The 72,089-nt window shown below is 40.9% G+C and overlaps 1 protein-coding gene across 3 annotated transcripts; it reads right to left on the bottom strand.

Moving 5' to 3' along the window:
* Window positions 1–49,485: 49,485 nt before the first annotated feature.
* Window positions 49,486–61,708, bottom strand: LOC117764716 (Krueppel-like factor 15). Of its 3 annotated transcripts, none has more exons than XM_034590705.1 (3): window positions 61,451–61,708; window positions 58,068–59,677; window positions 51,079–51,271 (listed from the first exon to the last, which is right to left on the bottom strand). In XM_034590705.1, exons 2-3 carry the CDS (start codon window positions 59,576–59,578, stop codon window positions 51,103–51,105), a joined length of 1,680 nt encoding a protein of 559 aa, XP_034446596.1. In that variant the 5' UTR covers window positions 59,579–59,677; window positions 61,451–61,708; the 3' UTR covers window positions 51,079–51,102. The 3 variants fall into 3 exon arrangements, with proteins under 3 accessions (XP_034446597.1, XP_034446596.1, XP_034446595.1); XM_034590704.1 differs by having other exon boundaries at window positions 58,068–59,671; XM_034590706.1 differs by lacking the exon at window positions 61,451–61,708 and having other exon boundaries at window positions 49,486–51,271; window positions 58,068–59,578.
* Between the last annotated feature and the right edge of the window lie 10,381 nt (window positions 61,709–72,089).

The raw sequence follows: 72,089 nt of genomic DNA, 5'->3' as shown, positions 1-72,089 counted from the left end.
TCTCAACCACGGCTTCCCTGATCTGTTGCGCCCTGCCCACAGTCAGTATCTCATAATTATGAGATAGTAAGTCCTAATTATGAGATACTATCTCATAATAATGAGATACTAAGTCATAATAATGAGATACTAAGTCATAATTATGAGATACAGGATTTTTATTTTCTTCATCACAGTGGCGGAAATGGGCTTCCATAGTGTGCAGCTCACTGCACGAAAAAGACAAATTTTCGCCACTGCAATAGCCTGCAAACTCGCCTAATTCCTGGCAGTTAGTGCCCATTTACAGGATGCGAATTCCACGTTCGCCCGTGACACAAACAGGCCCGAAACATACCACTGGTAGTGCAGTGGGGGGGCTAGTGAGGGGAGAGTGCTGCCGGGGTGTGATCTTATTAGCATATGAATCGCAGAGTAATCTCTTGTTAGAATTTATCTCACTTCACCATTGGATGAAACCACAGACCTTTGAAACGAAAAGTCACTTGTGATTGGCTGGTAGATCTGTTGCTATTGGTCACCCTGGGTCATTATAATACACACGTGGGTAAACCCCTCCCACACAATATTCATAATAATAATGATTCATGGTTATTATTACTAATAATTTATTTATTAATATTAATTATCAGTAAGCCTTTACCAAAAGCACTGCAGTTACTGAAAACTATACATTTATTCATGTGATGCTTGATGTTATATGTTGAACATATTGTAGAGGGAAACAAACATTAACAAGGTATATGTTGAGTCAAAGCTTTATTTACATACAGCACAAATAATGTAAAAACACAACTGGCCTACTCGCTCCTCCTCTTTGCCCATTTATTGGTTAGCCAGGAACTAGGAGGAGTCAGCACCGGCAAGATGGCGCCTACTAGCCTCATTTTTACTCTTCAGAAACCAACAGGTGACGTCACGGACCCTACGTCCATCTATATATACAGTCTATGGTCTTCATCTGTGATTAAAGTATGACTTTGAAGTTGATCAAAGGAATCCTCCTTTGATAGGAATCCTCCTTTGATCAACTTCAAAGTCATACTAGTGTTGTAGAATGAAACAGATCATAGCAAATTAGCTCACCTATTTAAGAGAAACATTTATCAGTGGAACCAGACACGACGACCGTGAGCCAACGTCAGACACACGAGAAACTTCTCTCCAGTGACTTTCGACCATCACAAGACAAGAGAATACTCTACAAAAACTTTTGTACACAGCTACAGAAGAAAGTACTCTACAGAAACCTTCTTGCTACACTGCAGCCCCTGTTAATCGACATGGAGAGGATCAAAAGCTCAGGAGATGAGCAACACAAGTGCAGCATGAAGAAAAGGCTCCGCCGAGCCCTCCAGGACTCGCAGAGGGAGAACCAGGAGCTGGCGGCTGAAAACGCCCGTCTGAAGGAGCTGGAGGCTGAAAGCGCCCGTCTGGAGGAGCTAGAGGCTGAAAACGCCTGGCTGAAGGTACTAAACGGCCGACTGGAGGCTGAAAATGCCCGGGTGAAAGACCTGGAGGCTGAAAACCAATGGCTGGAGAAACTGAGGGCTGAAAACGCTGCTCTCAAAAAGCAGATCACCATGGAAAATATTTCCAGGTGTATTTCCAGGTGTATTTCCAGGTGTATTTCAAAGGAAGAAGATGGTCGAGAAGTTGGAGTCTTCTGCCTCACATCTGTTGAAATCCAAAGACGACCTGACCAGCTTGATTCAGCTCGTGGAGTCTGAAATAGCCAAAAAGAAGGAGCTGGAGAAGGAGCTCAGAAACATGAACATGAGCTTTAAAGTAAAAGAGGAAGAGGTCGTCTCCCTCTTTAAAGTAAAAGAGGAAGAGGTCGTCTCCCTCTTTAAAGTAAAAGAGGAAGAGGTCGTCTCCCTGAATGCAGACCTGAAGCTCGAGCAGGACAAGCTGCAGCACTACATCCTCAAAAGTGAGGGCAGGTCCGAGGAAATAGAGGAGCTGCAAAAACAAATTAGAGACTTAGATGAAAGGAGGTCCACCGAGCACGAGGAGTCCCTAGAAAAGGAAATCAAGCTGGAGGACGCCATAAAACTCCTGATCCAGCAGAACATTGTGCTTCAGGTACGTTACACCAACTCATTCTGATTGAATAATATTGGATTGTTGATTTGTTTCCGATTCAGACTTTGAAAAAGAAAAGAGTGAAACTTATGTTGTCTCTGTGTTTTCAGGAACAGGTCTTGAAGACTGACAGCTACAAGGAGAGGGTCAAGAAGGAGAAAGAGGAGAAGAAAGAAAGGAAGAAGAGCGAGAAGGAGGAGAAGATGGAGAAGAAAGAAAGGAAGAAGGAGGAGAAGATGAAAAAGAAAGAAAGGAAGAAGAGAGAGAAGGAGGAGAATGAGGGGACGACGAGGAGGAGGTTCCCCTGTTTTCTCTTCAACTTCAAACCCTCCTAATCTCCTCTCCCATCCTTTCTCTCCCTCTGCCCTGTCAATCATCCCCTCATCCCAGCTCCCCCCACTACCTTACACCTTAACCCCCTACCCTCCTTACCCTCTTCCCTCCCCTCCCCTCCTCACCCTCTTCCCTCCCCTCCTCACCCTCCATCTACCTGTATGTGTTAGAAAATGAAAAAGAACGCTCTATCAATAACAGTGACCTTTCCTCTGTCTAGTGATTCCAGAAAGCTCTGTCAGTATGTGACTTGTATATCTCAAGAACTGTTCTTCTTATCAGCTACACACATGTTTATTCAAAGGCTGATTGAAGAGCAGTTTTTGTGACTGTTGTGATTTCTTTTTTAATAAACTTTGAATAAACAGACAACCAGCGCTGTGGCTGATGTTTGGTCCACAATCAAAATGATAAAAACCAAACATTTATATGTAAAAAAAAAACTAAATATCTATTTATATTTTATTCCTTTGTATTTTAGCTGGAAAACACACATTCTCCGCAGCACTATCCTTTTATTAGATTTAATTATATTATTTTGAAAGACACTGACAGACTATGTATCTTCTTAACTAAGGTATGTTTACTTAGTTTTTCTGCTTATTATTCTGCATCAAAATATACAGAGGCTGTACATCATGTAATAACTCCGCTGCAGAGATCACATGGTTTTGTTGACACCCCATCGACACCGGTGTCGGCTATCCTCACAACAAACTCTCTTTACGTCTTCATCCTATGGAATGTACGTATTCACGAGCTGGGTGTGACGTTTTCAGAGTAAAACTTCACAAATGACCTTTTCACTTTTGAAGCAGTTATAACAGTTTTTAAATTGTACTTTACATTTATGTGGGATGAGTATGTGACTGAGGACCAGTTTATTCTTTCTGGTGTTAAGTTAATGTACTTACATGATTCTTGCTGTTCTGGGTTTGTACCCTCATAGTTGAATGCACTTATTGTAAGTCGCTTTGGATACAAGTGTTGAGTGTTTTAATGGAATACTGAGAAAGTTTAATAACAACAATAGGACAATTGAAGTCCAAATTATGAGGCAATTTCAGCAGAGTCAACAGCTTAGTATGCCATGGACATGTGAATATGGTGCTGAGTTTTTCCCAGTAGTTTGGGAGGACAAATGTTTGGGACTTAGTCACGCGATGACACAGCTGATATGCTTTATGTGAAGCACAGTGTTTTGGTATCAGCATAAAGACATCTCTTAGATGTATCATCAGATGTACCCTGAAAATTGTATCACTGATTACACTCATTATAGCATACTTACTTATATAAGGCAAATCTATTAAAGCTACAATGTATGATTCTATAATTATACTAAGCCTGATGTATTTATAGGAGAGATGAAGTGCCGCGCCGCACAGCGCCAAGAAAAGCCAGGCGCCTCCTTTCCGCCCCCCTGTTACACAATTGTGCTGTTCACATCGGCTGCGATGCGCCGCGTCAAGTCGCCCATTCCTGAAAACCATATGAATGTCTTCATGGGGGGCTGTTGTTACACACATGTAGGTTGAGGGAGATTGAACAAAGTACACTGAAGTTCGTCAAAAACTCACAATGGATGAGGAGGAGTACATCAAAGTGTAAGACGTGCAAAAAACAAGACATTTCCGGTTGCCACCAGGGGGCACTGTGCTTTTAAGTCATGATTTTTGTGTAGATGACATCAGGCTGGGACTCTTGTCATACATGTCCAGTCTGGGGTCAATTGGACCATGTATGTCCGAGATACAACAGACTCGCGTTTTGATGGTGATTCATCCAAATTTGACACCCTGCCATGGTCACACCGTGTGACAAAAACTCACAATTTGAGTTAGTTTTAATCTCCATCTTGTTAAGATGAAACTCACCAAATTTGAAGTTGATCTGATGAAAGCTCTGGGAGGAGTTTAGTAAAATACACAATGTGTAAAACGGCCACAAAATCCCAAAAAGGACTACTTCCTGTTGGGTTAATGAAATTGGCCATTTTGCCACACCCATTTCGAATTTCTCCAGACTACGTAAATCTTCATCAGGCCTGACACGCCCGCTAAATTTGGTGAGTTTTCGAGTATGTTTAAGCCATCAAAATGCGTTTCATTTTCCTGATTAATCAAACGAAAAGCAATAGGCGGTGCTCAGGCCCTAATAAAGATACATAAAATATGAACCCATTTGTCAGTAAAGACAATCTTCTAAAAATATTAGAACTGATTTAACACCATTGAGTATTAAATACATTTAGTATTACGAAAAATTACGAAAAATCCATACACCCCTTGCTCTTATTGTGGGCAAATGGAACATCCCACCTGAGACAATACCAAGTCACTCAATGTATAGGGGCTTAAAGTTGGCTCTGATATCAAACCACACCATTACACACAGCTGTTTGCAGGATGCATAGCCAGGAGGTAATGTATCGTAACTCTCTTGCTGATCTGATGCATCTTGCTTATAAGAGACGTGGAGTTGGTGAGGAACAGACTCTGGAGCACTGGTCTGTACGGGTTAGCCTTTAACCAAGCCGGCTCACTCTCCCCACTTAGGTTTCCTCTCCCTCCACCTAAACATAGGCTTTTCGACCCTGACTGTCGTAAATAGTTGCTCTGACCTCGCGGGTAATCAATGTCTCCCGGTGACAGACATTGGGAATAGTTTATAGAAAAAGCCTCCCTGATTGTTTCATTTGCTGTTAGGTTATAAATTGGCAGCGATTTTAAAATAAGACAGTTTCATAACCAGTAAAAACTCCTTGCTTTAACTTTTCATCTTGTTTTTATGTGAATAATGTTCCATCTTGATTTGGTTTAACATTAGTATTAGTGCTTTAACATTGCTGTTTGTATTATTATCACTACAAACATTGCTGTTTGTATTATTATCACTACTTATACAATTATAATATGTAATATTATTAGTGATGCTAATAATAACGGCACTACTATAACAACCGTGGGGAGGTTAAAGGCTTGAACGATGGTTGATAACAAGCTGCTGCGCTGTTATATAATAAAGTGAGCAGACTCTTTGATACCTCCCACAGAACCAGCAGCCTGCTGAGAGCAAAGGGAAACAGGCCAGAGTGCAGGAAAGGTTGTAAAACAACCAGCTCTCTGAGACTCTTCTGTCACTGAGGCCTGGCAAAACAACCTCAAGCAACAGCTGCACATCACTCACCATTTGTATTTTCATGTTGTTGGAATGTCACTTCACCATGATTATTAATCACTGCTCTTTCCTGCACTCAAACACCACTGGATGCATTTGAACCAGCTCTTTTCTCCTTGTAAACAAATCTGGAATCACTTCCACATCAGCTCACCAGAATGTTTGTTTCCCACAACTGATCCAGCACATGAAACATTTCCTTCCTCTGTTGTTATCCAAAACCAAGAAAATGAAGAATGAATAAATACATGTGAAACTGTTGGCTGGTTTGTTTGTTAGTTTGTTCCCTTCCACATCACCGCTTGCGCACAATAAACACAGCGAAACCGAACTGGTGCGATGACATCACTTGTCCTGAGCAGAATCTCGCCACTGGTCTGATTGTGCTCAGTGTTGGTGTGATGTGTCAGTGTCTCAACATAGAAGTAGGTCTTCACTCCTTCAATCCTGCAACAATTGGTACACACACACACACACACACAAAAAATGCTTTCAGACATGCACTGATAAACTCCTGAAATTATGCGTAGGGGCAGTATGTGAGAATTTTAAATGTTCAAGTCAGTTCCTGTGGACGTTCTCAGAATGAGTCCATATGAGAATACAGCAGATTATCTGAGTGGCCGCATTGATGATCATCTTTGATGATCATTACTGCATGAACGCAAAGAAGAATACAACAAAGAACAAAAAAGAATATGGATATCTCACAATGAAAAAGATGTGTCATACATGCAACTTGGAAGGACAACGAGATTTGAAAGCTTTTAGTGAAGCTGGCTGATGCTTGTGTCGATGTGCTGTAAACCAAAACATGTGATCTGCACAACAGAATTCATATATTACATTGTGTTCCTCGCCTGAACGTTCTGCAGATTTTCCTGTTATTGTGAGCACGTGTGGCTGGATAATCTCCCGCTTCGTTCTAATGTGTGTTAGGCAAACTCCAGACATCTACACACACACAGGTGGGCCAAAGGGTATATGGCTTCAGAACTTTAAAGCTCTTGAAGTAAAAAAACTGAAGGGCCCAAGATCTTCAAAAAAGGTGAAAACATGGGTGCTTGTCAGTGTGTGTGTACTTATACCTTTGTGAGGACCATTTTAAGCATCGACCTTACAGAGTGAGGACATTTTGACCTGTCCTCACTTTTTCAATGGACTGTTTGAGGGTTAAGACTTGGCTTTAGCGCTATGTTGAGATAGAAACGCAGTGCCCAGAACGAGCACCCAGAGAAGCATAGGCACACGGTGTTAAAATTAGGTTTAGGTTAGGGTCAGGCATTTAGTTTTGATGGTTAAGGTTAGAGTAAGGGGCTAGGGAATGCATAATGCCAGTGAGTGTCCGCACTAAGATAGAAGCACAAGAATGTGTGTGTGTGTGTGTGTGAGGGGGGGGGGGGGGGGGGGGGGGCTTTGAATGTGAAAGTGCTTCCTCAGATGAGTGTTGCTCACCACATCTGCTGTTTCTGTTTGGAGATCAGCTTGTTTGAGTCCAAGCGTTAAGTACACAAAATGATCCAAAAGAATGTCACTGAACCGCTTTTCATTTTCTGTCTGGGGTGAGTCACACACTGGAGGACGTTCAAAGTGAACGCATCCGAGAGAGAAAGAGAGAGAGAGAAAGAAAGAGAGAAACCTCTTCCTCTCTCCACCAGGTAGCGTTCAGAATCCCAGCAGGACCTAGTCCTGTTACTTGATAATTAGTGGCAACGTTACATAAAAGCTCTCTAATGTGCAGACGATAAAACGAGACCAGTACGGTAGAGAGAAAAAAAAAAGGTCTTACCTTAAAGCATCAGAGTGACTAGGCAGTGATTGGGGTGGATGGAGGGTGTACAAAGCACAGGACTGACACAGAAACCAGAGTCCCCTCTGTGGTTAGGTTTGGGAAACAAAAGCACTTTGGTTTTAGGTTATGAAAATTTAAATTAACATGTTGCGCCTGAACTTACTGAGAACCTTTTCTGTGTTAAACCAGACCACAGGCCCTGCCTTGCCTCTGTGCCTCTCTGCCAACACTGTCAAACACATGCTAATGTTAGCTTAGAAATGGAGACTGCTAACATCAACGAACAACCGGTTCCCAGAACAACACAGACTCCATCACAAACGAACTAAAAACAAAAGCTTTATCTTGTTACGCCCAAACTAGAATGGGACCAACGCCGGTGGGGAAAACAAGTGTCAAAGCCAATATAAAAGTAAATTCCTGGGATATTCAATAAACATTTAACAAGGTCCAGTTTCCAGTTTTCCTTCAGAAAAGATCGGGAACATTGTAATAATTAGTACATGTAATGCACATATCACACAGATGAATTTGCATGTTCTTCCCGTGTGGGTTTTCTCACATAGTCCAAAGACATGCAGATTAATTTGACCTGACTAGGGTCCAGACTTTCTCTGGAGTTTGTCTTTCACGTATAAAAAACGCAGCAGGAGATTCTCCAGTCAGATGCGTTCACAAGAACACAGACTCTCTGTACTGTTCAGGTGAGGGATGGTGCTTTGTTTTGTTTTTTGCATCGGTCTTAGAAACGTCATCAACACACTCGCACTGCTCGTGGTGAATCCTCCAGAGAATCTCCTGCTGTGTTCTCACATGGCTTCAATCGGACATTATCCTGTGTTTTTAGGGGACTGGCAGGAGAAACTCCAGAGTTGAGTGCATGTCTGAAAGCAGCTTTGGAGACTCTAAATTGGCTGTTGGTGGGAATGCAAGAGTCAGCCCATTGATAGGATGTTGATAGATTATCATCATATATAACAGGATTCATGTCATGTCATTCCTTCAATGTGAGCTAAGATGGTCTTGACTCATGCATGTCATGTCTCTGTTTTGGCCAATGCCCATGTTTGTGCATACTAAACCACAGAGTGTGAGCATGAGCAACAGGATGCTGACTGCAGTTCACACAAACGTCCACTACGTACCATTAATTAACAAGGGGTTTTCAGAATGTTACACATAGTAACATTAAGTTTCCTTCAAAATGTACATGCTGTTGCAAATACATTTTATATACAGGGTTGTACTGGGGTTATATGGGAAACATTTTTTTCCCAATAAATATGAATTGAACCTTTAAATGCTTTCTGTGGTGCAATAAACGTCTTTGGATTTAGTGAAATCTTTTATCATGAACTTATGAACTTTAATACTAATACTTAAAAAAATGTTGTGTGTATAAACAGTAATATAAAGTAAATGCTGTAGATGTCAAGCATATTTGCAAACGCTCCAACTCGTGTTTTTTCGGTAAATAGCAATAATGCCTGATTGCAAACACTAATACAAATTCCTGTGGCTAGTTGTAAGCACCATGTGGAAATAGAGGAACTGAATGTTCAAACGGCTTCATGTGACAGTTGTGCATTGAACTTAATGTATTCAATTTATACTAAATATAAATTAGAAAGGTTCACATTGTAGCCAGTGAACAAACTTAAAGCAGAATTAATGATGATTATTTTCACTAATATGTCCCTTCAGTATGATAAAGCAGCACATTAAATAAACTCTTTCTTCAGCTGTTTTTAATAAGAGGTTCTTAAAGTTTCAAACACAACACTTGAGTGAGCCTTACCATGCACACGCACACAAACACACACACACATATACATGTGCACACATTATCCAAATATAGACACTCCATCTTTTCTACCCCACTCACACAAAGGATTTTCTATTGAATCCATCGGACAAAATACGCCTGTGAGATGTGCTGGATGTGATTTTCTCATCTCATTGTGGTTTTGGACCGTGATGTGATGGGATCATTTTACTGAATGAATGGTTTCTCTTGGAAATGTCCGGGGCTGGTCTGACATTCATATAAAAGCATGGAAAATTGACTGAGGAGTACAAACCCACATACACATGTATCTACACACACACACACACACACACAAGGGACAGAGAATAGTCTGACCACAGGAGAAAACTTTAACGCTAACCAGGAAATGTTGGACGACGATGACAGTTTCTGGAAAACACATTTTCTGACTGGGCATGTGCATCTTCTTGCATAATTCTCCCACAGACATATTGAACATTATAATAAGCATCAGTTTGAGTGTGTGAGTGGCAACTCTTAACTCTTTGGCAGGGCTTCTTCTTGACTTTAAAGCAGGCGAGCAGAGCCTCATGGTTTTCTTCCAAGTACAACCTAATCAGTCTTATAATTGGTCTGAGCCCTCAACAGTGGATAATAAAACTACAATCAAGACACTCATGAGTGGGGATAAATATACAAACACACTGTGGTTGCATAAGCACAGGCGCAAACACACAATGTCTCTGTCTCTCTCGCTGCTGGATTCGTAGCATGTGGTAGTGTTTAAAGCTCTGCCTTCAAGACAAAACTCAGGCACACTTTACGCTCATACAACTTTCTTTCCTGTGTGTGCGTCCCTACCTCTGTGTTCTCTCTTGGATGCCCTACCCTGAAGTCTTCGCAAGGTCTCAATTTCTGTACATTCCTGTGTAACAGAGAAAGCAGATATCCCAGGAGAGACACACTGTTTTATAACAAACACTATCCCAGGCCTCAATATTGAAAGCACCCACTCCCAGTAAAAAGCCATATAAAGCCAGATGCAGGACCTGTCTGCATGACAAGCAACACTTATGTGCTCAAGCAGACACATGGGAGAAAAGGTGCTAAATCTCAAAACTCTTCAAACGTTCTTCCCCTGCCTCTGCTGTATCAGATGTGATGGGGTAAGGCACAACGGGACTTAGCTAAAGAGGAGACAACGTGAGAGCAGACAAAGTGTATATTTTTATTCTGCAAATTAGCAATGGTTCCCATCTACTATTCGAAACGATAGTACAGATGTTGCTTCGTCAAAATGTCGCAGGATGGCGCTGTAGATGTTGTGTGGGGTCAACTCTACCGGCTGACAATGCAAACGAGTGAGAATGCGTCATTCGCCCAGAGGTCACTCATAATTGAAAAGTAAGTAAATCGTTTATCTTTAACTACTAATTACACTTCAAGCAAAACTCAGTTCTTTGAAAATTATTAATCAATGCGACAGTCTGCATGTATTTGATTACTCAAATTCTATTTATTTCTCTGTGACGGTGGTTTGAAGACCAACATTAGTCAGTTGTAACTGCTAAAGCTAACTGCACACACTAAGCTAACACATAAAGTAACATTAAAATAACCCCAGATCGTTTTCAAGTAAGATAAGGTGTCACGTCCAACAAGAGTTAGTTTTGATTAGCAGTTATATTCAGTAATGCTATATTATGGTATCATATACAGTCTGATAGCAATCTCCGCCATCTTGCTTGAGAATATCGATGCAGAGGTCTGCGCAGGCGCACTTGTCGTTTGTAGCGCTGTGCATTTCGTAAGATTCTCTACGTAAATTTGTACATACCTTTTCGTAAGATCTCTTACGAACCGTTTCATGAGACCACGTTGAGCTGAAGTCACCAGAGTTTCAAATGAACTCACATTTACAGTCAATTTACAGATTTGTTCAAAATACAGTGACACATGTATCCCATGTCACATAATGAGACACAGGCCACTTACAGAGTGTCATTGGTACTGTATGAATTGTCTACTTTTAGTGCCCATTATTTACTATGTTGATTCTTGTCTTATCATTAAAAGATGGTGCTGCCAGTGTTGGAAAGTAACAAAGTATGTTTACTTTACTTAAGTATTTACATTTTATGCCACCTAATACTTGTGCACCATTAATTTTGGAAGGAATTGTTGACTACATGATCCAGAAACAGTGTGTATTTTACAGATAAAGGCACTATCTACTTTTCAGATGAAGATCTTAAAAGAGCATATAATTAACTCAGTGTTTAAAGGGGACATAGCATGCCCATTTTACCACAAGTTGATATGGTTCCTTGGGGTCTTAATGAAATGTCTGTAACATACTTTGGTCAAAATACCACAAGGATCATTTCAAATAAGCACCCTTTTTACCCTGTATAAAACAGCCCTCCACAGAGTGACCTGTTTTGAGTGCCTGTTCCTTTAAATGCTAATGAGCCACCTCCCCCCTCTCCCCCCATGATTTTAAACGATATAAATTACATATTTTATATGATATAAATTATCAAATATGCATCCCATACTTTGTATTCCCCTTCTGTTGTCCTGGAGTTTTAATTTTCCCAATCACATAATTAAATGTCCCCCTCTGCCCATCCACTACAAGCACACAAGCAGACAGACAGAGAGAGAAAGAGAGGGGTGAGGGGGGGGGCTATGAAGACCATCATTTACCCCCGAACCCCGACATTCAACGGGTACAACAACAAGCGGAGAAAGCAGAATCGCGGGCTGACCTTATATATACAGTCTATGGGGCTGACCAGCGGAGAAATGCTCGTCCCGTGTGAACAGCCAGGCGGCTGCGCGCTTGAGAACGGCGCTGCGCTGCCTCGCAGCCGCGCTTCCGCGTCCGGTGTAAACCCGGCGTGACGAGTGGGGGGCCTCGGTGTGTTTGTGCCAGTGTTACAGTAGTGCTGAACACTGCGGAAGTCTTCCACACTGCTGGCTGTGTGGTGCCGACACAAATTCCAGCTCACGCACGGGAGAGCGAGCGGTCGCGCCCGAGCAACTGCTGCAGCCTCCCAGTCCCAACGATCCAGACAAATGCCACATGTGAGTGAATCGCGGGCTGACCAGCGGAGAAATGCTCGTCCCGTGTGAACAGCCAGGCGGCTGCGCGCTTGGGAACGGAGCTGCGCTGCCTCGCAGCCTCGCTACGTCCGGTGTAAACCCGGCGTAACGAGTGTGGGGTGGGCAAAAACACAACATGCCTCCATACTGCTCGTGTGGTGTCATCCAAGTGTATGCAAGCCCGACATTCATATTCGACTCGAAACAGCCTTATTTACACCATGTTTTTAGCCTAAATGTCCTCTGATATCTTCCTATGAGGTGCGTTCACGGACCCCTGGACAAACCATCTTGTTTCTATGTCCACTAGCTTAGCCACTTCCAGTGACTTTTAGGCTTCAAGCACGGTGTAAATGAGCTGGTTTCGAGTTGAATATGCTCTCTATGTGTACATGTAAAGTATTGTATAGTGTTTGGGAAACAAGTACATCACATTTTACTTTGCACATGCCCACTGTTGCTTTGTTTTATGAGCATGCACCAGACACAACAACAAAAATGTTGGCTATAGAAAGGTTTCTATATGTTCGGTTAGCACTGCTACGTCTAATTTAAAGTTTGCAGCTAAATGTAGCATCACTGCACCACATTACCAGTATGTAGCTCCTACCAACCCACAACATCCCTCCACAAAAGTTCTGCTATGTTGAAATTTTATTGCTCACGTATTTGATTGTCTTGCTTGAACTGTTGGCTGCGCTGCCCCCCACAGGATTTCCCGAGGAACTACTCCCTTTCATCTGTTCTGTCCATATTCTTAACCTTTAGAATATGTGCTAAAATACGGATAAAATGAATGCAGAGTACATACAGAGGGTGCTGGCTGTTTCCATATATACATCTAACGCTGAGGATATAGGAGTCCTCAGCCTTTATTTACAGTTTTTTCAACCACAGTCATCTTGAGCTGGTCTCATCTGCCGTGACTATCTCCCCAGTGGGAGTAGTTGGGATTACAACCCAAACTTCTGTAAGAAATAGCGCCCTGATGTTGCTGGGAAGCTGCGACATCCAACTTCAACGGGGAACAGTGGTATTCCATCCTTTGACAAGGGCGTCATTGATACAGTCCAGGTACTGGCTTTCTTCACTGGGTGAGAGATGGATAATCTGTCCTTCCATGGAACTGTGAGTTCAGCTATTAACATGGGATTTGTCACTACTGTACACTGTTTCTTTCCACACACACCCTCCTCTTCCAAACAAATGCCATGTTCATGTCATATGGGAGTGACCATAGTTAACTGTTAGAGGCTGTAATTATAACTGGAATATACCTGGCTGAAAAAACGAAGAAATGCCTCACTTATGTTGACGTTATGAAACCCAGATTTAATATCAATAGCGCTGTTTGTCAATGCAATGTGATGTGAGTGTGGCATAACACTCATTATAACATGGTTACCATTAGCAATGCTTACAGTGTCGCTTACCACTATGCATTTCACATTAACTTATTGGTGTCAGATTTCATTTTATTGCGACACTCACCTCCCCTCCATGTGTGAGAAAGTAAAAAAGAAGAGCAGTCTCTGTTGGTGTTTTACTCACTGACACCTGAGCAGAGTGTCCAGGTTTTTCAGTTTGAGTGACAGTCTCTCTAACCAGCTGACAACCCTGTTGCTGACGCCCAGAATGCACAAGGCGCTGCACAGGCTGCTGCTTGCGAAAGCCAAACCGAATGACTGCTGAATTACTCTGTGTCCTGGGGTAAGAGACCAGGCTATTTTTCATCCTCGCTCCGGGCCAATGAAAAGCTTTTGGATCCGTCAGTCCACACCCTTTTTGAAAAATGGACATCCAGTGAAGTTAAATTAGAATCTGTCTCCTGGATGGAGCAGTTAATTGATTCAAATTGATGTTGGAGACAAAGCTCTGCTTGAAGGCACTGTGGCTGCTCCTTACTCCCTTTAATCAGACTGATTTTACCCACAAGCCAAAACTTAAAGCAAACAAGTGGTCATTTCACCCTGTTAGAAAGCCTTAAGTCTCTATTAATACTCAGCTCCAGTAGTTTTATCTTGACTTTCTCCTTCCATGTCTTTATGGGTATTAATGAGTCTTTGGAAAGTGGGTTTACCAATGAAGACACTGTGACATCAAGGGCATAGTTTGTTTCTATTGTAGAACTGAAGCCATGTCTGTTATTTATCTTGTATGAACATCCTGGGTGGGACTGGGATTGGACCTTTTTGCCAGGCTGGGAGTAGGAGACATGATGAGATTGCCTATCGGTGAACACACAGAAAGCCTGTCCAATTCAAATAAACGCTTGGCAGGTCAAGGTGAGGCAATTACACACACACATGTTTGTACATCTATCTTAGTGAGGACACTCATTGGTATAATACATTCCCTAGCCCTTTACCCTAACCTTCACCATCAAAATGATGTGCCTAATCCTAACTCTTACCCAAACCCTAACCTAAACCTAATTCTAACCCTAACCCTAAATCCAAGTCTTAACCCTGGAACAAGCCATTAACATTGGGTCAGAAAGTGAGGACCGGCCAAAATGTCCTCACTTTCCCCCACTCTGTAGGATGTAGGCTCAGAATGGTCCTCCCAAAGATATCTGTGAAAGTACACACACATACACACACACATTTATTTGATCTAGTAAATGGGCTGAGTGTGTGAGTGGAGTGTGTGTTTACATGAGAGATACTGTAGTGAGATAAAGCGAGTGAAGGATGACTCAGTGTTTATTGGTGCGTTGAGAGAATAGGTGCAGTATATCTATCTACCCCTGTTATGAAACTGCAGGAGCCACAAACCGATATCTGAAGTAGGATTTGCACCAGGCTTACGGTCGACACAGAGTGCTGCTGTGTGCCCGCCAGGTCCCTGACTGTGTGTGTAATGTCAAAGTTGCAGTTTCTGATTTGGACAAAATGCAGGAAATAAAGCCCAATTACAGGTCTAACTCAGGCACCATCTCAAAAGTCCAAAGTGAATCGTTCAAATCATGTGTTCACAGATCAAGCTATATGCATGTGCATGTGACTGGGATTGCATGCTCGTACATGATTTATGGAGGAAAAAAATGTATCACAGCACAGCGCATTCACACCGGCCTGACAGGGTCCTTTTTATTACAGGAAAATGAATGACCTACTACAGAACATAAGGTTCAGAACAGAATAGAAAAGCAACAGTAAAATCTACACTGGTGGCTTATAAATGCTTCTATACACGTGAAACAGCTTCAGGTGGAGCTATTTAGTTTCCAGGTCCTGCGTGCTACAGAGCAGCTGCCAACAGCATTAATAATGAATCGACTCCAGTTTGTTAGTCAACCAGGCACTGAGCTGAGCTCGCTGGCACAGCGGGCTGGAAATGTGACTGAGGAGGTCACAGGTTCAGATCTCAGGTTAATGACGAACTTGTATGATGGGGAACACACACAGTTATTCAGCCAGCAAAATGACACACTGGCAATTTTTCCTCTCGCCCTTCTAGCAGGCACAAACAAGTGGATTGCAAAACCAACTGGTTTGGAGTCATTCACCTTGTTTGAATAATGATTTTATCACAACAGTTTTGCAAACAAACATTCTGGCTAAGATTGATTGCTAGATGCACCAAATGATCCACTATAGACAGTAATGGAGATCAATTTAAAGTCCACAATTTATCTTGACTATTGGCTGTAAAATGGTACTATCACTGAAAAAATATTTGCACAAATATGGTAAGTAACAAAAACAATAACTTTAACAATAATGATGATACTGAATTTGATTTGTGTTGCACTGCTCATGTACAAAATGCAGCTCAAGGTTCTTTGAAAAATAAACCATACACAGGTACAATATTAAAATAGGAGAAAGGTAAAATAATAAACCAATAAAATTAAGCAAGTTAAATTTAATACTACCACCAAAATATACATGTATAGTATATACCAGCCACAACATAAGTTATCATTATCATAACCACTGTAACTGTAACTGTAGCTTTGCACTGATGAAAACATCAGAATGATGATATCAATCACTGTCATGTTAGCCTGTAGCCAAATTGTTGCAATGAACAAATCATATTTCTCTGTTCAGCTACAGTGTAGTGATGGAATTATGGCTCCTTGAAGGGACCCGGATCTTACGGCTCTGTTCCTTTCTGAAAGCCGTTCAAAAGACAACTCTTAAGGGGATGGGGGGGGGGGGGGGGTTACAACGTCATTCACAAAGAGCAGACACGAGGAGGAAGCGTTCAAACAAGATTACGGAGACTAACGTGAGAAAAATAACTAGCTATCATTTCATGCAAACTCTTATTTAAAAGTTTATTTAGCTACCTAGTTACATAGCAAACCTTAAGCAGTCCTGAGAGATGGGACATTATTATTGGGCAAGGGCTTACTCCCCCCCTGCCCTTCTGTAAGAGGGGAATGTTCTCACTGTTCACGTTAACCTTTTTCTTTACTGCAAATGCTGCTCATCATACTGCAAATGCTGCTATCTTTAACTGCTATTTACCACATTACATTACTTTGTGTTAAGTATTTTTGCACTCTCAATCCACCTTTGCACTATTCTGGTTTGCACTACTCTCATCCTATATTCACTGTGACTGCATACTATGTTGTATTATGTACTATGTTTTGAGTAATTAATATGTTAGGTAGTTATATGTTCTGTCTACTTTTATGTTTACACTGGGGATCAGAGAGAAACGGCATTTCAACCCCATCTATGTCCCGTACATATGGCAGAATTGACAATAAAGTTGACTTTGACTTGACTTAAGGGGAGTAGCGTCACTGGTGTGGATTTTATTAATGAAGGCCCGGCAGTGGATGACATTTGGACACACTGATAAAAAGAACAGCTCAATATGACTCGGTTCCCTTCCTTCTTCCCAAAGAGCCATTGAGAAGAATCTGATCATTTGCGAATGTCACAACACTACTACACTGCTGAAAATCTGAATGTGTTTTCATGTACACAATATGTAGCTCAGTTTGTGAGCACCACTTCATACAAAGTGAGAGACTGCCATTTAAAGATTAGAAACCAATACTTAATATTGAATACAAAGTGCCACTTCCTCATGCTCATGGTTGTGTGCTGTTGATTGCTGTGGTCACCTCCTGCAGCAGTATCCTGAGAGATCATTATACTGTACAATTCCCACTTCCACTGCAGCATCCACCTGTAAGTCCCTAAAAACTACTTCACTCCAGAGGAAAAGTTATTATGATCACTACACGCTGTGCTAAGCAGTGACGAGGTCAGATCCTAAATATCACACATCAATGTTCTGTATATCATTTTTTATTTTAATGTCCCTGGAGAGAAGCACAGGTTTATCACACATTTTTAAGAACCAATCATATCCGCCAGTTCCTTGACATATTATAGATAGAAAATATTTCAACAGAATAACAATTTTTTTTCCCAAACAGTCCTGGCTTGGACAAGAACTCTAGATACTAAGATGGTGATTGTTCTAAAAACTTGTTGTTTTAAGGTTTTCCAGGTTTGAAAAACTGGCACAGTGGGTAATAAAACACTAGTTATTTGGCTGTGTTCTCATTTCCAGCAGGCATGGAGGTGTTGGCAAATAGTTTCAAGTATCAAAGCTGAGTTTTATATCTCAATCTGATATGTGCCAGTGTTTTCATACGGTTTCTGCACCAATTGAAAACTAAAGACAATCTTTATCTATTAGTTTTAATAAAGAGCAGCTATTATCTGAGCTTTAAGAAGCGTTTGGGAAGCCATGGGCCCCAAGTCGGTAACTTTCCAAGCTCGGCTCAGTGCTTGTACTGCAGTGCAAGGAATGCAGTGGTTGTTTTAACATTACAATGGCTTGGCAGGACTCTCTGTGGTCAACCACTCGGTCTCAGACACCCTCAGACATGCCCTGCAGGGTTCCTCCAACAACAAGCCTCAGAGAGTGGAGGCAATCACAAATATAAGTTCTATGGAGAATGACTCTACAAGCCACAGCAGGGTATCACAGAACGTGTTAGAAAAGAAAGTGTCTCAGTGATACAGTAAAAGAAATGTACACCCTCTTTTTAATGTTGCATATCAAAGTACAGCGACACTTATTTTGGCATGCTGAATGTTTTATTTTGCAATATATTGGAAAAGTGGAAGCAATTAGCAAAGCAGAGGGCTGTATTTTTGGTGTAGGATCAGGAATTCCGACCTAATTCTATGCCACACACTGAAAGAAAAACAACAATTGACAGATGAGAGACAGAAACCTAGAACCAGACTTTCCACAGATGTTTCGGGAAACAAGACACAGATGAAGCAAATATTTAAATTAGATTAGACTAGAACTGTTGTACCCCATGCATGTGATTTTAAACAAATCGATTTTATTTTTATTCTCTGTGATAGAGGAACAATAGGGATCCTGCAGCAGGAAGAAATATGTCACAAAAATACATATTTTGGTATCTAAAAAGAAAGAAAGTGAGTGCGAGTACAGCTGCAGGATGGTGCATCTGGGACTGAGGTAAGATAAACGTATGTAAGTGTCAGGATGAATTTCTTGACAACATGAAAATTACTTTTGTTAATAAGTTAATAACACAACCTGCGAACGAGGCAACATTACTAAAGTCAGTGCCAATAGAACAACACACACAAGTGATCACACAATCAGGAAGATAAAATTAAGCTGGATGTTCCATGATGATAATGATAATCCATGGAGCAACAGCAATAAAAACCTTGTCGTAAAACCAGGTTTAAATGAATATATATTACAGGCTGAAGGGTGAAATAGCTCAATGAATGGTTTGAATGATTACTTGGAAACTGTGTGTGTGCTGATGGGAACAAAGACATCTTAAAAGAACCTGGCACCTACCCAACTTACCCACATTGCAACTTGACTCAGCTCAACTGACTGCACAGATCCAGGTGTGTTGATATACCCTCGAGCTGCTAGCCGAAAGCAGAGATGAGGAGCAGGCTTAAAGAGATGGTTCACTGAAAAATAAAGAATTCACTCATCATCTACTCACCACTATGCCTATGGAGGGGTGCGTGAAGTGCCTGAGCCCGCAAAACACTTCTGGAGCTTCAGGGGTAAACTTTCGTAGAGCAGTATCCAATAAAGTTGAAGTCAATGGTGTCCTCTTCTTCAGACGAAATAAAACAGCAGAAAAAACACAACAAGCCTCCATACTGCTCGTGTGGTGTCATCCAAGTGTCCACAAGCCCAGGCATTCATAATCGACTTGAAACAAGGTCATCTTCAACGTGTTTTAAGCCTAAATGTCCTTGGATATCTTCCTACGAGGTGCACTCACGGACCATCAGACGTGCTAACGTCCGCTAGCTTAGCCACTTCTGGTGGACTTTTAGGCTAAAAACACGGTGTAAATGACCACTTTAATTTGTGTGACTTATGAGACTTGCAGCATGTGGATGAGCATGAGCAGAACCTAGATTGAGGTTTCAACCTATTTTCAATCCATCCATCCATTTTCTTGTGCATGCTTATCTGAGATTGGGTCATGGTGGCAGCCAGCTAAGCAGGATTTTCAGACATCCCTCTCCCTAGCCAATGCTTTCCAGCTCCTCCTGGGGAATCTTGAGGCGTTCCCAGGCCAGATGGGAGATATATTCCCTCCAGCAAATTCTAGGTCTTTCCCTGGTTCTCCTCCCATTTGGGCGTTCCTGTAATCCCCCAATAGAAGTTGTCGTGGAGACATCTTGATTAGATACCAAAACCACCCCAACTGGTTTCTGGTGCCGTGAATGAGCAGCTGTTCTGCTTCGAGCAACCCCTTGAAGTCCAAACTATGGCTAGGCCTTGCGACTTTCAGCCCCTTGAAAAAACTAATTTCAGCCCCTTGTCTTTACAATCTTTTTCTTTACCCAGAGCTTATGACTCTCTGTGATGGTCAGAAAGTTCAGCTCTCTCTTCACTATGGTCTGGTACACCTGCATAACTGCTGATGCTGCACCAACACATCTGTCCATCTTGCGCTCCATCTTCAATAACACCACTCATTCATAAACCCACTTGGGACAGCAACACACCCCCAACCCAGAGAGAGCAATCCACCATTTTCTGGCAGAGAACCATGGTCTTAAACTTAGAGGAACTGACTCTGATCCTGACCTGAAGATTGAGCTATGTGGAAATCTGAGTTGAATGATATGTGTTCCAACCACACCTCAAGCTGATTTAGTTGTTCTAAGCAGCCAAGGTTCAAGGGCACAGCAAAAAGAGAAGTTGAATTCAGTAAAGTGTGCTGGGGAGGGGAGTTTCGGATGTTGTTCAACTATCCCACAACCTCTTCATTTGAAGAGTGCTGATACCTTAGTTATAGATCTGAATGAAAGGCATCATTAGCATGGGGTAGACAGGTCAGCCACAGAGAGATAGTAAGGGAACCTACAAGGGGCAGAGGACTAATATAGAAATTGTGAGTGCACCTGTAGAAAAATAGCTCTTTCTTCATTTCAGGTTTTATTCCTGTGATCCTCTGTGATCTGTATTGACTTTTCTCTCTCTTAAGCTAATGGAGATTCCTGATGCATGTTGTCTGCAGGCCATTCTGCAGATGCCATGACACACACAAAAAAAAATACAATGAGAGGGATGCAGCAGTAGCCAGTCTTATGAAAGTGTATCCTCTGCACTTTTATGAAAAGTTGCTGTTTATGAGCACACACACTGAAGATTGTTTGTTTAGCCTCCTTCACATCTCCTCCAGCCTTTCCTCTCCAGCCACAATACAAGCCTGTTTACCCTCAAGAGGACCCGACAATGTTCAGAGGTCCAATTTTCAGATTCCAGTATAAATTATACGGTGGTTGTGACAAAAAAACAAAACCTCAGATAAAACTGAAAGAAATTATTCTCCATGCCTCCCCCTCCCCTCTCTCTTTCTCTCTCTCTCTCTCTCTCGCTCTCTGCCACAACATTGCAAAATACAGAGCTGATGAATGATTGATGAAACCCTGACTAGTGAAACATAAAATCTCACTCTGTACAAAGTCAAACGAAAGGAGAGTAACCAACGGACCGCATTTCGAAAGATCTCTCAGAGAAATCGGTGCCAAGGAGCATTCTGGGTAAACCATGTGTAGAAAAACCCGGCTGACGTGACGAACTGGCAGCAGATTGGAGCTTCAGTTATACAAACAGGAGACAGAAGTGGTCTCATTTGTTGAGGGAGAACAACATAGCACAGAACCAGTTGTGTTAACACTGTTGTGTTAAGATTAGAGACATCAAAGGCTTTGATTGTCTCTGTGGTTAAATGATACAAACCCTGGTCTCTGATCTTAGTTAGAATCTATGCACACCCATTCATATGCTGACCTTTTTCCTTCTGCCATTTTCAAACCAAATGCCAAAGGGCAAATATTTGCATGATCCTATGTATGCCGATCAATCACACTATTTGTTTACTAGCCTGGTATCAGTGCTATGAATCTGACAGACTCAGTAACAAACAAAAATGTTGTATTGACAGGGCATGATACAGAAGAGGCGGACACGTGTTCTTTAAAGAGAACTTAAAAGTGCCTCAAGCGTCTGCTTGTGCTTCACAACTTGAATGAATAAAAACGGCATGGCCTCATATGGCGACAATCACTTTGCCTTGTATCCAGTGCCACAATGAACTCGGCTGCAGGGGCACAATCCATGGTAAACATTAGTTCTGGACGAGAAACATACAATATGAACAATTAACTAATGCATATGTAGTTACTAATTTTTTAGTAATTTATGTTCATTTTTAACTATTACACATTCGATTTCAGTGTCTAGCTGACTGTACATAAACTTATTTATTTATTCAATTATTTATTTAATGAGATTATGATTTTTTTTTTTTTAAATCAATCTGTATTAAGCATAAAGTACTTATAGTGCACTGCATGTTGCCATTATGTCAGTGTGAATGTACCCTTGCATTCAAAACAGCAAGTTTGTAATTACCCAAATTGAGAATAAAGTAAATATAGACAGTTGAGTTCACTAACCATTCTTTTACATGGCATAGTGGTCAAAGGACATATTTATGTTTTGTCAGGTTTTCCTTAAAAATGAGTCACTGTTTAAACTTTAAAAGAGATTTTACCTGGTGTCATCACAAGTCAACAGTTCTCATTGTGTAGTGGCATAGGAGACATTACATTTCAACAAAGTAACACAAACTATTGTATAAACATAGTTTAGCAATTTGCAGCAGTTTGAATTCATTTGAATTTATCACTGGGACTGACTACTTGAAGAAAAGAAAAAGAACTCCATGAAACAAACTTTGAAGGCTGCAGCTCTCAATTCAAATGTGAGCTTTGAATGTACAATCCACATCTCTAAAGTAGCACACCTTCAAAAGTATGAATTTATGTTTCAGTGTGTGTGACGTGTGTGTGTCTGACTGAACGTCTGTTGAACTGTAACAGACACTGGTGAGTGTGGAAATCAGCCAGACAGCCTTCACAATCAAAGTCTCGCCAGAAGGGATCATCTGTTGGACTGTGATCTCGTTACCTTGCTTCCTCTGGAGCACAGTTTAGGGTAAAATGACCTCAGTCATGTATGTAAAACGGTGGAGTTACACAAAACACAAGATTATTAATCTGCGGGAGTAAATCAGTCTCATGTCTGGATTTTATTCATTTGCTTTCCGTCTAATAGTTGCGTCGCGGCCTTGAGATGCAGTAAGCTTTCACATTTGATTGTCTCTATATCAGGAGCAGCTTGGTTCAGCAGATGGAGACAGACAAGCTGAGAAATCCAATCATGGAAGTATCTTTTGTTCTCTGCTGAGCTAAGTATCCACAGTTTTCCTCAGCTTTGTCTCTTTGGTGGATGCCAGCAGTGGATAGAGGCATTACAGTGTCATTCTTCTTTTGCTCTCTCTCTCTCTCTCTCTCTCTCTCTCTCTCTCTCTCTCTCTCTCTCACTCACACACACACATACACGCTTCCATGTCAACGTTTGAATAGAAACCATAGAAATACAGACAAAAGGCAGAAAGAAAAAAAAAACACTTGGCTGACGAGAACCATAATCACCATCTTCTCCACATAACACAAATAGATTCCAGATGCTGAATGTATATAGTACACTAATGGGGGCAGGATCTCTGTATGAAAAGCAGAAAAAAAATGTGTGCAGCAGTTCTGGCAGCTTTTCAGGATGTAATTTAGTGTTGCTTTAATTTTAATGACTGGAATAGCTGGTCTTATGTGCTGCTGCAATCGAGCCCAAACCGTGTTTAGAACAAGGTGGTGATGCCTTTGTATTCAGCCCCAGTCAGCACTTTGAATTCATGTGTGGATGTTTCCTGGATGTTTCTAGGATGATCCAGTTCAATGTTCTGTAATGTCCCTAAGGTCCAGCAACATGGAACAAACACGATGTTTTCTAAAAAATTCAGCAAATGGAAAGCTGCCTCTTGAGTTTCACAATGACTACGACTCGAGAATGACACATGATGAGAGCTCGCAGGATGTCATAAGCTGAGACAGGTCATTGTGGGAAGCGACTGCCCTCAGTGAGTTTCATGGCGATCTGCCAATTGGATTTCGAGATATATTGCACACAAGCAGCATGATAGGGGAAATGTCAAGGGTGAGCAGATGCATGAGGACTGAACATTGACCCATAATGAAATCCAGAAAGCCGATTTTTAAATGCACTGTTTTGAGCCAGCATCGGTCAATAGGAAACTTTGAACAAGCAATATTAGATGTAAAGTTAGGGGGTCACCAAGGTGTTTAACAGTCATCCTCTGGAGACCATGAATGTATTTACTTATTCTAAAACCATTTTCAGACATGAAATCTGGAGAATGTCCGCACCATTGGGTCCTGATTGCAGCAGGAGATTTTCCAGGCAGACGCATTGACAACAATATAAAGATCTCTGGAGTGTTCAGGTGAGGGGTGGTGCAGCTAGCAGAGGCAGGATGTAATGTATAAATCACGCTGCGGAGAACATGTGTTTTTGTTTACAGCACATCAACACCAGCGTCGGCCCTTCTCACCAAAAGCTCTCGTTGTCTTTCCAAGTTGACATCTTCGTCGGCATCTTCTACACGTATTGCTCCAATTTTTCATCCTGACATATTTTAAAAAAAAAATTATATTTATAAACGTCATCAAGGCGCCCACTCGATCTCAGTGAATCCTTCAGAGAATCTCCTGCTGTTTTCTCACATGAGGGGGAACTCCAGACAAAGACCGGAGACTATTATCCAGAGATTATCCAGAATTCAGTGTCTGAAGTCTGAGAGCAGCTTCAGTAGTACCTGAGTTGTCTTGAGAGCTCTGGAAGATATTCTGTACGTGTTGGATGGATGCGCTAACAATTTTAAACCACTACATCTAATCACTTATGTTATGTTTATCTGGCGACATTATGATTTTTTGGTATCTCCTGGTTAAAAAAAAAACATTTATGAAGCTCTGTAAAAGTTCAAGAAGGAAGACTGTTCATGCTCGTGAGCTAATTGATCTTGTTGCTGTCATTTCAGTGTCTGATCGACACGACCCCCCCCAGCACCCCACTCGGTTCTCATCACTACCAGCTGTCCAGAGGGTTCATCCAGTCAGATCCTCAGAAGACCTCTTCTTAATGTGCACACAATATGAAATCAATTTTGATCTTTCATTCAGAGAGTGGCTCCTGAATGAAGCTTATTAAATATTTCAGTATTAGCTGCTCCTCAACGAGCTGTCGCATCCTGTGCAGGGGTGGAAAAAGTACATGCATTCTTTACTCAAGCAGAGTTACAGATATGTCCTTTAAGTAAACATATAAAAGTACAGGCTCTGAAATGTACTTAGACTATAAAAGTCAAAAGTTCCCCTCTGAAGGCCATTTCTACTGGCTGTATCTGTGCAAAGCAAAGTGAGACTCATGTCACATTAAAGCTGCTTTTAGACATGCACTGAACTCTGGAGCCTCTCTGCACTGGATTATCTGTGCACCCGGCTGCTGTTGTGAACGTGTCTGTGCAGAGAACCTCCCTCTGTGTACACATGAGAAATGGGTCCGGACTTTACACACAGGTCAATATAGTTTGAAGATTATTTGACTTAAACTATTCTGACTTCAAATAAAATGAATAACAATATAATAGAATGTGTTTAAAGAAAGAAAAGATTTGTGAGCATGAAAAATTCTCCTGGAGGAAATGTTTACAATGTATTGAATGGGGTCTTCATGGAAAAAAGGCCAGGCTCTGCTTCATCATCAATGTTTCTTCCATGATGTTTCTCCGTGTCACATACATACGCTGTGCCTTTTCTCCCTCTCCTGTCTGTTTTGTCTTGATACGTCTTTGATAGAAATATGTCTTGATGTTGGGAAGGCAGCGCTCGATGATGCAAACTTAAAAAAACCAGATAAGTAATGAAAGGGACAAGCCTGTATTGAGAAGAAAGTACAGATATTTGTTAAAATGTAGAAAGTAAAAGTAGAAATTTGGCAGAAAAATAAAATGCTACTCAGGTAATAAACTGATTCTTGACCAATCTGCTTGCCTTATGTAATAAAGTATTTATACTTCATGACTTCCCACCTCTGCTTCTATCTAAAGGAATAGGAAATAGTAATTAAACTACACTAAGTATTTAGGTTAATTCTTCTACTTGTATGTTTATATTGTGGAATTTCTACTTTATTATATAAGTAGTAAAGATCTCAATACTTCTTCCAGTACTGGAACTGATCGACATAATACGCACCTGTATTTCCCTCTGTCAGTGGAAGAGCATGTAATTCAAAAAAGCTAAAATAAATCATAATAACACAAAAACTGAAAAAAAATGTGTAAATGAACTGATAATGACAAGATAACATTCACATCAGATTATAATGGGCACAATGTGAAATCCACGTTTGGGTTTATTATTCCAAATTCAGTGGATGAGATAATGATATGGAGCTGTTCAGTACACTGTAATGAGCTGCTCGTAGAAAGGACCCAACCAACGGCAAAAATCACACCATTGACGCAAAAACTGCACATCTGTCCTCAGGCCATCGAGTGTGTGTTACACGGCAGACTTCACGCAGTAAACTTTAGGGTGGAGCTGTTTGGACAAATGTCAAATTCAGTCTATTAAAATCAACCTAGGAGGCCCAGTGCTGTAAACCAGAAAAAGTCAACTATTAACCTGGAGCAGAGAATAGAGTCCAATTCCTGTGTGGGAATTTATGGGATGTGGCTGGACACTGGTGACACACATGAAAGTTGGACCTTTACAATGATACGGCCACAACCCTGGACACACATACACACACACACGCACACAAAGTCAAGGGCTTTCAGAAGTCTGAAAAGTACTGCTTTGCCACACACCATGGTTTGTGTGCTATAACATTGTTGGAGGTGTACTTAGTACAGTGTTTGTGTGTGTGTGTGTGTGTGTGTGTGGAGGTACAGCCAAATAACTACACCACAGTGGAGTAGATCGTGGCGCCGATGCTGCTGGACTGGTTCCACAATGGTTTTCTATGCTGTTCTTCAGGCATGTTGATGCATAATGCTACACCGTGCTGTTGACTGCATATCGAGATAATGCACGTCAGCTTTAAAGTGCATACCAGGCGTGAAAATATCAATATTAAACAATATATTTCCCTGAATTATCGTGACAAAATACTTTTGGCAAATCCTGTATGCTCGTCTTTACGACACACCACATGCCCGATAAAACCTTGACGCTAATCATAAATGAAAATACCACAGCCATGGGTTCTACAGTAGATGCCAGAGTATCCTCCAGCTCTAATAAAAGCAATGTTAATGAACCCAAAGCCACAGAGAAATGTCCGTCAGTGCTGCTGGTTGTCTCATTTGTGTTAACCTTCTTGACGACAGTCATGTGTTTAGCGTCTTCGTCCGAAAAATAACCTTTTTTTTTTTTTTTACTTTGGTGCACACATATTACATTACCTCTGTGTCCATTTATTAAATAACGTTGTTAAACGAGAACTAGAGCACAGCGAGGATTATAATTTGTCGCGCTCTCGTTTGAAGACTGCACACAGCTCATACAGGCGGGATATGTATCTCCTACAGAAGAATAAGTTTACACAAAGCCATAATTCAGAGAGGGGCCAATGATAATAACTCAATTATATCCCAGGAAAGCTTGAGCCCCGGAAAATTTCCAAATCCATTACAGTGGGGTGGTCTTTGTTGCCAGCAGGGCCAGTTTGATTGAAAAAGTGTGTACGGCCATTGACTTTGCACAGAGCAGTTTATTCATCAGTGCTATTCAACCTGATTTAGTTCTCCAATAGCATGGCAGAAGTCAAGGTACATTAGCCTAGAATATTGGTTTGAGATCAGTTTCATGTCTTATACCTCTAGTGGCATGACTGTGACTGTCGACAGAGATATCAAAGTGGCTGTGTCACTGAACAGCGTGCTCATGCTGTGCTGTGTTTCTGATATGTGATGTGAAACACTAATATAAATATACAAGTATGATGAGGCTGAGTCACCAGAGTAAACATGGTTACTATGGCACTATTCAATCAAGCTATGAGACAAGATCGGATGTGATGGTGATGGGATATTTTATGATTTACTGTGTGAGATGTGATGGTATTGGATGAATGCAGATAAAATGAGGAAATCAAGTGAGGTGAAGTGATATAAACATAAATGAATGTATTTCATAGGGTGTAGTCTCAAAAGTGATGAAAGAACGAGCACTTTACCGTGACATGAAATTTCCTGTAGCATATTTGAATATGATGAATATGTTCACTGTGTGTATTGGTGAGTGTTTTGTATGAAAATGAATGCGTTTTCTTTGTTTCATCAGTAATTGGCTCAAACTCCCTTGGTTTGGCCCAAGTCCTGCTCTGTTCCTGGCTGGAAGACAGTGTCACTGACCTGGTGGAAACGCTCCTGAGCCTGCCCAAACACGCATACAGACATGCACACACACACACACACACACACACACACACAAACACGCACACACGCACAAACTGCACACTATCGTGCTCTCTCTCACACACATGCAGATCCACACAAATCTTGGCCAGCACTCTGCGAGGTCATCATCACTTGACTGATACCAACACTGAGAACGACAAGACACACATTCTCAGATACACATGCACGTAACCACATACGCATGCACACACACACATACACACACACACACAATTTTATGCCAGTCCATGATTACAGCAAATTTGTTGCTTTTATCAAGTATATTTAGGAAACACTGGGATTATAAGTATCATAACAACTATTAATCTTACACTGAAATATGTATCGAAAAAGATGAGTTAAAGGATCATATTTATGTTGAAGTTAGGCCACGAGCAACGCAAAGATTCAGATGAGTAATATCGCCTGAGCTGACAACAACTGCTGATTGTCCCTTTAGTGGAGTAGCCGGAGAAGCCAGTGCTAGTATAGGTCCACAAGCCCAATCCGGAGAGGCACACAACTCTGGGAATTTCACCGTCTTCCCCAAAAAGCTGCGTCTGGATGACTGACGTTTCCAGCACTACCTGACGCTGACCAGTGGCCAGTTTGATAACTTGGGTCGGTGCAAGGATCTGTCTCCGTTTAGTTTTATGATCAACACTAAGCATGCAACTAAAATGAGATTCCTTCTCAACATGTCTGAGTGACACCTTCAGGACATCTTAAAGGAAATTGGGGTAGAACTTCTGTTTTCACTGCTGTACCCCCTGGAGGTACAGAATTCCAAGTGCATTTAACTTGGAGAGGAGCATCATTCTTGAGGGTTTGCCCATCTCATGTGACCTAGGAACACCTCAATAAAGAGATGGCGGGATGACCTCGCTTCATTGAGCATCCACTGCAACACAGACCCTGAGAAGTGCCACGAGAATAGACAAATGAATAGCAGGATAAACAAAGTCATGAAAATGTTTTTTGTGTAACATGTTCAGACTTGCTGACTCTCTTTAACTGTCAATGCTGCCCAGTCATCATTATAGTATTTATTTACCTACCACAGTCACAATGTGCTTTTTGTCTGTATGTGTGTGCATTGATTTATACTTAGTGTTTATATTTAAATCACTACTGTATGTGTATATTTTCAGCCAGTCTCCTAATAGGGTTATGGGAACTGACTGAATTTGAGATCCCAATAATGATATCCTTTGTAAATTTGGGCCAAATTACTACCAATAAACACCTCAATTATGGCCTGTCCACCCATGGCGTAGCAGCCAAAAGCAAAAGTTTCCTGACCAATCTGTCTTTGGTTTTACGGGTGTGGTTGAGCACTTAGCCAGGCGGAATATCCAAGAGACTTTTACTGAATACGTTCATTACTTGTGTCCGGCATGAAAACATAAAGAGAGGAGGGCATGTCGGGTGCATGTTGCATTTTTTAGTGAGGTGTGAAGATAGGTGAGCTGAGGTGTCTGGATAAACTTCTCCACAACTGAATAATGAAATAATCAATAATTTATAATGGATATAATCAATATTTCCAGCAACTAGCTGATTAGAACAGTGGAGTAGTTAGCAATGCAGAGCCTGATATTCCCCTCTGGAGTTGGTGGAGACCGAAAATGGAGCTAAAAGGAAAGAAAAGTCGACTTCTAGTAATTGTTGGTGCACGTTAATGTGTTTTGGGGGAAGTACCTTAGACGAGAGGTCTGACCGGAGGGGGTGGGATGTATTGGTTGCATATTTCAGGCTGCTCTTGATAACTTTTCCAGGTTTAACAACCCTAGCTTTAAGAAGTTGTGTCTTATGTTTCTGCGCTATTTTGCAAAAGACAAAAAAAAAAAACTCCACATACAGAAACCCAGTCAGCGTATCACTGACAAGACTGATGTGTAATGTATTAACAGAAAACACAAAGAATATATTCTTAAAAATTCAAGACATGGAGCCTTATCCAGAGGGGATAGCAGAAAAAGAAGATAAGAAAACCACACAAGCAATTCAAAGTATGAAGGAGGCTTCCAAAGATCCCATGCCTTTGATGTTGCTTTAGTGAGGAGATGTTGCGTGTGTTAGCTTGTCTGCGCTCATCAGTGTGACTCACCCATCACATGTTGTTGTTGCTGTCGGCTGTTTCACACACTGGTTTTGTTTTACAAAAACTGAGCAAACTTGAATATCTGTGTGTGTGTATGGTATAATTCAATATGTTTTTTTATCTTCATCTTTGACGGCATAACCTCTCTTGTGTCATGCTGACTTTGCATATTCTGGGTAAAAGCAAAACTGAAACGTCAACTTAATCAGGGAATTAAAAAACATCAGCGTTTTCCAGAGAGAAAAGGTTAGGACATGAAAATCTCCAAAAGTGGTTTTAGCAATGTCTTCACAGAGAGGAGGAAGAGAGAGCAGCAGTGATGTAAGGCAATTCTCATTGAACTGTTCAATTAGCCTCATGCTGTTGCCCACAGGCGTTATTTGGAGCCAGAAAAATATCATTGCATCACAAGTTTCCATTTTTTGAATCTCTCAATGCTTTGCTGAATTTGGCACACTGTAAGCAGCAGCTCGAGATAAGACACTGTGCCCAGTAAATCTGGAGTCATACACTGTAGAATTAGCAAGTAACATTTTTTTGCTCTTCTATTCTGAGACGACTTTAGTTTCTTTTTTTTTGTTTTTTTTTCTGGTATCTACACAGAGACAAGGGGGGAAACCCTTATTTTCCTGCAATTCCGGACATTTCCTTCCTGTAGAACCAAAGTCTTCAGCCAACATCTGCTAAATTTTAATGCAACTCCACCGGGTTCAGGCAATGTATCAAACTACAGTATTTGAGTATCGTAAAAGATCTTCCAACAAATGACTTTGTAGAAGTACACTCCATACTGCCTACTGAGAATTCCATCCACTGCCATACATACATGAAGACACATTTCCCTCTCTTTGTCCCCCCCTCCCCCACACACAGGAAAAATAAACTTCCCAAGGTGTTGCATGAAAGAGGCTTGTGTTTTGACTTTATTTTCCACCACACTCGGACCCCGAACACAAGCCAGCACTCATGGAAACAAGTACACCATGCAGGAACTTGAAGGAAAAAATAAACCCCCAAAGCCTGATTTTGCGATACTTTATGAATCCTTATAGAATAATTATCTTCTCTCTAGTCCCCTCTCCATAAGGACGCCAGAGGTCAGGCACAGAGTGGCGCTGCTGGGGGTGAAGTGTCTTGCGGACAGACTCTCTAGCCGCACCGACCTCCTAATCTGCTCACATGAAAGCGAAAACTAAACAGGCAAAATGCTGCTGACATGTTTTGGTGCAGCGACACTGTCGGTGTGGGGGAAGTTTACTCAGTGTAGGTTTGCTTCAAGCTGAACTTCACGTGGCGCCAGTGTAAACAAGCTAGAGGCTGTAAAGCTCATCCACTGACTGTGTCAGTGAGGTCACACAACGGAGAAGACCTGCGGGTGCGTTTGGTGAATCTAGTGGTTAAATGATTGTGTGACAGAAATCTGGTATAGGAACTGACATTCAGTTTTTTTTTTGTATTAACCCATGTGGTGTTTAATGTGGTTAAAGCAAATTAAAACAACAACATTTATAATTAAAATTATGGTCAGGTTAGGAAGAGTGATCAAAAATGATGAATTATTTTTTGGTATATTTAGATTTCCTAATTGTCTCATTTCCTAACTAAATGTTTATGTTTTGGTTTTTGAATAAATAAGAAAATATTTTCTAAATGATCACATTCTGAGCGTAAATAATTAATGAAAAACAATAAAAAATAAGATTCTAACACATCAGATGACAAAAAACTGCAGGCATTGATGCCTCATAAGGAATCCAGTTTGTGTCTCACAGTACCATTAGTAGTGTTGCCATTATCAAGTCTGCAAAGTGTGAGTACAGCTAAGAAACAGATTTTTAAAAGCACAAAATGTTGTAATGGGATCAACACTAAACATTGTTTGCCTTCATAGGTATTACAAGGGAAATGTCATTTTAGAAACGATGGTGGTTTACAGGATTGTAATTGTGATACATGATTGACGTTAGTTTGTGTTTGAACATGCTTGAACAAACTAGCTGATGAAAGCTATTCATCAGATGTTTATTTAACTCCTGTTGCATTTAGGTGATGCATATTTTTCTATTTGTCTGCACTTATGCAGTATAATCTGTGTTTCTATGAGTTTAAAAATCATACATGTGTATGTTTCTGAGTGCGAACTTGGTTCAAAAGCCTCCTGCTGGGTGCGTGTGTATGTGTGTGACCGAGCGTGTGTCACACATCTCACCATCTGCACAGCAGAGGACGCAGCGCCTGCAAACTGCCTTTTCTTCCTCCACCCCTTGCTGTGAATTCCTTACATTCACAAGACCGGAGGGCAACTCGAAACGAGAGAGAGCTCGGCACAAGCGTGTTATGTTTTCCCCGCTCTCCTTTTTACGGCGCTCTCCTGTGCATTTCAAAAGTCTGCATGTTTGTGTGCCTCTAAATTCATGGCCCTCTTTTCTCAAAGTGCTGTCAGAGCGAATGTAAGTAAGTGTAATGTAGCCGCAGTGCTCCCATGCAGCAGTAAATAATGGCAAAACATGGCAAGGGTGGGGGGGCGCTGAAAGTATTGCTGTTTATATGGTTCCCATGTGCAGGAATATTCTGCGTTATATATGCAAGTCAAGCCACATGCAAGCATCTGCAGGTACACGCTGACAGAATTAACTAACTAACATGTATCTGCCCATGTTCCAAACAACTCAAACTTCCTAGTTTTCCTTAACACACCTTCTTCTGTCTCAATCTCTCGTGAGCCCCTGGAAACCTCACGTGCTTTATCTCCAGTTTTCAGACATGAACTCCGGAGAATATACGTACAATTGGGTCTGGACTTTCTCCAGAGTTTGGCTTTCACACATGAACTGCACAGCTAAAGATTCTCCACTCAGACGAGCTCACAACAATATCAAAAAGCATTCAGGAGGCAGAATGTAACGTTTAAATTCTACTGCAGGGAGATCAAGTATTTTTGTTAACAGCACATCACCATTCTCAGCTAAATGAAATGTTACATCTGTCGCATGTTAAAGAAGTCACCAAAATGTCCACTTGTTGTGAATCTCCTGCTGTTTTCTCACTTGGATGCATTCAGACATTATCCAGAGTTTTTACCAGGGGGCTGGCAGGAGAAACTCCGGGGAATGTCCTCAGCAACTGACTCGGACATGTGCGTCCTCACATACAGCCCCTCCGAATAATTTTGGGGGGATTATCTGGAGTTAATATTGAGCATCATGCGTATGTTTGTCTATTAGATACCGTACATTGTCATTTGATCACTCATGGACCACGCACACAAGCTCAACTTTTCAAGCGGCCTAATCAGACAAACCAATCAAAATCAATGGGCCTCAGGCAAAACTCAGATCTCCAAATCGCACTTGTTTGTTTCTCTAAAAGATTCGGCTTCCCCATTATGACACATACAAATTTCACACCAGGGGCTTTCCAAAAGTATTTCTGTTACCAGCATGGCATGACTTACGATTCCTCATGTTTTATTTTCACTCTTAAGTTTCTGTTGTGACACAACTGTAATTTCTTTGACATTTGTATGATGACTGTGATTGTAGGTAAGAGCTTTAGAATTAAAATGTATTATAATATTGAGCATCATGCGTATGTTTGTCTATGATAGGTTTAGATACCGTACATGGTCAGTTGATCACTCATGGACCACGCACACGAGCACAACTTTTCAAGCGGCAGAGCAGGAGGCAGCCAATCAAATCATGGTGTCTTTGTAAATACAGGTCGCGTCTGACATCAAACATCATAATGAGCCTGGACAGAGGTGGAAGAGGCAGCTGGTGAATATGGTGTGCTGTCATCTGGCTGTGGAGTTTATTTCCCGTGTACTGCTCTATAGCAATGCACGGACAGACAGGCATGCTAGCATAAGAGCCGGTATATTGTCTGTCTTGAGCGGGAAGCTGGGATTGTTTTTTGTCATTATGATGATCACGCCAGCACCAAGCATGAGGCATACCATGTATATGTTAGTGCTCACGTGTGGGAAATATAAAAGGAGGAATTTTGGTTCGCATGTCTGTCGGTGCCCATCTCATTGACTTTAAGCTTTGTGGGTTTATTGCTGAGGACCTGATGAAGTGAAGCGTTGACTATGCTAAGACATTTCTAATTCCTCCATTTATTTTCAACTGTGTTATGACACTATATTATCATGGTAGCCAAGTTTTCTTTGGAACTAAGACACAACTTTTGATGAATTGAGACACAACCCTCCAGCTTGACGGGCACTTCACTAGTTAGAGGAGAAAAAGTAAACTGTATAGTGTTTTCTCCAGAGTAAAGCTAATATTCCCAAAGACAATTCTCTATCGTCATCATCAGTTAATCTGCAGGTTATTTTCTTGACTTTATTGAATCCCATCACAATTTTTGATGCAACAAATCTTCACATCCAACCATCAAATGTTTGGAATATTTTCTTTAACATTCATTTAAACCAATGATTGACCATCAAAATAGTTAATTATCTATCAATGGACAAATCTTTATTTGACTAATCTTTGCAGCTCCACACTTAACTTTATGACCAGGGTGAAGATTCAAACATTAGTTTTGGACTTTGAAGATTGAAACAGCTGCTGGATAAGAATTAAATAAGGTTTGGATTTCTCCACGTGTATATGTACGCGGTCATCCATACCATCAGACCTGCCGAGTAAAAGGATTGGTTTGCTTTAGTTAAAGAGAAATTTGGAAAGACCTGTCCATTCATACAAATGAGGATAACAGAGCTCTCTTTCAAAATAACAGTAGCTGTGTGAGAAATACATGGGTGTGGAGGAGGAATATTGAAAACTCGCCTATGTTGCCTCCTCCCATACGGCCAGTCGAGTTGTTACTCTTGGTTTTGATGGATGGAGCAGACTGATGCCTGGTGGTGCTTTGAAAATTGTAAAATTCATCAATCCAAGGGTAAGCATGGTTGGAGAAGCTCTCATTTTTGGAGACCATAACTAAAGCACAAAAGCGCTCTCTTTCTATTTGTGAAAAGACAAAGTGAAAAGCGTTTTATGAGCTTTGGCAACAGGTCCACACTTCATCTCAGTCGTGCTTCAGATTCCTTTTAATGCGTCATCGGCCTAATCAGACAAACCAATCAAAATCAATGGGCCTCAGGCAAAACTCAGATCTCCAAAACACACTTTCTCTAAAAGATTCCGCTTCCCCATTATGACACAAAAATTTCACACCAGGGGCTTTCCAAAAGTATTTCTGTTACCAGCATGGCATGACCTAAAATTCCCCATGTTTTATTTTCACTCTTAAATTTCTGTTTTGATACAACTGTCATTTCTTTGACATTTTTATGATGACTGAGCTTTAGAATTAAAATTTATTTAAAAAAATCTGCCTTGAATCAGAATAAGGAGAATTGGATCAATGTTTAATTTTTCCCTCAGGTCCTCACAGTCAAATAGAAGACGCAAAAATAAATTTTCTATGAGCAAACAATACAAACTATATAATGACATATTCAACGTTTTTTCGAATTTCAGTTTCCACAAGAGCCATCAAAAGCAGTCTCAGTAATAAGCAACATACATTGAATAGTTGCAACTACATATAGAATTAAATACAGAATAAAGCAGCAGAAAAGCTGGAGAAATTAACAACATTAATTCCAGTTACAGTCACATAAAAAAAATTGTAGCAAACACCAATCACTCTGTAAGATATCTATGCTCTTTCTTATTGTAAAATGTAAATATTATAATCAATTCAAAATGTACAAGTAAAAACATATTACTGTTACAGTTATTGTTTACAGTAACAAGAGCACTTCTCTCCCTGAAACTGTGGGATGTGTAGTTGTATTTTCAACCTTCAGTAAAGATGTATTTCTATATCTGTTCTTGGGTTACTGTGGTTAAGGTTATACAAGTAACCCAACTCAGTTGGCTGCAGGAAAATTGGACAGGCTACTGCATGTGCTGTATAAACCGCTTCAATGAGGCACCGTACTGCCTCCACTGGCACTAAACGTTGGCGCTGAATGTGAACAGTGAGCTGAAGGCTCGTCAAATATGAACGCAATTTCTTTTGTGCCACATTGAGGTTGACAACATGGGCATTACTATTATTATTCTTGTACTTCTTTTACCCCCAAAATTGCTATTTCTCCTGGATCCCACATTGACCATGAAATCTACACGCCAAAACATTTGTAACCGCTAAAGTAGAAACCTCTGGGGTAGCCTACTTCATGTGAACTGCACTGCAATTTAATTGTTCATTTAAAAGAGGCAGTGTATGAATAAGTGGAAAAGCAACAGAGAGAAACTGTATATAAAATGCTGGACCAGGAACGCATTGAGAAGTGTTGGTGTTAAACTGCCAATTGAGACTTGAAGGCTGCACACACATGTGTAATGTTTTGAAAAGCTGGTTCAGACTGGAGGTGAGGATTTCTGCTCTACCCATGACAGTGATGCTTTGTGTAATGTAACCACTGATATTACTATAGACACACGCATGTCTCTGCATGCACACATGTGAGTCTTTGCATTTGCTGTTGAGGATAGATTATGACCATCATATCCTCAGGGGACATGACTCATAGATACACACATGATTAAGCTAAGTGCTCATATTAACACTTCACATCATGGCCTAGCACACCAGACAATACTGTGGACAGAAGACACAGAATTTACAAATGGGAAAAACCCAAAGTCTAATAAATGCCTGTTTTTCTTGCTCAATTCATCATTAGCTCTGATACTACACAAGTAAAATGTACCCGTTTAATCTTTCCAAACAAAAGTGAAATCTCCTCAGAATTACTCGATATTAAGACTGTTTTTGACATTTCCCCATCACAATCTCTGCTCATCCAGATCATAAGAAATGCCATTAATCATTTTTGACAGATCACATTCATCCAGAGGCCCAGAAAAACAATGGATTTATTGTTAAATCCCCACATCTGCTGAGTGACAGTTAAAAATTGTAATTTCAAATGAGTTTCCACTCAGCAACGATGATTAAATCACTCTGGTTGCCACCATTTCATCTGTTGCAGTCGGAACATTTTCTTCACTTCATTTATTATTAGACTAGAGTGAGTCTATCTTGTTCAGGGAGTTCTCTGCTGAAACTGAGTGTTTTAAATATGAAATGCTCGGCCCCTGTAGGCTCCAAATGTGGCTCCTTAAAGTTTGTAGCTTGCTTCACACAGGACAGCAGCTGTGGCTAGATTGACTCACAGCAGGAATAATGGATTCCAATTGTGGCTTCCAAACATGTCAAAACACACTGTCAACAGAAACCTCTCAGCTCACTGCTGTCGGATAATAGACCATTAAAGCACAGGTTTTATTTCATTTAGCTACTTTAGTTCCAGGGTCCAGGTTTTGTGCACGCTGACCCACTCTCACACTGGCATGTCCGGTGGCTGAGACGTCTTAAACAAGTCCCTCGAAGGGATAGATCACAGACAAATGTAAATTCACTCATTATGTACTAGCCACTATGCCGATGCTTTTGGAGTTTCATGGGTAAACAGTATTGCAGCCAAATCCAATACAATTCGAACAACTGGGGACCACTTCTTCAAATGTAAAAAAACAACAGGAAAAAAAACATAACATGCCTCCATACTGCTCCTGTGGTGTCATCCAAGTGTCTGGAAGCCCCGACATTCATATTTGACTCGAAATAGCGTCATATACACCATGTTTTTAGCCTAAATGTCCACTACCGGAACTAGCGGACCATTGGGCGGGAGCTTGTGTGCAGTGTGTGTGTGTGTGTGCGAACATGAACGCGGTTCCATAGGAGGATATCAGAGGACATTTATGGTTTGTGGTGAGTAGATAATAAGCAAATTTTCATTTTTCGTTGACCTATACCTTTAAAAGAAAACACCAATGCAAAGCCACATCAGAACTGCAAACGCCACAACACAACCGCAAAAGCCACAACACCACACAACAAAATAAGAGAAACCTAGAAGTGATCGTGTGACAGCAGATGTTGACAATGAAATGAGTTTCTTACTGTGGTTTAGAGTCTTGTTGTGGCTTACACGTGTGTGTCTGTACACAAATAGACATAAACAGATTTCTGCATAACAACCATTAAATGCTATTTAAACAACGCAATATATACGCACAAACATAAAAGTATGTAAATAACACCCACGACGTACAAATGCCACGCAACACTTGTATATTTCAGTTAATTGTGAAGTATTAATGTACTAGTTATGTTGTGGCTTTCTGTTAATGTGCTTGTGTGAGATGACTCAGCCACAATAGGCATGTCTTACTGAGACACTTGACAAGAGACATGATTAATGTCAAGGATAACACCACCTTTTTTTTCCTTTGTCCACTGTGAAGGGAGACTGTTCACTTCTCCGCTGTTTTTCTGGGGCCTATGTTGATCACGTTCCAAACAACCATATTTTTGGCAGTCCTTCTTTTGATGAATGTAGCATGTGACAAAGGAAAACAGTAAGAGATGCATAGAAGCTATGAGCAATACGTTGTATGTGTTTTTGCATGAACAGGGTTGTCCTGCTGGGGTAGTTTGAAAAGTTTCTTTGGAATACTCAATTATCTTGCTAGTGCTAACTTGATTTCTAAAATTAGCTTTTTAAAACTTCAGCTTCAGAGGAGATAATGTAAGTGTTGTATGTTGCTTGTCATTGCTGCCCCCAAATAGCTATGAAAAACGGTTGGGGGAGGTTTGGGTTGTAACATTTTAATTTCCCTGAGAATTGACACAGGGTTTGTGTGTATCCTGTTTACTTGGGGCCCCAGCTCTGAGTAGGATGTCCAGTCACCTTCCTGCTACTGGAGGAGCAGGAGTTGGTGCGGGAGGTGGCGCTGCACCAATTAGATGTAGTTGGGCTTATTGCCACACACGGCACTGACTCTGGAACCAAACTCTAGGAGATTGGTAGGTCCGCTCCTTTCCTGGAGTTGAGTTAGGTGGGTGTAGGGATAAAGCTGAGGTAAGAAAGGTCTGCCTGATTTGAGCCTGTGTGATGTTTTGTTATTGGACTCCTGTGGTCTTCATGTTTGGCCATAACAAAACACTGTGTTTGAGCTCAGGATGGCTCCAAAACACCCTTGGCCTAACATCAATGATCGACTTTGTGGATATATTATCCGATTGGCCATATCTGTTTGACTCTTGGGTGAATAGACAGGCAGAGTGCACACAGAACATGCTGGAAACATTATAAACAATGTATACTGTATTTCATCTGGCCTGGATACGCCTCGGGGTCCCCCTGGAGGAACTAAAAAACATTACTGTGGAGAGACACGCCTGGACTACCTGGACTAGCTGTTTCCACAACAACCCAACCCTAGATAAGGAGCAGTACATTTATGGATTTATTTCACACTTGATAGCTGCCAAGAACCTAAGTAGCTCGGAGCTAGCCTTCACTAGTTTAAAGTAAAACTACAATTTATGTTTTCCAGTGATACCACAACAGCATGTCACACCAGTTAGAAATGCTTTGAAAGTCTTCAGCCTTGGCTTGGCGGTCACGCTCCAATCCCAACCTCATGAACGCCTGGCCTCTCTGGCCATCTGCCCACTGACTCTGAGACAGCTAGAGGTGATTTTAATGAAGCAGAACAAACTTGCAAAGACAGAGGGAGAGAGAGAAATAGGAAAAGAAGGAAGGGAGAAAATGATTGATTTCTCCTCTCTACTCTGCCTACATCACTGGTCAATGCCTGAAATATAAAACATATGTGAATATGGACGGAGAGAAAGAAAAATATAGAGAGGAAGACACATAATGGGGACAGATGTTGGTAGTGAAAATGATTGAATATGGTGTAGAAGCAGTCCAATCAATGAAAAATATAAAAATAGACCAGAGAAAGTGAAGGTATGTGTTATTGTCAAGTCTGGTTGGGGTTGGTCCTTTCGCATATACCGCACTGGAAATTGTGACTTTGACTTTGAACTGCAGGCTTCATTGACTTTACCTCTGTTCCAGTGGGTTAGTGTAAGACACCTCAGGGACACATTGTCACTGTGCTGAACTACTTCATCTACAGTTTATGTTGGATGAGTTTGCCAAAAGCCTGCATTTCTTACAAATGACTCTCTCCCCTCCCACTTCAATGAAGTAAATACATTTAGGTAACATTTTATGGGCCTAATTTCATTGAGAGTGGGAAAAGTGTCCTACATTAGGTCATTGCAATGATTAGAAGTATGTGTTTTATTGCCAAAGTAAGCAAATATTATAGAATGTTAAGTAAAACAACATTACCTTACATAACATTTCATTTAGCTGACGCTTTTGTCCAAAGCGACTTACAATAAGTGCATTCAGCATTTTTCTTAGGTCGACAGTGTTACTTCAAATATTCAGACTGTTCCCTGTGAAAAGAGAACTGTAGCACTGAAGTAAGTCATGAAAAAACCCAAAGCAAGAATCCGGCCAGCTACAGGGGTTCCATCCTCTGGAAGGCCCTTTGGCTGCGCTCTGATCGCCTACTAGTTCCCTGCAAGGTGAACTCTACAGGATATAAACTGTAAGGATTTAACTTGTCTGAATGTTATTATTATTGATTGGACTATTTAAGTGCTAAAATAATAGTCAATAAACAATAGTTAATGTTGACAATTTCAGAGTAAAAGCAATGTGTAGTTGAGGCTCCAGTATTTTGGCTTGTTTTACCTCAGAAAAGCCAGTTTGTCACTGGTGACGACAGCTGACATAATATACATATAATATTACATAATAATCTGTAAATAATCTACATCATAGTTTATTAGTATTTTAAGGAATGTACATCTCGTATCAAATCCCATTATGTGGTGCATTCATTTTAATATGTTTTTTAATAGTAATAATTTCTTTCAACATTCATTCAATATTTAATTTCATTAGTGTAAAATGCCCACAGTAGCAGTGCCAGGTATCCAAAGTGCTTCATTATACTAGAGTAACGCACAGAGGATGAGGTCAGTGTGGAATGACATTTAACATTTGTGTCTCCCCAGAGGGTCCTGAGGGAATTAGTTAAAACACGTAGGATCTCTGATGCACAGGAATAGGCAAATTGCTGGAGAGTGGAGTCCATCCCTTCTTCCTGTCATAAACTTGGCATGCAGTAGACTGGCAGGCTTCCTATAGCTGACGCGATATATATGTATACACTTATAATTTATCACCCATTTGTGCACCTGGTGTATAAGGTGTGCAAGCTGATGAGTGTGCTTTTTCTTGTAAGTGTGTGAGGGGGTTACACCAGCTTGCGGCCGTATGTGTAAAAAAAGCACTGTTTACCAATCCCATTGTTGCAGCCTAATAAAATGAGCAGTGCTGGCATTTCAGTGGGTGCATGGAGCAGAAGAAAGGAACATTGTGTACCTGAGGTCCGAACCCATATCCAAAAACACTTTTTTCTTCGTCTTTTTAGAATTTGTTTTTCATGTGCCATGCAAAAGTATTCAAACATATGTTTCATTTTCTTAGACTTCTGACGCCACTAATGTTAAGAGATGCATCTGTAAAACACATCCCAAGAAGGATAAACGAGACAAAGGGACAGAAACTGAGACGAGCTGTCAGGACAGATGGTGCCAAACTGAACAGCTGTAGTGGATATAATGTTCCACATCATCATCAGGAAGCATAAAGACAAACAGAATAATTAATCATCATGAAAAAACAATACCGATAAAAAGAAACTTCTATTGAGACGACACTGAACCCAGTTTTGTACTGTTGTTTGTAAATGTAAACACGTGAAAATGAAGTTTTAACTGACCTAAAGTATTGCAATGTGTAAAAATACAGCATGCAAACACACGCACACATACACACAAACACACACAAACAGACATACAAATACCTCTCTTTTGCTGAAAGTCTGATTTCACTGACGTTGCAACACACTTGTTACACGTGTTCTCATTTGTTCTTTCATTAGCATCCCTTTCATTCTCTCACTATCTCAAGTACACACACACACACACACTGCAACTGAACTTGGCTCAGAGTTGTAAGCTGTTGCGTAACAGACATCATCTGATCCCACATGTCAAATCAGCACATGGGCTGTTGTAGTTCGCTGCAGGGTAACTTGCGTCTGACCTTCATATTTGTGTACAGTATCTGTTACTCCTGCTCCCTCAAACACATTGACTCACATTGAATACCTGTATATTACCATAATACATATTTGCACTATATCTATAATCCTAAAATATTAGTTGAAAAAAATATTTAATAAAAGATATTTAGAAAATATATGTATTTTATATAATTCAAAAAATAAGTAGTAGTAATCTTTATATATCTTATTTATATATATATAAAGATTACTACTAATACTGTATTCATCTATATATATATATATTTATATATATATAGACGAATATAGACAGTATTTGCTGAAAATTGTAGGGTTAGGGTTAACAAACTTAACGAACTTTCCGCCCTACTCTGTAAAAAATTGTTTGAATTTTAATGAGACCCAGAATGGGCTGTATTAAGTTATTCCTCACACTAGTCACTAATGATGAATGGGCCTGCTTTTCTTTGGTGAAGTATCTGATGTCAGATGGTATTGACGATGATGCTACTATCAGCTGGTTTTCTAGGTTTGGGTCAGTTAGTCTTGTGCAGAAAATAAGTATTTGCAAGAGTCAGTTTTGAAAAGAACAGTTTACAGCAGTAGTCTGTGACAAACATTCTAAATCCCCAGGACGTCATCGTTTTTAAAACTTGAGCTTGACCTTTAGGCTCATTGATGCTCTGCAGCCAAATGATCATGTGTAGTAGGTTGTTTGACACATCAGCTTGTTTAACATTCAACGGCTTAACAAATATTTGAATTTCCTTTTATTTACTTTTCGTGTCTTTAAACCTATCGTCAAATGCCTGAAGTCTCACTACCATATTCAGATGTCACAACAGGTTTTTGTACTTGCAGAGTAGGAAAATGCACTTTCCAGTTTCACTTGTCACAGCATGCACATGGCTTCCAAAGACTGGAATTGGAACAATTATATTTTGTCCGGTGCAAGCAGCCCACTAGACGCAACAAGGTTCTCCTTCACAAATTCTCCCTCTGAATGATGTCTCAGCGTCTTAGCTATTAGCTCACTCACCACAAAACCTGCCTGTAAAACATTGTCCCTGTCAGAATGTGGTCTTGTGAAAGCTGCCTGTTGGGCACCCAATGTCCGCCCAAGAGCAGTTACTTTTTCCAGCACATTTGTCCTTGCAACTCATCCAGTTTGGCTCCATGCTTCCAGCTGTTATGACCCCCGAGATTGGCCTCTTTCATCACTGTAGGTATGTTCACAAAAACAATAACAGTTTTTTTGCAAAGTTCAATATATATGTCCTTTGTTGTTCTTGACAATCGCCATGATGCTTGGCAGCGATGATGCGTAAACCTGACCATGATTTGGACAGGCACACAGCTGGAATGGTCTGTCTTGAAGAAAATATTAGTGTACTTATTTACTATGTAGTGTAATCCTCATTAATCAGATAAACATCAAATTATTATTGTCAGGAGATGAATTTTTTGTTTTTCTGAGTTGTTTTTTTGTGTTTAAGAATTGCCCCGCTGGCCAGATTAAACGTTCTCATGGGCTGTATATCCCCCAGAGGCCGGACATTCCCCACCCCTGTACTACACAGTGGTAGATATGTCACACTATCCACAAAATAATTCTCAAGTTTCCAGTTGTCTGTACATCTATGGCTAAGCAATGTGAAGAAATGCTAGTAGTTAATGCTGTATGGCAATCCATGGTAGCCATTTTAGCCAAATTGTAAAAAGCTTTAAGATGAACACACAGGGATTCAGTAAAGCTTACTCACTTACTCTAAGAAAATGTTGTACAAGAACTTTACATATTCATCTTTTAATATCTTTTTTAGGTTTAACATTGGAAAGGAACACTCCACTCCTTGTTAAAGTCCAATGTTTTGTCATTGTTGTTTTTGATGTTGTATTTTTGTCATTTAAAAAAATTCCCGACACATGTTAAGGATTGACATAGTAAATCTGTTCCCTAACTTATCCTGCCAAGAACAATAAATATAATATGCCTGTTACAAACAAGCAATTGGAAGGAGGTGAAGACAATTAAGGTTTCAAAGGTTAATTCAGAACTTGGTCGCTGAAAATCACGATCACGGTTGTGGGAAATAGCTGCGAGTCAACCACAAGTTTACTTTGTTTTTGCTTGCCAGAGATTCTTGGCTGGCTTTGTAAACAAACATTTTCAAAAAAGCTACAATTACCCTTTCATCCATGTGTATATCTAGTGACTGTCTCACTTTTTCTGTGTATACCTGTACAACAGTCACATCCTTTCCACTTGATCCACATCAAGTTCTCAATCAGGTTCTTAATTAATCTGTGGAAGATAACCGTCCTGCTATCGTATAAATGCACTTAAGCCAATGAATATGGGAATAAACATGCGCAATGTTAACCTCTCTGGGAATTATTTCTGTCTTGATTTCTTTTTACCTTTAAGTAATCATTTTAATATAGTGTGCTGTGCCAACATCCCCACCTTAAGCTACCAGTATTTTATCAGACTGTGATTTAATCCTGCCGTTGCATGTTCTTGCATGCTCAGTGTGGCAGTTACAGCCAATGGAGTGCAGTTTAGGTCCAGATGTGCTGAATTAAATCCTCCTGCTTCATCCCAGAATGCCTCTGAGCCTGCACCGGCTCATAAATCAACATGATCTATATCCACAACAGACACTGCAAAAGAGAGACACAGCTTGCTCTTGCTGTTTGCTGCTACCTCTTTCTTGGCCGCTACACCTCTGCTTTTACACAATGACTCAGCAAACACCCTCACAGCCAGAAAACATTCAAGACCATTTTATTCTTTTAAATGTTGTGAGGAAGGGGGAGTAAGTAGTGAGAGAGGGAGAGCAGAAAATGGGGCTGTAATTTCCATGCAAATTTGCCATGTGGTACAAATCTTACACTGAAATTCCTCACATTTTCCAGCTTCATCTTCCCTCTGCAACTTTACGGGAAACAGTTTGTTTTGTACTTCTTGCTGAGCTACATCCGGATAAAAAGCACAAGGACAATGTATCTGATTGAGTTAGGCTACTGTTCAAAGCAGCTTTTGAAGCCTGTTCAAATGTCAAACAGAACAGAATGTCTGGGTTGCGTGACCCTAAGGCCAGGGAGAGCGCTCCCTGTGTTACGTGTCTGTGGCGGACACAGAACATCTTGGTTTTCATTTCGGTGCCGATGACATGTGTGCCTCACACCTCGCTGCAGCAACTAGTTATTGACAGATTTTGCGTATTTTTATGTGGAATGAACAGACAGGGAAAATATCTAATGTTAGTCATGTTGAAATCATATTAACAACACCGTAGATTTAATGTCTATGGCGAATGGCAGTAGTTTTCCACTGTCTTAACTTTTAGCACTGCTGATCACCAGTAGACCAATAGAAAGAGGAGTATTGACGTGTGAAAACACATGTGAGCCGCCTCTGTTCAGCGAGTTATCCATTATGAACACGCAGCACAGACTAAATTGTGGGTGGAATTTTACTTTTCCATACCAGTAAACCAGAACTGTTACCAAAATGTTACAGGCAGTGAAATCAGAACTACAGTATGAGCTGACTGACACTATGCTCCGGTAATAGATGGTTTTGTACTCGATAGATAGTAGATAGATAGGATTTATTACCTGCTTGTAAGACTGTAGTTCTAAATCTGAAATAAACACCCCAAAAAATAGTAGAATTGTATGTTTATGACTTTAATATCATGTTGTCAGTAGTAGAATTTACGTCAATACTGACTTTGACTGCACATTCAGGGCTGTGCTTATACGTCATATCAGTGGAGTAGCAGTAGAGTCCTGACATAAGGATCAAAAGATTATGTATTTCTCAGTTCGAAATGACTAATTTTACGATTAGTGTTGTAACCTATGACGTCCTTCCCTCACCCAAAAACCTCCAGCAGTGGCTGAACGAAGATCCGTCCTGCCCACTTTGCTCAGCTCCAGCTACCCTCAGGCACATCCTCACTGGTTGCAGAATAAATCTCTCATAAGGTAGGTATACATGGAGACACATCAGGTACTCAAATGCCTTTCAGTAACAATATTAACATAGAGAACTGCTATGCCTTGCTATCCATCAAGCACAGTTCCATGGACAACATTTGTCCGTGAGGGGAAACAGATCTGGGGATCCATGGACAAGCCCTGCCCCAGACCATAAAAGAAACATTGCATACTGCAGAACGCTGACGCCAATGGCTCTGGAACAGTAGGTAATATCCCAACTGGACCCCAAGATGCTAGAGACATGCCCCCAGGTCTGATCAACCTGTGGTGGGCCTGCCTTAGGAGAGGGTGTCTTGTGATTAAAAGGCTGAAACACCCGATGGTGCTAAGGTACACAACTGAAGACATGTCCCTAACATCCGCTGGTGGTCACTGGTGGTAGGCATTAATTTGTAAGGTAGAACATACAAAGGACATTCTCCATCTTGTCCTATGTTCTAAAATTAAAAACATTAAGTTTAAAAAGGCATAGAGGTAATGATGTCTGATCTACTCAGTGGCAACATGGCTTTCATTGTACTGCCATACAAGCCTGTTGACAGGCAGATTACCTTTAGAATGAAATAATCGGTATGTGTTGATCTGTTGTCTAATTACTGAGCTTACTGTATTGTGACAGGTTGACACTAGTCTCTGAGGCAGTAACTACAACCCAGTGTATGGCAGAGAACTGTTGATGTTATTCAGTTCTAATGGGATGCCATATTTCACTGCGTGCCATTAAAAAAGCTTTTGAGGACATTTATTCTCTTACAAAGGAAAAGCTTGATTCATAAGCTGAGAAACTCACTGGCTCAGGTCAATATAGTAATTTTTGACTATGTATTCATTTAGCTGCTACAGCATTTCTTAATCTGTTATAAACAGTATTTTATGGAGGCTAATTTTAGCTAATATTTACATGGACACCAATATTCTGATAATAACCATAGTAAGACGATAGTGTGAGTAAGATGCTGCCCTGTAAACAGCACTTTCTGATTAACTTAATTTGAAAATGGAAAAAGCAGTAATTAAATTAAGCAATGTGGAGTATTAAGACCTTAGTCACATTATGTATATACATCTGAATCACATTATGTCATTCTGCGGCATCGATATACAACAGTTGCCAACTGTTTAACAACACATTAAACAAGATGGGAAAAAAAGTTGTAGTTTTTCCCAAATTAGAGGGAAATCACCCAAAATGGTGGATGGTAGCATCATACATCAAGCTATTTCAGGTTATTTTAGATTTGGCAGATTAACATAATTAGACTATGCTCTGTATCACAAAAAGAGAAGGATGAATGGAGTATTCTATTAGCAACTTGTGTAAACATTAAAATCTGAAATAATGTCAGATATGTTCAGAATAAGGTCAATATTCAGAATATTGGTTCATCTCTTGAGTACATTTATTGTGTTAGAAAGTAACAGCAGTTACTATTCATGTTCATCTTGTATCTGATCAAAGAATTAACAAATTAACCCCGACTTTTTGTAACTTTAATTATTCCAGATTTAACATGACCTGAATCTGACTTGTTTACTTCACACGCAAAATCATTGGCTCGTTCTAAAGGAAACACAAGTGCGGCAACACATCTTTGCTTTTATAATTTTTTATTGTAAATGTATTTTACATAGTAGAACAAAAGCAAAAATATAACATTTCTTTAGCAACTATTTTTGCGTAGTGTTTACAGGACAAAATTAAAAATGACTCATGATTCATGATACAAAATGCTACACTGCTGTGTGGACCTGTTCAAATCATTCCAGTCAAGAAACCATTAGATAAAATGTTGATTCATGGATATAGCATGAAATCTTTCACGAGTCTTTTTAACAATGCGTCGTGTAAACACTCGACAGAACTTGAAGTTGCTACAATCTCTCACTATATATTTGAATTATCATGTTATGTACACTTTCTTTACATATTTTTTAAAAATCTTTCATAATCGCAGAAATCACTAGAAGAATATTTCTGTTCTCTTTTCAGATGCATATACAGTATTTACATACATTCATGGGCTCACATATGGCTCCCATTCAGAAAAGTGTTTCTTCTGATCGTATGGAAGGAATGCCTGCCAGAGTTAATACACTTCCTCCATACAGCGTCACGTGCTGCATACCCAACACTCAAAAAGGTTATAGGTTTCAGCACATCAAATATTTCCAGGAACATTTCTTTTTCACATCCCTTCCTCGAACCATTTCAATACTGACTGATGCCAACTGATCCTGGTGGCACAGTGAACCATCCCCGTGCAGCAGTTCGTGTCCCTTCAGTCACTCGTTTGGTTTGATTCAGCTGAGATGCAGACACATATACATGTAATAGCACAACAATAAGCAAAACACTCACTGTTCCCTTACAGTACAAGACAAAGGCAAGAGATTGGATTAGCTTAACAAGAACAATTTTCAGTTTTCTATTAACCTTTTGAGAAAATTGCTGCAATAAGTCACAGAAGGTAAGAGCAAAGAGAATTAACGAAGGGGACTTATACATTTGTCGTTTTTGGAAAGAAATAGGTGGGGGGGGGGGGGGGGCCCTGATATTTGTTAGAGAACAGGCTTCAGTGGCAGCGAGTTGATCCCCTCTGAGATACATCAGGTGCAAAATATTCCACATATTAAGACCAGTCTGTATCACCTTTGCAAGACAGATAGGAAATTCCTTTCTTTTAAAATGAAACGTCTCATTCATAAGAAATAAAACAATCTGTTTCTAAATCCTGCACGTTTAGTTACAGCCTTTCTCAGTCTAGTGTGACCAGTAGCTTATGGTGGCTTCTGTTAGCTAATGTGAGCACATGTGTTGACTCTGATTCTTTGTACAATTTACGTTGTCCTATTGTTATGACTTCTTAAGGCTCATTTGTGCTTCCTTTACATATGAAAATAGATAACGTCCATTTAAAACAATGTCCACATACTTCCATGCATCCTTTACATGAAATCCATTAGAGGGCAGCACTGATTCAGTTGTTTCTGACAACAACAAAGGGGGCGATAGTGGCGGAGGAAAAAAGATAGAGGAAAAATCAGACGCATCGTTGTAGACAGCGGTTTAATATTTCTGACAAACTTCAAATCATAGATCAAGCATAAAAACTACTATAAAAATTCTGCCATTTTAAAAATGTCTATGCGTCTCTCTCTTGAACTATTGGGGACACTGCCCCTATGATGTTTAAGTGGTACTGCACCGTTTCATCCCAATCAGTGAGCTTTCAGAAAGCGTGCACTCAAATGGACAAAATTCATTCAGAAAACAGAGAGAAGACTCTGTGCATAACCACATTTAACGCTGAGCCTTTAGTTTTGGTTTAATGCTTGTATTTCGTGGTGGTGGGTTGATTTGTTATTTGATATTTTAATGAAAGATGGTCTGGTCTCAACAAATGGACAACAAGTACAAGATAAATTCATTTAAATTGAATAAGAAAATGTTTAATTTCATTTAATATGAAAAATGTATGACATTTTTCTGTGTGAAGAAGAGGGAGAAATTAGATTTGATTCCTGACTTTCCGTTTGTCCGTTTAGCTGCGTGAATTAACCATGTAGCATTATTTTACATATTTTTAACAAGTGAATAAAGTGACATAAAATAATGGCTACATGATTTGGCTTTACCTAACAGCACAAAACTAGAAAATAAAGGTTGTGATTTATCATGAGTTGAAAACAGAGAAGCAGACGTGCTTCTATAAATACTTGTTTTCGACCTTGGCTTGGAATATTTTGCAGATAATCATGGGATGTAGCTGCAAACCTCGCTGTTTGATCCAAAAAAAAAGGCCATAAAAATGACAACTTTTCTGATGACGGTCGACACGGTCGTGTTTAACTAAATGAGACCCAAAAAAAGCAGTGTTGTATGTTAGTGAAGTCAGACCACAACACAACTACTCTAAATACTGAAAATACTCACTCACCAGTGCAAATTAGACATTATAATGATCTTTGTTGGTGGGAGCAGTAATTCAACATGAGCTTTGTTGTTGTGTATTAACAACACTGTTGTTTTCCTGTAACGAGACTCAAAGGCAACAAAGACACAGAATGAAAGATGAAGGAATGTCGAGGCATCATTTAGTCTGCCATCTATCGAGAGAGAAACCGCCTCATAGATCACAATGCGTCCTGATAGGTTCTTATTGCTGGTGAGGCATTAAAGTTTAAGCCAGACTTTTTACTAATATAACTTTAAAACAACGGTTGGCTCCAGAAAAGGGAAAAACTGAGGGGTTTAAATAGTAGCACACGCCCCTGTCTCACAACCTTCACCGATATAAGGCTTTAGGCTCGAGCATCAGTAATAACACACACCTCAGAGTGTCAAAATCCTCTGAATGGCAGTTTTCTTCAAATTTGATTACCTACAGGATTCGAGTGAGACAAATAAATGTTGTATATACAAGAAGCTTATTCCACCTGTGAGGGTGTTATGTCAAGTAACAGTTTTCTGCTTTAGTTTAGGTTTTACAGTCTTTTCCTCACCACCCAATAAATTATCACAGTACCATGAATGTACGTCACACGCACATATTCGAACATAAACACACATGAGCTTTAAGAGTCCAGCACAGACTTCTTTAAAGGGCGTTTGGACTTTCACCCCCTCCTCCGTCTCTCCCCTCTCGCGCTCTCTCACGCACACATACACACACACACACACACACACACACACACACACAACACACGCCACCTGCCCCCTGCTTTGCGTCAGTCTTTTAGAGTGGGTCAGTGGGGTCAGTTTGCAGAGCGTCCTGTCCTACTGCTTCGTGGAAAGCGGTGGACTTTGAGGTGTTTCGACAGGTGATCGCTGCGGGCAAACTTCTTCTCGCACACGATGCACTGGTACGGTTTCACCCCCGAGTGGGAGCGGCGGTGTCGGGACAGCTCGTCGGACCGGGAGAACCTGTCGGAAGGAAACCCAGGGGCTTTAATAAATGACTTACTACTCAGTACTTTTATTGCATAATCACAGTTAGCGATGCAAATCAGTGATATTTCACAAAGGAAAATACATTTTCAGTTTGAAATCCTCCACTTCTGAGCATTAATGAACCAATCGGTATCTTTGTGGTGTTTCCTATTTAAACAAAATAATGTAATCGTGCTTCAACCTGCAAACTAACATGAAAGCCATGTCAAGCTGTTTCATATGAGGGTAATCTGAGAGGTGTATGTGTTTTGCCCTTTGTCTCTGTGAAGTTAAAGCGCCGTCCCGTATTTAGCTCCACACATAAGCACCGCAAATCTGAGCCCGGTCTATTCCTGGCCTGCTCTGCTCTGGGTCTCTATGGGCTGTGTCCAGCTTGGATATCATGACAGTGAAGGGTTAAGTAGATGATAGACCACAGTGTCTGTTGTATGTGTATGTGTGTGCGCACGTGACTTTGTGTATATCTCGGTAAAGCTGTTAAAATCAGATTAATCTGTATCGCGGATTGATTTCCGGGCGTATTTCCAGTAGCAGCAGTGGCGGCGGAAGGCTGAAGGCATGAAGGAGATAATTCACTGAGATGTGAAGACGTCACTCACAGTTATGTCAAACCATTTCCATTCCAGACACGGATTACACAACTGGCCTATTCATCATTTTAATGGCCTGGTAATAAAAGGAAGATAACCGACACGGCTTATATAGATAAGCTGTGGAATTTAAAAGGCCAAGAACAAAATACAAACACTCAGTCTTTCATTCAGACTCATCTGCTTCTAGAGTAAAGGCCCACTTGGCTGCTAAATGTGTGTTGTTTTGGCATTAGCTCATAAGGGTATGCGCAGGAAAACTGACCAAAACATTACAGGATTCACCACAAGATGCAACAAGATGTGAAACTCAGAAACAAAAAGGCCAGACTCGAGTTCCCAAAAATGTTCCCAAAAAGGTTCTGCTGACCGTAACAAAAGTCAACATCTGTCAAAATGATGGAAAGAGGAACATGTGGAGATAAAAGCAGGAACAGCTCACGACCCAGAGCCACCAGCTCATCTGTCTGACTGGTGCTGTTACAGCTCGTGCATGCGCCGACGGAAGTGACAGGATGCGTACAGCATCGCTCTGCGCTCAGAATCAACCAGAGCCTGATAAAAAAAAATATGCAACTGTTCAAACACTTGGTGTGGACTGTAGATTGCTGCTGTTGACAGTGAGGGCACGGTTACACGTGAATATTTCAGAGGTGAACTTTCATCTTCCGTTCACTTCCAACCTATCAGAGCGAGGAGGCGAATAAAACAATCACTTCCTGTGGCGAGGCAAATCTCAGCGTGGCTTAACCTGGAGTGAACTTTATGTTGTGCACTGCTAAAAGGACTGCTGCCTCAAGGATGCTGCACTGCTCCAAAGTCTCTGTACACATATTTTCTGCATAGAAGCTGTGCCTTTGTAAGTCCCATCATTCGCTCTGCCGAGAAGGTGATCGGCTGCAAACCCGCCTTCCCTCCAGGACCTGTGCACCTCCTGGAGTCTGAAGCGTGCAGATAAGATTGTGGCCAACCCCTCTCACCCCGGACACAAACTCTTTAGCTGCTTTCAGACATGCAATGAACTCTGGAGATCCTCCGTATTTAAACACAAATGTCCGGGTGATAGCCTCCGGAGTTTCTGAGGACTTTCTCCACCTGACCCCCAATTATAAAGTCAGCAGAAAGTCCACAGAAGCAGATGTAAGAACACAGCAGAAGATCGGCCGCTGGATTTATCGCGAGCAAGTGGGGGAGTTGATGATGTTTCTAACAAATGACAGTTACAAAAATGAAGAAAAAAAAACACACAAAAAAGACACAGACGAAGATGTCAAGAGAGTTTGTGTTAATGTACTGTAAACCAAAACAAGTGATCTCCGCAGTGGAATAATTACTGCCTGCAGAGAATTTGCTGCTGTAACCGCGTCGGATCAGAGAACCCCTCGCTGCATTGTGCATGTGTGAAAGGAAAACTGCAGAGAAGTAGATTTCTTGTATTTGTAAACCTACTTGGCAACAAAACCTGATAGTGATATGGTTTAGTGCACTTCTCTAAGGGACACCTTCTACTACAGGTGACAAAAGCCTTTCTGGCAAAAATAAGTTTGCGTTGCCTTTTAATCAAACCTAAATTAAGGGATTTGTAGAAACACCAAGAGGCACGGTATTATTAAAAAATGAATCAGAGACCACATCAGTCTCTTTATGTTGGACTTTAGAAGATCGATCATGTGCCAGTTCTCTGTAACAGCCTCGCCATCAGCCTCCCTACACTCGCTACAGCTCACCCCCCCGTTTCTCTTTACCTCCCACCCCTCATCCAACTTCTGTGACTTCCCTCTGCTCTGTTCCAGGCAGGGCCGGTGGGGGAGGTCACTAAGTTCATAACTCCGAGGGTGGAGGGCACTTGTGTTGATCACACGAGTGTGTGTGTTTTTCACATGAGGACTGTGGGTTTTTGCACTTAAAGTCCTCGGGGCGGTTTGGCGTGGCTGCGGCACCACACATACTGTAGTCTACACACGAGTGTGGGCCCTGTGGGAAACATACGCAGGTTTTGTTCTAGCTTGTCCGCAGCCAACGGAGAACGGTGAAAACAGCCTGGAAGGTGTGGCGACGGGGTGGTTACACACCTGGAAAATTACAGTAACAGAGATTTATTTTTCCTGTCAGCTCAAAGCTTTTTGTGTCACCTGTCACTGTGTTTATAAAGGACTCGATTTCAACTGTGTATGCATTCACAGAAAAATCACATTAATGCACGTCTGCACTAATCAGTGACAGAAGTTTGCCTCATGCACGCAAAGCTACATGCAAGCATAAATACATGGTATTCAAGACTGGTTTCCCTTTTTTTTTTAAACTAGAGGAACCAGATTCTTTCTAGCTCCACAGAGGCTGTTTTCTTTATTCTTTACATTTCACTGACCTTCCTGAAGAGGTCAGAAATCGAGAGGATGGTGATTTCCCTGATGGCTCAATAACACAGTTTAAATATTGCACAGGTAAATGGTCCCTTTTACACTCTCTCTCTCTCTCTCTCTCTCTCTCTCTCTCTCTCTCTCTCTCTCTCTCTCTCTCTCTCTCTCTCTAAGTGTCAGTAGCTAAGGGTAAAGCAAACTGTGGCAGCTCTGTCACCACTTAACAACACTGTTTTGTTAAAATGAATCTATCAGCTGCCCACTGCCCTGACGACAGACGTCGAGTGTTTTTACAGTAAACTGTTTGGGTTTGATCCCTGTCATCCCATACAAACGCCCATGCAGGTCTAACACACTGCATGCTTGTGTATGTGTATGTGTGTGTGTGTGTGTGTGTGTGTGTGCGTGTGTCTTACTTTAAGTGTTTACATGTGGCTTTGTCTATGTGTCTGTACATGATCCGACCATCACCAGGAAAAATACAGTTAGAGAAAAAGAAAGTGATAAAAGCAGAAAATGCTTTAAAGAAAAGGCCGGAACACAGTTTGGCGTAGAAGGAAATATAGGTTTCACTGAGTTATGTGTTAAGTAGAAGTCCAGCCAATGAAAGACGCTCCTCATGACTTCAGAGGAGCCAACACATGCATCTAAGGTTACCGAGGGTGAGGGGTGCTCAGCTCACCTCCCTTTCCTGGCCCAGAGGGAGAGGAACAAGGAAAGGGCAACTTTATAATGCACTTTACTGCTGCTCTCATGTAAAGATTATAGAGGTGCAGCTTTGGGCGGACTGGGAGTATTATGTTTTAAGGTCAGCTGAAGAAATGCACGGCCCTCTGTGCATGCAGTCCATAAAAGACTAATGCAACCATTTCAAATACACATCGTTATTAGCATAAAACAAATCTTTCTTCCCGAAATACTGGAAATACTCTTTTGTAAGTTTTTTTTGTAATGACAGCAGGAATGCAGTGGGTGTGTGAAACAACAGACAAATCTGAGTTATAGTTTCCCATAAATATATTATGGTTAAGATATAGAGGCCTGAGAACATATATTGGTAGTTTCTAATCTAGTGTTGACGGATCTAAGGACAAATCATCATGTGCACTGCAAGAGACTTGCATGGCACAAACATGAACTACTGTTGACTACGACTGAATGTAATGACTCGTGCAAGCATTTGGTGGTAAACACAGCAGCTGATGTAGACAGTGGATCAGGTAACTAGTCCGTTTTTTTCCTCAGTTGATATCTAATAATGGCCAATACAATACAGCTACTACTGGAGTGTGTATTGCATTTCATCATTTTGTATATTTTCATGGGTAAAGCTAAATTTCCTCTGCAATCAGCAAGATATATTTTTTTCATCTCAGATTTATGGATCCACATGTCAGCCAAAATAACACAGATACACTGCATTCAAATTATACTGCATCCTCAGCGACAGGATTCCTCAAGATAGAGAATATCTGACAAGTGCAGCTCTGGGGCTGAATATGGTCACTTCAGACTTTTACCAATGAAAGGACTCTGACAAAATCTTTTGTCTATTTACACTATAAAAGACACAGATAAAATCAAACACAGAGCTCCAAATTTGCTCTCTGCAGTTTGCTGGAAGCTTCCCATTCATTCATATTCATACTGTATACAGTGATTTATTTTAATCAGTATATCCAACCACACCAAGTCAATTTCCTGTATGTGAAAATATACTGGGCCAATAAAAGAATTCTGATTCTGATCTGAATTCTGATTTCTACAATGTGTGACTCCAAGAGTTTGAGGATGCCCACTGAGAGTTTGATAAGATGGTTGAGACCAGTCACATGTCCGTGCAGTCAGGAGTCAGTTAGCTTAGCTTAGCATAAAGGCACAAGGTGAAAACAGCAAGCCTGGCTCTGTCCAAAGTTTAAAAATCTACCCACCTCTAAACCTCACTAATAAACACATTATATCGTATTTGTTGAAGCAGTGCAAATACAAAAAAAGTAAAAAAAGAAAGTTGCGTTTCTTTAACATCGAGTTAGGTGCTTTAACACTTCCTGGGCAATGAGCACCGGAGCACAGTGACTTTCTGGAAGCTGAGCAACCTCAAGGTAAAGACAAGGCACGTGAGGGGAATCGATATCCTCCAGATTCACTGCAAGAGAGTGTATTAAAGTATTTCCCAACATGTGGAACTATTCCTTAAAGTCCAATGCAAGCTGGCTTGATGCATTTACACAGGCCAATGAAGGGAGACGTGCTACAAATGCATTTAGCCCATTATTTATATGTTGTTTGCAGCAAGTCAGCCTAAAACTGCATTCAAATTTTATCAATGAGGCATTTTAACTTTTGTCTTCTTTTCCAGAACAATGTAATACTATTGTTTTACTATGTAATATGCCTTTTTATACAAATATGTCCTGACAAAAAAAAGGTCTGTCAGATCTGGCGATTTGTATATGTCTGCAGGTGCAGCACAGAGTGTAGTATACACTATACACTATAATAGTGTATGTTGCTTGCAGGAAGTACCCTGATCATTGACCTACCTGATCACTATCACCTGAACTTAACATGTTTCTAACTTCACATTAAACTCAATCCTTACCATGATTAAACCTTGGCCGCTTGCCCTGCCTTAACCCTGCCTCTGTGTGGACACACTATAGCTCCCTTGGGCAATACCTGCATGCATAGAGGTGTAATCCATTGACCAACATGATAAAAGTTGGCATTTTGGATAGAACAGTTCAAATTAAGGCTTTTCTTACGTGGATGAAGGTAAATATAAAAGAAGACAAAAAGCTATTTGCGTTAGATTGTGGTCAGAGTCTTTTAAAATGTGTCATGGAACAAAAATGAATTCCGGGTGCTCTGAAGTGAAAACTTATAACTGGATTCTGCACTAATCCAGTGTATCTCTACTGTGGCTGCAGTGGCTGCAGACAGTGAGCAAACAAGTGGAATAACTAACAGGGTACAAAGTCTGAAAGCAACTTCAAAAGGAGCTCTATCTAATCTACAACTTTACCATGGTACGAAAACACAAAGATAATGGGACACACAGCCGGTGTGTATGAGAGAACAAGTTCTAACCATCTCAACTGGACTTAAATGTAACTTCCCTGAAGATGGGCCGTTACCTTTCATCTATGAACTAAACTAGGCCTTGTGAATCCTTTATTGTATGTGCCCTAATGAATCCGTTCTACTCTTCTGCTCAAGAATAATATCAAAACAAACTGGTGCCAATCAAAGGCACTCACTGTGAATGAAATTAAAGACTTGGAACCAGTTCCCGTTTCGGTAAAAAGGATGAAAAAACCTAGCGGAATGTTTTAGCCTCAATAAAAAAAGACAACTGCACAGTGTCAGTGCAAGATCTTAAATAGAGCACCAGGCTGTTCTAAGCTGTAATAACCCCTCACAATACAAATCACGGTTCTTTATATGACAAACTAATGTGCAGCACTCTGTATATGACTTTAAAGTCTAGGCACATCAGGGACAGTCAATTATCAACTTCTGTTTTCAAGTGTCTGTAAGTGTGTCCACAGCACAAGGTTGATAACCATGGTTACTCTCTTTAATCTCTGAAGTTCGGATAAACATATAGAAGAGTTCACACTGTAAGTGCATTAAATATAATCTCACCACATCCTTTCATCTCCATCCCCTCATCCAAACTTTGAACAGAAAAAAAAAAGAAATGTAAGTATGTCCTAATTTGCGCAAGTCTGAATAAAGGAAGAATGATCTGATATACTCTAGTTTATTTTTTGACTCATTAGTTTCATTTGGTCTAAAGTTAGGAGACTTTCTCACCTCCATCCACAGCCAGGCCACGTGCAGGCGAAGGGCTTCTCCCCTGTGTGCCTCCTCAGGTGAGCTTTCAGATGGCTGCTTTTGGTGTACATCTTGTTACAGCCAGGAAAAGAACACTTGTGCATTTTAATTAGGTCTGCTACAGCACTCTTCTGGTACCTCTGACCTCCAACCAGGACCCCTGCAGCCGAGCCCCCCAACCCACCTTCCCCAAGGCCATTGGGTTTAGCTGCAATGGGCACTGGCGCAATCCGGACAAATTTGGAGGAGGTAGCGCTTCCGGTTTTACTTGAGCTACTCATGTTCGCTGGGGAAAGAAGCTGAGGCACCAAAGCAAAGGTCTGTCCCTGGATGTTCACCAGGAGCTGGGCAATTTTGATATCCGATGGGGCCTGAGTTGGCTGGGACTGGGTTTTCTGTGGTTGGGTTTGCTGGGTGACGGCATCTGATATGGCACTGGGGTTGGGTTCTTGTTTGATCTGTATGGGCTGGATTTGTAGGATGACAGGCACACTGGAGGCACTGGTATCTTCTGATGAGGAGGGCAATGATTCATGGTCCTCCTGTTTGATCCCATCAACTTGACTACTAGAATAAGTAGAACTATTAATGCAAGTAGCATCCACTGTTGATGGTGAGCTGTCCATGTCAGACGCACATGGTGAATGTTTGGTCTTTGTGTCAACAGGAACAGTCTGATCTGAGTTCTGAAACATTGATAGAATTTCTCCTGCTAATGTCCTTGAATGTTTCGCCTCAGCATCCTCTGATGTTGGTGACATTGCCTCATCACTCCCCTCCTCCTCTTTCTCCATTGCCACCATCATGTTTTCCTCGAGGAACTCCTCAATCTCTTCCAGGGTGGGCTGAAAAAGGAGCGCCGCAGGATCCTGCAGCTCATCAAGGAAGACGGGGAACTCGTAACAGTCCTCCTTGGCCTGCTGCTGGAGGAGACTCAGCCGCTGCTCCCTCTTGGACTCCCAGGCCAGGCCCATGGGTAAAAGGGGGGCAGTGAGAGATGAAGAGGAAGAGAAAGGTGGAGAGGACACATATATGGAGGAAGAAAGAGGGGAATTGAGAGAGCTGCTGTGGCTGGCATTTTGGTTTAATGAGGTGCTAAGGGAGTTCTGTGAGAGCAGGAGGTCCAGCAGGCTGTCCTGACTCTCTCCTCCAGATGAAGAGCTACAGCTCCCACTGCTTCTGCTGCTCCTGCTATCGGAGCTGGAGCCGAAAACGTGCCGCGAGGCTGGCGATGAGGACTCGGGGCTGGAGCAGAGGGAGGAACGAGGGCTGGAGGAGTCGCTGAGGTCATCCTCTGAGAGACGAGACGAGGAGGAGACCATCAACCCTTGGTAAGGATGGTGGTGGTGATGGTAAATGCATGCATCAGTTACCATGATGCCCGACGACACACCACCATTGGCGTGGCGACAGAGGCAGTTGTAGTCAGAGCCCAGAGAGCCAGTATAATACAGGAAGGTCTCGTCACCAAGCGGCAAGTGATCCACCATTCCTGTTCGGATGGGTGGCAGCTGACTCTGGTCTGCTCTGAAGATCAAGCTGTTCTGCTGGAGATCCACTGAATGTTGAAGAAAATGTCTTTCTTTTTCCTGCAAAAGAAATATCATTGTGTTTATCATTTATTACAATGAAATAAAGTATCTTTAACCGTATCGCAGGAAAAACCACATGATTTTTTTATTGCATTTAAAGACATATCCACCATCAGGTGGCACATACTCTGACTGCGATTACATTTATTTACATTTCAATTCAAAGTGACTTTAGATTTAACAGGTTTGTGATGCAGGACACAAACCTGTTAAATCTGATTTGAGACTACACGGTGACACCTGCCAGTGTCACCGTGTAGTCTTAAACTGTCTTAAACTGTCTTAAACTGTCTTAAACTGTGAGATTAATGTTTCTCGAGTCCCTCAAGTTTCTATGAACATGAAAGTAAGGCACCCTAAGTGTCTTTCAACTACCTGCTGCTTTTGCAAAAGATCTGCAGCTGATGGCACTTCAAAGGGAAAGTCCACCACGTGTGAAGGAATTTGAAGACTCTGTGTATGTGTGTGTGTGTGTGTGTGTGTGTGTGTGTGTGTGTGTGTGTGTGTGTGTGTGTGTGTGTGTGTGTGGACGGTGCAGCTGCTGGATCAGTCTTCAAGCTGACCATGTGGAATCAGGGCTTCCCACTTCTCCCCACTGAAGCCACATGTTTCATGCTGTCATTTAATATGGTCTTCCTATTAATTTCCCTCCTCTAGTCCATATATCAGCTTCATCTGAATGAACAATAAAAAACGTGCAGTGGTACATAACTCATAGATGCATGCATTACATAGTGATATACTCTCAGAGGTTAGAATAAAGATGCAACCTTAAAACTCCCTGCAGAGCATCAAGAGGCACAGTTAGCACGCAAAGGGTTCAGTCAGTCAGTCAGTGGAAGATCAGCAGATTTCAGTGGGATGATGACTGAAGGATTTAGTGTCTATTTTTATCCATAAACAGTCCCCAAACAATGCACCACGTCCACACTGACCTGGATTATAAACAATGCTCGACGTAATCAAACGGCCTCAAATGCAGTGAACAATAAACATGACAATATAATCTCCTTTAAAACCTTAAAAAGGCCACATGTGTTTTGCAAGATAAAGATGACTGAGTGGATCAAAACAAAATGAGTGTGCGCCCTCTTGTGTAAAGTTAGGAAGCAGCTCTTTCCCAAGTGAGGTCCGGGGGACCTGAAAAGGGCTCCATGTGGTTTTAGAAATATTTATGTTGTTACCTCTTCAATTAATCAATGGTTTGTTTAATTATATATATAATCAGTAACTTTAAAGGTCCATTAAATGTGTATGTGCTGCTGTTACACAAATGCTGTGAATACCGATCTAACGCCAACAATCTGATATGGTTTCTAACGTGATAACATCACATGACATGGAGGGTCTGGGATCAGCTGCTGCTCGATTCCTGATGAGAGGAAAATAGTTTGTGTATACTTTGGCTTGACCAGGTGTTAAGTCATTTGCCCTGAAGTAACCCTGAAACACCAGCAAAGCTCTGACAGCAGTGAGATGCGCTCCAGCTCTTCGATAACCAATAACACATGGCGAGCTGTGACATCGGGTCAAATCCCAAATAACAAAAATGACAAGTATCAGCATAAGTTTGACATGATGTGTATATGAAGTTAGCCCTGCCGCATGTATGATACGCGCCCCCGAGGGTTTTCTTTTTACAGAGGGACGCAGCGTCGTGTTCGAAGCTCGCCGTGCTGTGCCATGCGTCTCCACAGTGCTCCACAATGACAGACAGAAAACACGCACTCAGGCTACGGTTCGGTCACACCGCCTTCCTTCTGCTCTTACCTGTGCATGTGAGGAATCCAAAATCCCGCTCCTCTGCGCACAGAGCTCCTCTCTGGAAAGTAGCTGTCAGTGCGTAACAGTGCGTAATGGCTATATCACCGCGCGACACGGTCTCTGCATAACTATGTCTCCAAACACACACACACACGCGCTCTCTCTCTCTCTCTCGCTCTCTCACTCACTCACTCTCTCTCGCTCTCTCTCCCTTTCTCTCTCTCTCCCTCTAACACACACACACACACGCTACCACTCTCCCTCTCTCCAGAGGACTGGTGGTTCGCTTAAACGTCACATGATCGGAGCTGGGTACATTAAACCAGTCAAATTAGGGGGTCGGCTCATGAAGGCTCGCCTGCTCGGCACGCCGCCATTGGCTTTCGGGGAAGGGAGGCCGGCCTCAGGGTCTGGCGTCAATGGAAAGAAGGAGAGAGTGTGTGTGTGTGTGTATGTTTTTGTGAAAGAAGGAGGTAGGATGTGTACTACTGAGACCTGATCATAAAGCCACCTTCATACCCCTATAATAACAACAGATGACATGTGGATTGTGTTGACGCTCAGTAACATTGTACAACTTGAATACCACTTGAAACCTTTAGGGCTTCCAGTGCGTGTGTTGTTGTGTTGATTGTTGGTTCAACGTCTCTATAATAAAAATAATAATCAGCACGGCTTACAGTGTAGTTTCTTTCCCTCCATAGGAATGAGTAGTTTCCATTGAATATTACGACAGAAATCTACTTTATTTAATACTTATCGTATCAGTGCAGTGCCTGTTCTAAACAAGTTTGTTTGTAACGTTCTGTTCTCTTGTCCTGTGTTAAAGCTCCGGAGCTACTTCAGAATTATTCCTTGTCGTTAGTGAGTCCTCCTCAAACAGTTCTACAATAAACTGAAACTTGTTTATTGTTTGTGTGCTGGACGTTGTGTGCAGAGCTTTTTATAAACAGTCTATGGTTCAGAGTGAAGTTAGAACACTTTGTGTTGATCCTACCTGGTTTATCTGCGATGTTTTTCATTAGATGAAACTTCATTTGCTTTATTACTCTTACTTTCAAGACAAATTGCCAAACAGGAAACAAATTTTGGAATTTTTGAATGTTCTGGCAATTTACAATAGACACGCCAAGTGGGGAGCTGATAAGATGGATGGTTCTCGAGATATGTGTTCCACACACAGGCAAAATGGTGTCTTTATATTATGGTCTTCAAACAGAAATCTAAGAAGATGATATTCCTAACAAAATCAGAAGAACACAAACATCGACATTTTGCTTCGTGAGAGACTCTGATACCATGCGAGCACACTGAGCTTATTGCCTGTTACAGATAACCATGGCTAAATAAGTGGCTGAGTGACCAAGTGGATGAGTGATTCCATTCACTAGGTAAGTGAATGTGTTTACATGCTGCTTAATAACATCAGTAATAGAAGTTTTGCTTTCATTCCAGCTGAGCAGACCTCGTATAAACACCTCCGCCTGGGCTGAAGTAACTTCACTGGCTCCAGCCTAATTTGATTTGCCTGCGTAGAGGTCTGATTACCTCTCAGTGTGTTTGGATAAATGATCTACCTTCAGCTTGCTTGTAAACATCAAGAGTGTTTCATTGTGTACTTGTGTACAGCACAGATACAGTGGCTATTATATCGTGTGGGTACACAATGTGGCACTGAGGAACTGTGTTTTATATGAATGACTACTATTACTACTGCTCACTGCTGCTGTGCTGTGATACTATTACCAGTGCTTCTGTTCGTACTGATGCCACTGGTTTTACTCCTGCTAATACTGATACTCTCACTTTCTACTATATCGACACTCCTCTTGTTAATGCTACTAATGTAATTGTACTTAAGTGTTAGCAGGGATAGTTGTAGCAGTAGTAGTTGTAGTTGCAGTATTCATGGTACTTGTTACTTTACATTAGGCCCGCTAGCAGGCACATTTGGTAATAGTTGAAGTGTCGTATTGAAACAGTATAAGCAGTATTTGTACTTGCCTAATAGTAGTAGATTGCAAAGTTGTGGAAGTAATGTTGTAATTGTATTATTTGTGGTATATTACATTAGATAGCAGGCATAGTTGTAGTAATAATAATTGTAATAGTAGCTTTCCTTGGTACTTGTTATATTACATTACATTTACTGATTTGAGACACGATTCAACTACCCTGCTTACTGTACTACTAATTCTATTGCTATATGGTAGATGCTGTAACAACTACAAATACTGTTACCGCTGTTTCAGTATGACACTATACTCTGCTCCTGTTGCTCTCACTACTAGTACAGTACAAAGGCCACAAGTACCACGAATACTGCAACTACTAACTATTACTGCTACAACTATATATCTGCCACTGTTATTAAGACCACCATTTCGTTAATGGCTGTACTGCTACTGTTAAAGTGTCCAGCACCAAGCCTATTAGCAGGTATAGTTGTAGCAGTAATAGTTGTAGTTAAGTGTCATATCAAAACATCAATACTAGTATTTGTAGTTCTCTAGTAGTAGCATGCATATTTTTAGCAATAATAGTTGTAATTGTATTATTTGTGGCACTTGTTATAGTACATTAAATGTATTGGTTTGACAGACATTTTATGCAACCACTAGGCTTACTATACTGCTGATACTACTATTGCTAAGTGCTACTGCTGTAACAACTACAAATACTGCTACAACTACTCTGCTACTGTTACTGTCTGTATTAGCACAGTACTACTGGTGCTACAACAAGTACAATTAATACTACAACAACAATTATTTCTGCTACAACTATGCCTGCTACTACTATTAGGCAACTATTGTCCTACTACTATTTCTGAAAAATATTTCTACTTCTCCTCTGGCTATACTGCCACTTTAAGTGTTACCACCATCACCACACCGCTCACTAAAAATAAAGGAATCTCTGTCTGTTTGACTGTATTTAGATTTTTCTCAACAACCGCTCATTCAATCAACTTCAAACTTGGCGGGTCTATTTCTGAGGTCTCAAGTTGAAGGTTTTTGGATGAGTAGTCATCAGTTATTGTGGGGCGGAGCTGCAAGATCGAGGTTCCGCTAATGCAACTACCCGACCATCTCCTGTTTCTTGCTTCGAATAGCAATAAAGAAAAAAGAAAACTTGACCATATATAGATCAGTGTGATAACAACTAGCTACAATGACAGAAACCATCTTTGGGAAACGGTCTTTTTTAAAGTTTGCTCCAGGTCCTGTTTGTTAACATGGAGGGGGTAGGATTTATGAGCGTTACTGAAGCCAGCCAACAGGGGGAGATCAAGATAATTTAGCTTGACTTTTGGGTAACTGTCATGTCGACCGTCTTTGGTCTAAATAATGAATTTTCAATGGCTCAATTCCAGTTAGCTGCTTCAGTTTCAGGGTCCTGGTATTGCTGGCTCCCTGTCAAACAGCCAGGAATAGAATGAAGCTATTGATTCATTTAGTTGATCACACCTCTGCTTTTTCTGCTGTGACTTGAGTCAAAATAACTGCTGTGTAAAAGGGCTGTGCTTGTTCGATTCCTCCCGTTGCTGCTCTAGCACATAAATACCTGTCGTGATTTTGTCACAGATAAGATAAAAATGTTTTCTATGTGTTTTTGCTTTCCTCACAAATTAAATGGAGCATGGCTCATTTAACAAACTCTCAGGCTCTCTCAGTTGATGCTGAGGTCCTGCGAGGTTGCTCATGAAAAAAGTTCTTCCAGAGAAGCAGGGCCGCTGCTGTTCACTGTGTCCAGTCAACGCTTCTCTGTTTTCCCACACAGATTACATCTTTGCTCATAATAGTTGGCTTGTTGAAGATATTAGGAAGTCCTGGTATCTTGTTAGGCTAGTTTTTACTGGAGCCACTGTATCTGTGTGAACACTTTAAGAGATATTTTTAAGTGTAATTTGACGTTGTGTTTGAGGAAATGCTGGGCTCAGGGTGATTACTCACTCGCACAGTCTCATGTCCACAGAGGTTCTTTTCTCTACTAATTGGTTTCGGCTGCTCTATTCAAACTCACAAACACCTACACATATGCATATTATGTAAGCCCCAGATGAACTTAATGGATGAAATTGATTTATTTCCTCTGGTAATGTTTGCAAATTGCCAAAAGTGTAATGGTAAAAATCTGTACTTCTTGGGTGCATTTTCTAAGGTTGTAACGAGAGAGGGAGATTTGGGTAAATACTCATTAAGCAGTGTATCAAACCAGGGCACGCTGCTTGTCAAGGTTATTATTTCACCAAAAATAAAATGAAAGAAAAGCATCAGAGGGCCTATGTATACTATTTTAACATACCCCCGATAAGGCTTTACTAACTTTTTATATTGTAATAATTCTACTGCATAGTTACATCGTCATGATTTTTTGATCCCACACCTGGGAAATTCACTCTGTACAGCAGCAGATAGTCAGAATGAGGTAGACAGGAGAATACGTGAGAGTATGAAATAGATAAAAAATGTAATCAAATAAAAATACAGCGAATATATTCATAATATTCACCTATCATTACTTTAGTGAAGTGCAGTGGCACATGATGGTTCCCACGAGGATGCATACTGTGTTTGAGCATTAGTATGAGAGTAAAAATAGAATGTAGAAAATAGAAAAAGATGCATATACATTTAAATACAGACTATTATAATGTTATAGGCAGCTATATGTTAGGTGTATTATATATGTATACACACACACACAAACACATATTGTGCCTCTAATCTTACTGGTTGCAAAAGTTAATTAATTTCTACACTATATTTTCTTGTCATTTTCTGACTTGATGACATCATCAATGATCATATGATCATATTTTTTATTCCTTTTGTATAACATTTATACAGTATATAGTCCTATAGGATGTAGAGTCTTATATGATGGGGCATTGTTTCCTGATCATTATCAGCTTTAGATCATCTCTCAAACTCTTTTTTGAGAAGATATCTTGGAAAAAGTGTTTTTCAGCCCATATCTTTTTGACCTTTGAGCAATCAGCACCAAAAGTTAACCATCTGGAGATACCGACTCAAATCCACAAACATAGGGTGAAAATAGTACCTTCCTTCCAGCTAAACTGACACAGGATAAAAAAGCACAATTATAAAATATGTATTTGGTGATAAACCCAGTTGGATTTTTTGTGATCGCTGACTTAAGGTTTTAGATTAAAGTTTTTTTCTCAACTGTTTGGTGTCTTGTCCCGAGTGTCTGAGCTGTAACCAGCGTTCACCTCAGCAGCTGACGGACCCCTGCAGCTTTACACCCTGTCACGTAAACAGGAGTTCACTGGGTGATTGGAGCAGCTCTGTGGCTGTGTCCGCGCTGATTATTTTGCCTACTCTAACACAGGATACAAAACTGCCACTGACACAGAGTATAAACAGCAATAAATGTGATTTGGTGTTTTTCATGTGGTGCTGATTGGTATATGATCACATCTTTGCCACATAAGTGGAAAAACCAGACTGTGGACGGCTTATATTTGGCTTTTCTCCTCTGAGATGTTAAAAATGCTATTCCAGGAAAAACTGTTTTTGTGGGGTAGTAAATCTATTACAGGACACTTCACCCTTTGCCTGAAGTTTCTGCTTTTCTCAAGTACCCACACACACACACACACACACTTATTTTCAGACACTCTCCTGAGACGTCCGCAGCACCAACAGCAACGTGAAATGTTTGTAAAAACCCAGCTCGTTGTTGAGAACAAAAGCTCCCTCTGAGAATTACGCAATGAGTTTTTAATAAAGCTGTGAAGCTTCCAAGCTCCCCCCCCCCCCCCCCCCCCCCCCAACACACCAATCACTACCACTGCCACCAACACAAACACCCCTTCTGTGTCTAATGCACTTCTTACACAGCTTCGTTGGCTTTTAGTTACACTGGCAAGTCTCATCCTGTTTGATGGATTAAGTGTCTTTGCCTTTTGCCTACCTTGGCTACTATACTGACGCACATTCAGCATATAGAATCATTCATATGGAGCTAAAGTACAGAGTGTACAAACAACCTACTTTGCAACTTTGACACAAGGATTCTGACTCGTGTGTTTACATGTGTGTTGTCTTTGTGTTTGAATTTAAACCTGAGCCTGATTCTCAGGCCAATCTTAGCTTATCACAGACATATGGACGTTGACATACAGTAGATGTTGCCTGACAAGTGTCTGGTTCTTACAGTGCAGAGCTGCTAAGGATATCCCCCCATCTATTTCCCCTGTCTATCCAGGTGTGAGCTGAGGTGGCAGCAGCAGGCTAACAAGGCAGCCCAGTCACCCTTCTTCAGAGCCACATCGTCCAGCTGCCAGGAGGAATCTCAAAGTGTTGTCTGCCCTGGGATCTCCTCCAAATGAAATGTGCCCATAACTGCAGAGAGAGGCATTCTGGGGGGACATTCAAAGTAGATGCCCCATCAACCCAAAGACCTTGTCGGTCATGAGATTCTCACAGATGCTTAATATTCCCTGTACATTTGAAGGTCTTCCCCACTAATTTGATAAGTTACCAACCACCAGCAGATACCAGGGATCATCAGCAGGTGTTAGGGACGTCAGTTGTGCACATTAGCTTGTGTATACAGTCTGAAGATTAAATGGGCAAAAGTGACACAATCAGAAGCGGGAGCAGATCAGGCTACTTCTTTATTTGACGAACGGTTGTGCAGGCTAAAATGACAACTGGCGCCAGGAAATTTTCCTTAGTCACCCATGAGTTAAAAGGCCTCCCTACAAAACAATTTAATTAGCTAAGCATATATAAGTAATGTAATAATGTTGGTACCATGCTAGTTAGCCTGGTATGCTTAAATGTGTAGATCTTAACCCTCAGAACTTTTTAACAACCATATTTACAAGCAAAAGTTAATGGTATGTGTTAATGTTAAAAGCTACATTGCTTACAATTTGATTTATAACCGATGTCAGTCAAGCTCTATTTTCTATCAGGATTCTATCTACTAAAAGTGGTAAATGTTCACATCACCCGAATGCGGCAGTGGATGTAGTGTGAAGCAACGCATGACACTTTGGTCAGAAGCGAGTCCAGTCAGGATTTCAAGGTTAGAGAGCAATGAACCATGACTTCAGACACAATGACGCACATGAAATGCAACCGAGTACACAACACCAATTCTTTTTCAATTTCATACTTTGAACTGTTTGCTGTCACCGCAGCTGCTTCTGCTCTGTTAGTCTACGTTTGAAAACAGAAGAAAAGACCAGACAGAGAAGAAGAGAAGAAAGAAGAGAGACCGACTTCCTGCCTTTGTTTGTTCTCCTTCTCCTTTCATTTGTTTAACCTATAAAAACATGACCAGCCAGTTCATCACCTGCCTTTCAAGGTCTTGAACAAATTCAGTTGTCAACAAACCAGCCTCCCTCAGCTTACACACACTTGTTTTTTTGACAGGGAATTTGTTTTTCCCTCTCCAATTATCGTTCATCAGCCGAAGCCCAAACTTACATAAGACAAAACAGCCTGAATCCAACAGTGTCATGTATAAAAAGGTGAGGCCCTCTTCAAGCTGATATCAGAAAACAGATATTTCATTAAAAGCACCAGATGGAGCGGTGCCATCTCTCTCTGCCAGTGGGAGTTAGATAAATACCTGATGCTAATGTGGATGAGAGGCAGTTTACTCACATCCGAACACCACCGTCAGCACCAGAATATGCAAAATCCACATAATACCTGCTGTAAGATGAATGTCCCTGCTCTGTTGTCTCTGATGATGCTTTCTACTGGCTGGTGGAGAGTGGATCAGGTGTATTGTTTTCCATTCATTTGACCGCAGTCCAAGGTTACTTATTACTGAGTACTACTACACAGGGTAAGGTTCCATAGGTGGCAAACAAGGCCTGAGGCTGCCTGTTTCAGTTACATAATTAACACGTGAGGATTGAAGTTTTTCATCTAAAGCTGATATAATCAACATTTATCTATATTCACAATGTAATCAAATAATCAAATGACTAATTTTATGCTAAGGGAATCACACACAGTGTCAAATGACTTTATTGCATCCTTAAAACAATCACTGGAGAAATTCAACCCATATAACCTATGTTTGTCCAAAAGTCTTAATGCCTTCCAACCACAGCGTGACCACTGGGGGGCAGCAAACAAGCTGTTGGCGTCATCCATTGGTTTGTGAACCAACGTGTTTGTTATAAAGCCTTGACTTTGGCATTTCGTTTTTGAAAGTAGAAGTAACCAGATTTGGATGAATGGGGGTGACCCTGACCGAGACCTGGAGAACACTGGACACCCACCTACACATGCAACCTGCACCCATTGGACAGTACTAGCTGTCAATCACATGATTTCCATGACGCAAAGCATACCATCCTCTATCGTCTATTTTGCTCTAAATGAATCCCTAATTTACAAAATGAACATCAGGCTGTAGAAAAGACTTGAAACTAGAGATAGAGCCCATAAACCTCTGAAGAAAATGTTTACAGATGCTATAAATAGAGTGAGAAGTAGAGTCATTTTCTCATTGACTTCAATAGAAACAGAATTATCTGCTGGTCATTTGAGAGAATACACGTTTCAGGCACTTCCTCATTGGCTTCAGTTTCCATTCCCAAAGTGAACATCCATTTTTATAAAGGCCATGGACAGAAGTAAAACATAGGACTATTAACTAGCCTACTCATTTACAGCTGAGAATTTGCATGTTGTTACGATACTAACAAAGATAACTGTAAAATCTTGAGTGAAACAAAATACTGAAGACTTTTTGGGTATCTCTTCAACTTTTCCCACTGGAAAAACTAAGACAGAGTTTGCCTGAAGAGAGAGGCGAACACTGACCTTTAAAAGTGTCAAAATGGGGCTGAATATACTGTTAATCTTAGGGATTACTACACATTGACATGACCTTTTTTTTGCTGGGACCCAGTGTGTTGTAAAACATAATAAGAAATCCAATAACACCACCATTGTTTCCCAAAACCTTTATTTTTTCCAGGGCAGAGGCTAAGTTAAGAACTGCTGTCATGGCGATTGCCATGCTCCACAGAGAATAATATGCCTCCAAGTCCTGGATCTGTAGTCCTAATCCAAACTGTATACAGACACAGAGAACAAAGCTTTGCCTTGATTCAAACTCCAAAACAAGGGTATAAAATATCCCAGCTTCTCCTTTGTCTGTTGTGTTCTAAAAATGGCTCGCATCAGTGTGTACACCGCAGCGGCCAACTCATGATTTAATGGCTCTAACTTATGTCTCTGCCTATTCACAGATTCCAGTGACGACAAGAGACGGAGACGGAGAAGAGAAGTATTGTCAAACGCTTTTGGACCACTGCATGCTCACATAAAGGTAATAGGTTTTGAGGAGTTTTAAATGAATTGACTTAAATGAGGAAAATACAGTATCTCATCCACATATGCTGTTAAAATAGATGTTCGCCAATTAACGTGTCATGTCGTGTTTGTTTATAGTGTAGTAAAACTATATTAAAATAAGTAAAAGTTTTGCCAGAGGTTACGCGGTGGACTAATTTATGCACAGACCACAGAGCAGTGTCATCTCCTCATCCAAGTCTTTGTAAGAAAGTGTATTACCCCAAATATCAAGCATTTCTTTTAACAGCTTAGGCCTCAGCCCCTCAGGAGAGATATTACATGGATTTACACAGCGTATGATTGTGCTGACATGTTTCTCCTTGGTTTATAACTCCGTCCACAGCAGCTTACAGCTGTGACAGCATAACAACAACAAAAAGCTGTTTTATACAGCAGCTCGGTGGTGAGGTAAATGGAAAAACAGAAAGGCCACACTGTTGATATTGGGGGAACTACTGGTACTTTTATTGAGGCTTTTAAAATTCGACACAATTACACTTCTCTTGATTATTTACTTTGCATTACTTTGCAGTGTGGACAGTGGAATCTGTCACTTACAATTAGTCGTTCTATACTCCTGTAAGTGATCATATGGCCTGAGCTGAGCTGAGCTGCACTTAAACTCGGCTCCAGTTAATGTTTGAGGAAACCACTTTGGAACATATACACAGAACCCTCTGTGGCCTTTGTTTGAGACAAGTAGTTAAATCAATTTCCTAGAAAAGTTGGTAGGCACAATCATACAGTCGTCCGTCCAAACTCTGGTAAAGTTCTCCAGCAGCTATAGCTGCAAACGTCAAGTGTGCCTCCTTTTTCTTCCTCTTTTTCAAGCTTGAAGGCTCCACTTATATTTGCCCAAAGTTTCCCTGAGCTAAGCCTCGCTGACCTATTACCCAAAGTCCCACAAAACCAGGTTTGTTCAAATCCCTTTAAAAAGCACACACACACACGTTTGTGCCAGATGTTGTTCCTTGTTTCTTTCCACATACTCATAAAAAATATGTTTTGAACCAAAGAAAAAAACGTTTGTTGTAATGACATCAGGATCTGCTTGTTGTTGTGCAGAGCTGCAGCAAAGTGAGGTGCATTGGTAGCTAAATGAAATTTAAAGGCTGTCAGTGTTTGACAGATATCCTGCCGTCACGTTCCGCTTTGATTAAAGCTCCGACAGCGCAGTCCCTCACTTCCTGAACTGCCACTCAGTCGCTCTGAATGCATCCACGCTTGTCTGCTTCGAAACACCTACTTCAGTAGCATGTTTTCTTCCAGGCACAGCTACTGGT

The sequence above is a fragment of the Hippoglossus hippoglossus genome, chromosome 7, assembly GCF_009819705.1.
Source record: "Hippoglossus hippoglossus isolate fHipHip1 chromosome 7, fHipHip1.pri, whole genome shotgun sequence".
Lineage (NCBI taxonomy): Eukaryota > Metazoa > Chordata > Actinopteri > Pleuronectiformes > Pleuronectidae > Hippoglossus > Hippoglossus hippoglossus.
This window is presented reverse-complemented; position numbering and strand designations above follow the sequence as displayed.

Coding starts and splice junctions, on each gene's coding strand:
- LOC117764716 (XM_034590705.1), bottom strand. CDS start 59,578: ATGGTGGATCACTTGCCGCTTGGTGACGAGACCTTCCTGTATTATACT. Junction 51,272..58,067: donor TGGCCTGGCTGTGGATGGAG/GTGAGAAAGTCT, acceptor TCCTTCCGACAG/GTTCTCCCGGTCCGACGAGC.